This window comes from Etheostoma spectabile, chromosome 16 (genome assembly GCF_008692095.1).
Source record: "Etheostoma spectabile isolate EspeVRDwgs_2016 chromosome 16, UIUC_Espe_1.0, whole genome shotgun sequence".
NCBI classification, from domain to species: domain Eukaryota; kingdom Metazoa; phylum Chordata; class Actinopteri; order Perciformes; family Percidae; genus Etheostoma; species Etheostoma spectabile.
The window spans coordinates 28,626,026-28,681,682 of NC_045748.1; the positions used below are offsets into that span (position 1 = coordinate 28,626,026).

Here is a 55,657-nt window from a genome sequence, read left to right on the forward strand (position 1 = left end):
TTTGAAGGGGGGTTTTTGGGATTTAGTCAGCAAAATGTTGAACCGGCCCGCCTTTTTAAAAAAAGGGAACCCCAAGTAAAACCCCACCCGCGGCCAATTTCCTATTTTAAACTGAAAGAGACACACAAAACCCAAAAACCCTTTTAAAATAACCCTTTCCCCAGTCCTCTTTACTCCGAGGTGTTAGTGTTTATGGCAAATCCCGGGCCCTTTGCTGCGTTAAAAAGTTCTTAATGGTTTGAAAAAAACTTTTTTTAAAGTTTATGGGCCCCGGGTTAAACCCATCCCCCCCCTTAGCTCTGTCCTTCCCCCCCTTTGGGGGGTTTTCAGCGCGGCCCCCCGGCCCCACAAAGCATCAAACATTTTTAAAATTTTGGGGGGGCTTTAACCCTGTTGGAGCGGGGCTTTTTAAAACCAAAGGGTGGGGGAAAGGAATGGTACAAGGGGGGGAATGGGTTTTCACTGAGGGGTAACCCTTTTCCCCGGGGGCTAAAATTAAACCCCTGAGCAGTAATGTTTTTTAGGCCCTTTTGGAAACAATCTTCTTAAAGGAAAAAAACATTTGGGAGAGCTTTTTGCAATTCTCTTATTTTTTTATGAACAGTTTTCCTTTGGTGTCGTTTTAAAAAACCAGCCTTTAAAAGAATGTCTTTTTTTAAAAGTGAAAGACTTTGCTTTTTTAAACCTTGGGCATTGCACAATCCAAAAAAAAAACCAATTTAAAAGGGGAATTTAATTAAAATAATAAAGTAAATAAAGTGCATTAGTGTTTCCAAAAAAAATTCCTAACCCTTTCTCTTTTGGTTTCAATGTTTTAAAATTTTGAATGTGTATCTTCCCCCTAAAATACCATTTAAATTCATTTGTTATTTTAAAAATTTTTTAAAAATTTTTTCTCAAATGCCGGCTATTTTAGTCCACACTACTTTTAGCATTGCCACGGGCCCCTATAAGCATGTTTTTTGTTCTGTCCTTAGAGGGACTTAACCCCCGCCGGCCCTTTAAGGGAATCACGCCAAAAACCGCGCTCGTTTTCATTTTTCCACCATGACACACAGCAACAAAAAAAAATCAACAAGAACTCGGGGAAAGAAACTTATCTAACAAGTTTAGTGAAGCGGGTCTGTGTAAAGTAAATTTCCGGTTTTGCCAATGCATCATGTTTGAAAGTTTACCAAAAAACCCCCTTAAACAAAAAAGTAAAAAATAGGGTTAGCCTCAATTCTAACGGCATTGGGTAACAAACCCCATTGGGGGCTGTCCCCCCATTTTAGGTTTTTAACAACCTGTTTTTTTTCAGATTGGGCACGGTACTGTGAATACTTTTTTAAATTTATCGTCCCATGAAGCTCATGGTTAAAATAAACCCCGGGCAGCTATAGAGCTGCTAACATTTAAAATTTTGCTTCTCCATGAAGCCCACTAAAAGATGTTATCTCATGACGCAGTCCCCTTTAAAAATATTTCCTGTCCTTCCCAGTTCCCGCCGAAGGGCCCGTCAATCCCCCTTTTCAAAGGTACCAGTAACGGAACGTTACCCCCAATGGGTTTTGTTTTCACCCCCCGCTAAATTTTATGAAATTTTAAAAATTAAATTTTTCATTTAACCAAAAAGATTTAAAAAAAAACTTTTGTTTTCACTGTGGGTAGGCCCCGGGGGAAGAAGGGGGGATTGCTAAAAGAAGAAGAAATAGAATGCCTTTTGTCATTTTACACAAACACGGGGACTTGTGCCCCGAGATTAAAACATCCCTTTTCGGTTGACCCAAAAAAAAAATGAAATTTAAAAGTAAAAATATAACAGGAAAAAAATATCAAAATATAAGTCAAAGATATAAAAATAGTGACTTTTCGTATACAATATAAATCACTTGAAAACATAGGGAAGTGAAAAAAAAACCAAAAAAATAAATTGAAAAGTGATGGGAAAGAAATGATTAAGTACTAATATTAAGTAAAAAAATATTTTCCCAGTAATGGAAAGGTTACTGTATTAAATATTGCACGTATAAAATGAAATTGCAAGTTCCAGTGTCCTATGAGGTATTATATAACAGTAACAGTAAAAACAATAATATTCACAGTCGGACGGAATGAAGAAGACAGTCCGGGGGCGGGGGGGGGGGGGGCTGGAGTGGAGTCAGTGCATATGTGAGTTCAGGGGTGAGTTCAGGGTCGTTATGGCCTTCGGGAAGAAACCCTTTTCTTGGGGTCTGTTGGTCCGTGCTCTGATGCACCTGTAGCCCCTTTCCTGAGGGCAAACAGGTCAAACAGATCAGAGCCGGGGTGGAGCTGTCCTTTAGATGTTCTCTCTTGATGGAGGCAGCGGGAGTGTAGAGTCCGTCAGGGAGGGGAGGGGGCAGCCGGTGATCTTCTGTGCTGCCCTTACAACCCTCTGCAGCCTCTCCCTGTCGCCACGGGAGTGCCGTACCATACTGTGATGCAGTGGTCAGCAGGCTCTCGTGGAGAGCGGTAGAAGGTCAGCAGCAAGTTGGAGTCCGGGTTTCGTATTCCTGAGGACCCTCAGGAAGTGTAGTCGCTGCTGGGCCTTCTTGATGACCGCTGTGATTTTGGCTGACCGGAGATGTCAGTGAGATGAGGACACCAAAAAACCCGGAAGGTGTGGACCCTCTCCACACACTCGCGTTGATGTACAGGGGGGCTAGGTCAGTGCTCTTTCCCGAAGTTGATGATGATCTCCTTGGTTTTTTTGGGTTCAGAGACGGGTTTTTCTCCGAACACCAACTGCCCAAATTTAGGACTTCCTCTCTGTAGGCTGCTCGTCTCCCTTTTAGATGAGTCCGACCCCTGTGGGTGTCCAGCAAACTTGACGATGAGGTTGTTGTGTGGGTCGGACTGCCAGTCGGGGTGTAGAGGCAGTACAGGAGGGGGCTCAGCACGCAGCCTGTGGGGAGCCAGTACTCAACATACGAGTGGAGGAGAGGGGGGGCCCAGTCTCCCCGTCTGCGGCCGATTTGGGGAGAAAGTCCTTTTTCCCGGCACCAAATGAGAGGGGGGAGGCCTAGAGGACTAGTTGGTATGAGAATGTCCGGGATATGTGTTAAAGGCGGAGCTGTAATCCACAAAGAGCATCCGGACGTAGCTCTGCTGCTGCTCCAGGTGGCTCAGTGCAGAGTGGAGAGCTACGGCGATGGCATCCTCTGGGATCGTTTGTGCGGTAGGCAAACTGATAGGGGTCCCGATCTGGGGGGAGGTAGTCCTTGATGTGTTGGGAACAAGTCTCTCGAAGCACTTCATGATTACCGGGGTGGAGGCCACAGGACGGTAATCATTTTGGCTGGTGATGGGAGACTTCTTCGGCACTGGGATGATAGTGGGTGATTTGGCAGGGGGGGATGACTGCCGGGCCAGGGAGAGGGTTGAAGATCCTAGCAAAGATGAGGGCGAGTGGTGAGCACACGCCCTGAGCACCTTGCCAGGAACTCCATTGGGCCAGCAGCCTCCCTTTGGGGCTAACACAATATCAAAAAAAATCACTTTTTATAGTAATTCAGCATTCCAATAGTATTGACTTTTTACTATTCCAATTATATTTGATTTTGACATTTTGTTTCAAACCGCCTGTTATTGAGATATCCTGATGACTTTTAGTACTGTATGCACATGCAATCACCGGAGATGGAAATAGGACTTGGGTCGACCAAGCAACGGGAGACCAGAGACGGTTGTGCCCAGACGGTGGACCGTGTTCCGTGCAAACAGCGCAGACGGGGGAGGCGGACTCTGTTTACCTCAATGATGCGTGATGCAGTGGTCCAACCACTTTTAGTGTCATTTGACCGAGTAGTCATTTCCTAGACAAATGGCTGCTTGTCCAAGTGGAGCAGGCTTTGGAACGTTGCCAGAGAGCTGGCTTTGAGAAAAGCAGCTTTTCATTGGTTGCCTCTATCTCTGGGGGAGAACGACTATCAATCAGCACTTTGGCTTGATATTTGAGATGGTCATGCCTCCATAAAGTACCTTATTAGTCACAAAGTAGCTTTTGACCAGGAATGATGACGTCGAATCTCCCAGTGGGTTATATAAAGTAGGCCCAGCGTGCATGCAGCATGCTGCCTCACCTCTGAAGGATGCATTTCATTCTATCAGAGACTGGTGATTGTTAATAGATTTGGAAGTGTTGGATAATACAGCACAATTGGGCAAAAAAACATAATTGCTGTCATGACTAATGTATGCATGAGATTCTAAAATGGACAGGCTCCATTTCCCCTGGTTGAAGATCTTGTTGCCATGCCTTACAGTGTTTTGCAGCAGTGAAGTGTGCTTCAGATTTGGATTTTCCTCATCCACACAGACATTGTCACATGTCAGTCATTTGGCAACACCACTGTTACAGGACTCACTTCAGTAAACATAGACCACACCATTTATTATGAAATGAGTTATATTGAAATGATGATAACTGAGTCTGCTAGGCTTAATCCAGAGTAATGGAAAGGCAGTCATCACGTCTGCTGACTGGGATCCTGTGCTTTTTCTCACGATGCTCTGATGCTTCTGGCTGTAGCGTGGATTAGTTTAGATTGTATAGCCCGTTTGGTTTTCTGCAAAAAAGCCTTTTTACTCTGGTGAAAATAATAGACATTTAAACTAACTAACTAACATTGTGATATGCTCCATAAGTGTTCATAGCTATAGATTTTATTGTAGGCAAGTCAATTGTTGGTTTGAGAGGCTAAATTGATCAAACATGTGGTCCCCTCTATTTTGATGGCTGCAAGAGTAGCTTATGGGCTGTGCTACGGGTGGGGGGGGGAGGAAAAAAACACAGGCTTCAGTTTGGATTTGGACCAGAATTCTGGGGATCAGGGCCTTGGTTTTAAGCCCAAGCAGGGCTCTAACTCTGCCATTCTAATCACATGGCGACTTATCTGTCAAGTCAATTTCATTTATATTTCAAATTTGCATCAAAGGGCTTTACAATCTAAGTTACAGTACTTAGACCCTGGATTTACATGTTTTTTTGGTCATATTATCTTGACATATCCTAAATGCAAAGCAACATTTTTCTTGTCATTTGAGTTTTTATTAACTTGCATAGTACACACATAAACAGAAAGTATCACCATGGCCAGTTCAGTCCTCAGTGTCCTTTAATCACTGCTGCTAAAAACATTCCAGCTGTTTGGGATCTGCACGTCAGCTGTTTCATCTTCCCTTTCCTGCAGTACATCCTTAAATGAAGAATGAAGACGCCATAATTAAAGAGCTGCGTGGTGGCATCCCTCATCTGTAGCCTGCTCTGTGGAGAGCTCGGCTGGACATCAATCTCTGTTTTTTCCATTGCGTAAACTCCAGAGCCTGGCTGCTGCTCCCAATGCGGATGGTTTTAAGTACCAGGGGACTACTGAGTGTGTTTATCAATGCCTCTGCACCCCAACCATCCCTTTGTATTTCCTTACATAGTAATCTGCATAACAGATCCTAGCAGAGAGTCAAGAGTACTGGAACAAGACAGGGTGGAAACCTACCATATGGCTGAACCATGAGTGGTCAATCAGTAGTAGAGACTACAATGTGAAGTCCTGGATAGGAAATGTCCATCTGCAATTTTGTGTGCACCCAATAATATTTGTTTTGTAAGTGCACATGGATAAGGTTGGTTTGAGTCAAATAGTTATAGTATAATAGTAGTATAATAGTAGGATTGTTTGAGCAGCGTTTCCTATAGAACCAGATGTTTGTTTTGTGGGGCAATACTCCTTTAAAAGGATTATAATAATGACAATTGAGGTAATGCTTTTTTATAGTACAACTAAGACTTGCCCCTTGGCGTTTCAGAGCAATTTGGGTCCCATCAACACTTCCTGTTTTGAAGTTTTTTGAAACTCGTCTTATCTTTCTCTCCTTTTTCTCTCCTCTCCTTCCCCACGTCTCCTCTCCTCTCCTGCCCCCTGTACATTACCTCCCCTTTCTTCCTTTCTTCTTTCTTCTCATCTGTCCCTAACTGAAGTCTTCTTTAGTCCCTAACCAGTGGAAAACCTATTTAAAAGAGTAACTGCCAATGGAGAAACTTCAACATTTGACTGACCAGTGCTGTATCTTCATCACCCATTCACCCACCCACCCACTCACCCACTCACCCACTCAGCCAGTCAGGGACAGACTAGCGTGTTTATTTGGCTGGCCAAATATCTCCAAACATTCCTGCGTCAGCTGGGCCGTGCTGAGATCCTATCGAAACCCTTTGATCAGCGCTGTTAGCCTGATGGTCTAAACAGTCAGACTGAATGTGAGACCACTGCGTTACATTATGTTTGGTAGTATGTCATTCTGAACGGTGACCCCAGGAAACTCTAATGTTTAGTTAAGCTAACTGCAGGGCTGCTTTAAGTCTTTCTTTTAGTTCTTTCTCAAGGTCGAGTCTTAAGTCTTCACAAGCAAGCTTCATTAAAGAGGACACAAACCCTTCCCATCATGCTCTCCAGTGTGCACCCAGCTGTCCTGCAGGTTTGTCGGGTCTCTATCTCAAGGGACTGAGGCCTGTGTGTCTCAGTTATGCTGTGATTTAAACTGACCAGTTTACTTGTGTAGACCACCGAGTGATGTGTAATAGTTCTGTGCACGTTGAGCAGCGTGCACATGCAGACAGTCACAGCTCTTTGTTTACATGAACACCAACAGTGACTACTACACAGTGCTTTTTGGAGTTTATGTTGCAGAACATAAACCAACCGTCTCTAGCTACAGAAGGAGTTATTTTTAAGCTCTCTCCACAAAACTGGAAGGGTCTACATGTTGTAAATGTTGTCCGTTGCCTATGTCCATTCAGGTTTCACGGATGCCTGTGCATGGCTACGTGATTATGGCTCCACAGATTTTATTGACTGAGAGCAGGGTTGTTGAGTCTGGACTCGTTTTTTCTTGTCTTGGACTAATCCTGGACTCGTATGCATGGTATAAACTTGTCTCGGACGACCAAATATTGTATGAACCGCGCTTGTTCAGAAAACGGTACAGAATGGAGGCTTAAATGGCCATTTACTGACACCCCCGTGTTTCCTTGTGCCGACCCCACTTTGGGTTTTTTTGGACTAAACACTTTTTAATATTGGGTGCTTTCTGCACAAGCTGCTACTCTCCACGCACTGTTTAAAGCCGGGGCCCAATTTCCCCCTATTTCCATTTTGCGCATTGTTAAAAAGGGTTTTTATTCTTTTTATTTCCTTGTTTTTATTTCTGACACCCAATGGGGGGGAAAATATTTCATTTTTTTTTTGTACGGAAAATGCCTTAAAACTAAAAATTTAAATTTTAAAATCCAAACTAAGCAGGTTTTCCTTGGGGGCCCGGGATACGGGTTTTGCGTGATAATTTCCTCAATCACAGGGAATCAATCCTTTCATTTGACACAGCCAATGTTGAGAAACTTTGTCCCCTTGGGTTCTTTAACATGTCATTTATTTTGTGAAACCCCCTTTTTGCTTCTTTTTGGTTTCATTTTTAAAGGGAGGCCGGGGCGGGTTTTTTAACCCCCTGAATAAAAAAAATTTAACCTGGAAAATGTTTAAACTGACTTCAGCTTTTTGTGAGTTAAATGAAATTGGGAAGGGTGATTAATATGGGGAATTTATCCTCAAATTTTGTTTCCCCGCACTTGCATTTATCCTTACCAAATAAAAAATAAAACAAAAGGGCACTTGAAATGAAGAAAAATGGTTTTCCCCAAAAACATAAAAATTTTGAACGGTTTAAGGGAAAATGGTTTGAAGGGGATTCCCTTTTTTTCGGGCCCGGTTTTGGGCTGTCACCTTTATTTGACTGGTCGGGCTTGGACCTTTAACCTCTTTGGCCTCGGGTTTCTCGCCTTAGTCCCCTTTGGGGGCAAAAATTTTGGCAAGGCTGGCCCCCGGAATTAACTTTTGGAGGGAAGAAACCCAAAGGCAAAATCCCCCGCCTCGATGGCCAAAGGACACTCCCCCGCCCCCTGGGCCTTTTCAAAACCCGGGGAATGACCTTTATTTTGGGGGTTAAATTTTGAAGGCCTTTTTAGGGAAAAAAGGAAAAAAAAGGTGGTTAAAAAGGAAAAACGCAAAAACTTTGTGGGCCCCTTTACCCATAATGAATTTTTTGAAAAATTGGGTTAGGGGAAAGGGAACCAAGGTTGGTAAAAACTGGTGCCTTACAAATTTACATGAACCCCCTTAACGTGGGGGGGGTGTTAATTGGGGGGAAGAAAAAAGACCCAAAAGAATTTTTAAAACATTTTAAATGAAAATTTAAGGGGTTTTTTTAAACCCCCTTAAAAAGGTTGGTTTACTTTAAAAACGGTTTTATGTTTATTTGGAAGACCCCCATTATTTTCCTTAAAAATTCAATTGGGTTGGAGGGGTTTTTTTTAAACCCTTTTTTAACCCCTTACGGGTTTAGGTTATTTTCCCGGATTCCAGGGGCCAGTCAACCCCCATCACCCCCTTCCCCGGGGCCCAACAAACCATGCTGCCCCTGCAAAAGGTGAAGGGAAAACCCACGGCCCCTCCCCCCGCTGGGCCCGAAAAGACGCCCCTGTGGTTTTCGGGGGCAGGGCCGCATAAAACCCCGCAAAACCCATGCCCCTTCCCAAACTCGCATCCCGGGGGTGGACACAACCCCAAAACCGGGGTTTACCCCGTGGGCGCCCCCCAACCATCCGGGCAAACTCTTTCCCCGGGGGCCGGGACGTCAAACTAGGTATGGTTATATTACATTTATATTTAGACATTGACTGAGTTATTGTTCAGAATTAAGTGAAACACTCCTTGTTTTTGATCAGTATCTGTTTACACCAAGCGGCAACTTCCTGGTATAAAATGTCTCTCTACCTTCCAGCAGGGGGAGACTCCTTAAAGCTGCATTTTCATAATTAGTTTATGGTCTCAGTCTCTAGTTTCAAGACTTCTTTGACACTGGGGACCTGAACTTGTTTTGGCTGTTGTCTGTGTTTTCATCTTAAACTTTGACCTTCTCACTTTGTGTATTCACTTCACAAAGTTACTTGGAACAATTTGAAAAAAAAAATTGTCCAGCGTTCTGTCAACCAAGCTTGCTAGTTGGTGCTACCGCTGGCTGGTAACTGAAGAAAAGATCTCTGGATTTCAACCAGTCCAGTGTACCGGTGTACATACAGATGAATGAGGGCACTACCCGGAGGTCCGTGTCTACCCCCCCAGTTCAGAAGGGTTAAAAATCATTGACTTTCCCTCTTTAGCGTTTAGCTTAGCGCAGCGCCATTGTAACCATACGCGACCCTGGCTTAGCCGTGTCATCCTCCCCAGCTCGGTCCTTTGGTCCAAATGTAATCACTTCTGGCTCCAAAATACCAAGATGGAAACGAGCAAAATGCAAACAGCTGCCTTCAAAATGGTAATCTACAAACCAGTGGGTGATGTCACTGATGACGTGTCCATAATTTTTACAACCTATGGTTTGCACAAAGTCACAGTGAGATCAGTAGCTCGTTGATGTCAATAATGACAAATGTTTCTTGTACTGTAAAAACGTAAAACGCTTTAAGTAACCAAGAAGCTGTAGTGGCCTTATGCATACAGAGCCATAAATACAAATATGAATTATGTGCTTGTTAACAATTTTATTGATGTTTTTATTTTGCACTAACAGGACAGATGCCCACACATGGCCCAGATGAACCGTAAGTGAACACCTTCTACACATTAGCATGTTTGTCAGAGTATGTGTGAAGAAAGGAACATTTTGAAAAGGGAGATTTGAAGTTTTAACCCCTCCCCCCGTAACCCCAGAATGTGGCCCAACAGAGTCAGTAGTGTCTTTGTCGTGTTTGTAATGCCCCTGACAGAGACCAGCATCTGTGGCCAGCATGACAGCAGTTCCAATGCATTTAACTCTAACAAGGTTTTCACAGCAGGACCCTAACCCTAACCTCTCCAACCACTACAGCAGCATCATCGCCTCTCTGCTGTCTAGGTCAGTCCAGAGCCACAGAGAGAGAAGAGTTGAGACACTCTTTGATCTCGTTAGCGGGGGGGTCACGTGGTTCATATAATCCTTTATAGTTCCAAACACATGCTGCACTGTCATGGTCTTCTTTGGGACTGACAGCCCCCGGTCTATCCCACCAGAGCTGTCCCCCGTTAGCAGCACACTGCAGGACCCCGGTCTATCCCACCAGAGCTGTCCTCCATTAGCAGATCTGCAGGACCCCGGTCTATCCCACCCGAGCTGTCCTCCTTAGAGGACAGTGCGGGAAACCCCGGTTATCCCACCAGACTTTCCCCCCTTTGCACCCCACTGCGGAAACCCCGGGCCATCCCCCCAAGCTGTCCTCCCTTACGCACACTGGGGGGAGGGCCCCGGTTTTTTTTTTTTTTCCCACCAAGCTGTCCTCCGGTTTTGCATACACTGGGGACCCCTGTCTTCCCCACCCCAAACTTTCCCCCTTAGCAGCACACTGCAGGACCCCCGGGGCCCATCCCCAAACCAAAAATGTCCCCCTTTTGCGGGCCCCTGGGGACCCCCGGGGGGATCCCCCCAGAGCTTCCCCCATTTGAATACACTGCGGAACCCCCGGGTTTTTCCCACCAGGGGCTGGGCCCCCGTTTTGCACAAAAATGCAGGACCCCCGGGGCCCATCCCCCCAGGGGCTTTCCCCCCTTTTGCGCAAAACTGCAGGAAACCCGGTCTTTTCCCCCAGAGTGTCCCCCCTTTTGCAAATCCCCCTGGGGACCCCGGGGGGTTTTCCCCCCCCGAGGGGTCCCCCGGTTTCAGCACACTGCGGACCCCGGGGCTTAAACCCAAACCCAAAACTTCCCCCGGTTTTTTAGCACACTGCAGGGAACCCGAGGGCTAAACCCCCAGGGGCTTTCCTTTGTTAGCAGTAAAAATGCGGGGCCCCCCCCTAAACCCACCCGGTGGGCCCCCCCTTAACAACACACTGGGAACCCCGGGCCCTTTCCCCCCAAGCTGTTCCCCCCATTAGCAAAAACACTGCGGGGGGCCCCCTTTTTATCCCCCCAAAATTTCCGGGGGGTTTAGAAAGGACAAACCCCAACCCCCCCCGGGTTTTTGCGCTAATTGGTTTTTTGGGTTGGGAAGGGGATTAGAAGGATCCCGTGGTTTAGCAAATTAAAATTTCCGATTTTGAAATCCCAGCTACCGTCCTTTCCCTCATGAGACTAAACTAAGGTTTTTTATTCTAGTGGGGATGAAAGGGTTCCAAAAATTGGGGGTTCCGGAAAAGGTGGCCCCTGAGTCACTAGATATCCCCAACTTTTTGAAGGGTTTTTTGGGGTGGAGAAAAGGGGCCCGCCCCAAAACTAAATGGGCATTTCTGGGGCCCTTTTCAGCTAGGAATTCCCTCCCCCCCCTGCTTTTTTACCGGGCTATTGAAAAGGGTATTGTGCTGCAACAACCAAACCATGAGGGTGCAGCAATCTCCCCTCCTCTTCTCCACCCTTCTCCTCTCTCTCTCCCCCTCTCTTTTCTCCCTTTTCTCTCCCCTCTCTCTCTCTTCTCTCTCTCCTTTCTCTCCTCTCTCCCCTTCCCCCCTCCTCTCTCCCCTCCCCCTCTCTCTCTCTCGGGTTTGGCCGGGGGGTTTGGAGTGATTTTCCCCTAGCACAGGCAGACCTACCGGGTGGTTTGGACAGGCCCGCTCTGAAAATGGAAAGAAATTTATTTATTTCCCTCCGTCAGACCAAATGGGTTTTTAAGCCTCTTTCCCGGGAGGGTTTTTTCACAACCAAAAAACCCTAACTCAATTTTTTTAAAAAAATAGTGCAAAAAACCTGTTTTTTAAATCTCTAATTTCAGGATTGAGTTTTTTCTTTCACTCATGACAAAAAAAAACCAAAAAATGCCCCGAATTGAGAGCTTAAAACCCCGCAAAAGTGTGACCAAAAATTTCTCATTAAAGCATTCAGATCACCCAGTAGTTCCCCCCAGTATGGGTGTCAGCCATGTTAAGTGAATTTCCCAAAAAAAGCCCTACTTTGTGAAGAAAGAACAAAGATGCAAACTTCGCCGGGCAATCACAAGGGGGATTTTCCCCAGCCATTGGGCCTTTACTGGAATCACATTTTTTAAAATCTTTAAATGAATCAAATCACATTTAAAACAGAAGTTATTTTAGTGGCGTATATTTTAAATTTAATATTTAATTTCTTTAAGGCGAGAATTTTTTGGGAAGGCTAATTTTCGCAAAATAAAAAACCTAATAAAATTTTAAAAAGAAATTAACCCGTTTTACCAAACGTAAAAAATGAAACTATTTAAATTAGCAAAGTATGGCCATGTGGCATCCCCCTTGTGATTTCTTTTTAGCAGGGGAGAGGTTTGACAGTAATTTTTCCGCTTGGGGATAGCAACACTAAAATTAATTTTAAAACAATGTTTGGGGACGTTGGGGGGAAATCTAGAAAGGGTTTTAAAGGGGTGTTTTTGGTAACGGGTTTTTTTGCTTTTCCCCCTTTTTTTCTCTCTACTTCTTGCGTATTTACCAATTTTTTATTTTTGCCCACGGGGTTTCGGAGGAAAAAGCGCAAAAAAACAAAGGTGCATGCTTGTAGCGCGCTTGCACTACAGAGGCCCCCCCTGATCCTGGGGAAAAGCCTTCCAATGCACCAGACAAAGGGAAAGGGCGGGGAATTGGGAAGATTCCCGCCCTTTCCCGGGTTTGGCCTTTAAAAAAACCGTCAAACGAAAAGGGGCTGGGCCTGTTCCGGGAACAACAAGGGCCCCCCAACCATCCTTTCTTTGTTGTTGGTCAGAAAGGTTTCTGACCGGGGATTTTCCCGCATGGGACAAATTTGGGGGTGTGGGGTTTTAAAAGATTGCAGCTAAAATGACAAAGGGAAAATGCATTCCCCCCTTTTTTCCCAAAAAGGAAAAGAAGGGAAAACAAAAGGCCCCTTTTCTGAAATAACACAACCGGGTACCTTTATTATAGGTTGGGGGGTTCTACAGGACCCTTTGGGACTATTTCTTTCCCCTAACGAACAAACTCGATCCCTTAACCCGTACCATGTCAATCTGATTGTATGGCCCAAAAACCCAAAAGACTCCCGCGGGCCCGGGGCCCCCCAGGAAGGAGAGACCCGCCCGCTTGAGTCAGGGGCCTCTTCAGTTAAACATAAAAGGGCCCTTTCCATGTTTTGGGACCGCAGCCTTGGGTCAGGGTGTTTGTTTTTGGGGGTTAAGGGCCCAAATTGGGGGGGAGAATAAACCCCGCAAAACCCTAAGTGAAGGGCCCAGCAAAGAGGGCACCTTTAAAACCCAAATTCAAAAATCATTTGGTTTTAAAACCCCAACCCAACTTCCCGCAAAAGCACCCACACTTAGCCCGCAGCTCAGCATTTGGGGCCCACCCCAAAACCCCTGTGACGCTTTTATTCCAGTGCTGCAAGAAATATCTTTTTTTTTTTCGCAAATCAACACACATTTTGCGAAAAAGGGTGTGACATATCCCCAAATTTAACCGGGTCGAGATTCTTGTTGAAAGGAATATCTTTAAAAAAAAACCGCACTTTAAAAAGGTTCTGTTTCCTTCTTTTTTTTGTACTGCTTCTTTTGATTTAGTAAACATTTTAGTTTTTCATTTTGGCAACTTAGTTGTGCCCAGTACCGAATGCTGGGAACCGTTGTAATCGAACAGGGATAAATTTTCCAAAACCGTTGTCTGCTATTTACTAAAAGAAACAAACACACTTTTTATTTAATTCAATCTTTATTTGTTAAATAAAAGTTTTGGAAAATTTTTTCCTTTCCAAATTTTTAAATTTTCAAAAAGAATTTGTTGGATTTTGCCGGTGATGTCACCCCTTGGGTTTTTGGAAAATCCCGCATGAGTTGTTGAGTTTGGGTTTCGGGGCGCAACCCTCCGGGGTTGGGGGCTACCATTTTAACAAAAGGGAGGGGTGAGAGATGAACCTTATGTCTTTCGTTATGTTACCCACCCCCCCGGGAGGAATTTAGATTTGAAGCAGGTTTAAGGAGGGGCCCCCCCCGCCGGAATTCAGATAGAATGCAGGGTTTAAGGTTTTCCCCCCCGCGGGGAAACAGATTTGAATTTCAGGTTTTAAAGGAAATCCCCCCTTTCGGAAATTTAGATAGAATGCGCTTTTAAGGGTTCCCCCCCCGCGGAATTCAGATAGAATCAGTGTAAAAAGGGGCCCCCCCCTGCGGAATTCAGATACAATTTCAGGGTTTTTTGGGTCCCCCCCTGCAGGAATTTAGATACAAAGCCGCTTTTGGAGTCCCCCCCCTGCAGGGTTCAGACAATGCATTTTTAAAGGGGTCCCCCCCGCAGGGGAAATTTAGATACAATTCAGCTTTAAGGAGTCCCACCCTGCAGGAATTCAGATAGAATGCAGGTTTAAGGAGTCCCCCCCTGCAGGAATTCAGATACAATGCAGCTTTAAGGAGTCCCCCCCTGCAGGAATTCAGATAGAATGCAGGTTTAATGCACCTCATTTGTAGCACTTTGCCAAACCAGATGCTTTGTCCATTAATATTATACAGTCTATGAGTTTAGCAGAATACTGAAGGCAGCAGACACTTTAATATCTGTTTATTCGTGGCAAGTCATTGATATTGTGATATTCAACAACATTATTGCACATTTTCCTCATATCATGCAGACTTATTTATTAGTATTATTTATTTTATTAAAGGTCCCATGACATGGTGCTCTTTGGATGCCTTTATACAGACCTTAGTGGTCCCCTAATACTGTATCTGAAGTCTCTTTTATATAGACCTTAGTGGTCCCCTAATACTGTTTCTGAAGTCTCTTTATATAGACCTTAGTGGTCCCTAATACTGTATCTGAAGTCTCTTTTATATAGACCTTAGTGGTCCCTAATACTGTATCTGAAGTCTCTTTATATAGACCTTAGTGGTCCCCTAATACTGTATCTGAAGTCTCTTTATATAGACCTTAGAGGTCCCTAATACTGTATCTGAAGTCTCTTTATATAGACCTTAGTGGTCCCTAATACTGTATCTGAAGTCTCTTTATATAGACCTTAGAGGTCCCTAATACTGCATCTGAAGTCTTTTTCCCAAAATTCTGCCTTGGTCCAGAATTCCATCCACTAGAGCCAGTCCCACAATCAGCTTTTCTTAGTATGCAAATCAGAGAAAGGGGAGGTAACCTTGCCCCTTATGACCTCATAAGCGGAAGATTCCAGATCGGCCCATCTGAGCTTTCATTTTCTCAAGACAGAACAGGATACCCAGGGCTCGGTTTACACCTATCACCATTTATAGACACTAGGGGGTCATAGGCAGGCTGGGGGACACATATTAATGTTAAAAAACCTCATAAAGTGACATTTTCATGCCATGGGACCTTTTAAGATTTTTCTCTTTTTTACATAATGACGCTAAATGTAATCCCCTTAAGACCAGCGCTGATCCCATATTCTGATGTCTTATTTCCAGTACACATGTTGTCCAGTTTTCTAGTGTTTAGTGTTATCTTTTAGTGTCACAGGCTTTATAATAACATCAAGCATCAGTCATTCACACATTGCTCCTAAGTTTTCTGAAAAGGTGACTTGGACTGTGAGGGCACAGTGCATGGTTTTTGTTCTGGGACAGCAGAGGAGCCTGTGATGGAGTCAGATTCAGCAAAGAGCCTCGGGAAAGTTTGAGCTACAGGAAGTCATTTTCTACAAGCCAGCATCAGTTTTTACAATCCACCCACTGTGTCTCTGAGCAGGGCCAACATGGATTCATTTGTGGAACAACTGTTGTAATCTGCTGAGACAACGGGTGGATTCAGGTCCTCAGGTGACAAGTACCAACAAACTGTGTCTGCTACTCAGGCACCGGACTCAGATCGGCAGTTTCCAGTCTGAATGCTGCGCTTGTATTTCTCATGTATTCATGTATTCATCACATTATAAACTTACATTTTGTTACATGTGCTCAGAAGATGTCATTGTCTGCTCTGTTAGTGTTGATCTTTTCAAGAGAGTAGCAGGGCCTCTGTGTGTGGTGTGTGTGTGTGTGTGTGTGTGTGTGTGTGTGTTTGTGTGTGTGTTGTGTTGTGTGTGTGTGTGTGTGTGTGTGTGTGTGTTGTGTGTGTGTGTGTATTATCTTAGGAGTGAGTAGTGACTCTAGAGTCCTAGTGAGAGAATCTAAGTATCTCGCCTGTTCTTTCTGACCACGGTAGGACGTGTTACCCCTCTCCTTGATTTCTTGTTGTTGATGGAGAAGGAGAACCAGGAAATGAGTCGGGGGTGGGGGCGGGGGGGGAACGCAACACTACCAACCATGGTCGAATGACGTGCGCCGCCGCAACGTGTAGTTACATTTTTCGAGAGGTGCTCGTCAGGCTACGGCGTTGGAGCGGTATCTCTACATACATAACCACAGCGTCAATTTAATGCAGAGCCATAAATCACGCTTTAACAGTGACTTATACCGTTTTTGCATATGAACTCTTGTAATTGTTTCCCAGACTCGAGTACTACCTGACTGATATCTGTGAGCAGGATCTGTGGTCTGGACCGGGCCTCACTACGGACCCTCGGTCATGTTGGGGGTTCAGAGATGCTCTCTGGATGGGAATTTCCTCCTTGATTTCTCTTTGTCCACCTGACATGACCTTTGACCTTTTCCCAGTCGATCCTGAGAGCAGTTTTGGTCTGGTGTAGACAGACCGCTGGTGTCTTCTGTAGGAGGTCCAGCATTGTTTCTCTCAGTCTATCTATCTCGGAGTGAATCTATCTCCTATTCACTGTACCACACACACACACACACACGCCGGGCCTGCGTAGGCTATGGCGACAGCTATCTTAAAGTGCCCATATTCTGCTGATTTTTTAGGTCCATAATTGTATTTTGAGGTTGTACCAGAATAGGTTTCCATGGTTTCATTTTCATAAAACACCATATTTTTGTTGCACTGTACACTGCTAAAGATTCTGTTTTCATTTTGTGTGTTTAGGAATCTATTTTAGCTCCAGAGTGAGACATCTCACTTCTGTTCCATCTTTGTTGGGAGTTGCACATGCTCAGTACCTAGGTAAGGACTACTAGTCAGTCAGAAGCAGAGTATGAGGTCCTGACAGTACCTAGGTGAGGACTACTAGTCAGTCAGAAGCAGAGTATGAGGTCCTGACAGTACCTAGGTAAGGACTACTAGTCAGTCAGAAGCAGAGTATGAGGTCCTGACAGTAGATTAGATTAGATTAGATTAGATTAGATTATACTTTATTATCCCACGACGGGGAAATTCTGTCGTTACAAGTAGCAGCATAGCAGCAACAGCAAAAAACAAAAACAAAACAATAACACACAAACAAGTAAGCACGAAAGAAATACAAGGCAAGAAATACAGGCAAGAAATAGACAATGAAAATAGGGTAGACTGAGTAAGTAAAATGCCGTCAAACAAAAGGAGTTTTAAAGTGCGGTTTGCCATGATAGAGAAACAATATTGCGGTGTAAGTGCGTTAAAAATTAAGTTAAGTTGAATGTGTAATTAGAGCAAAGAAGCAAGAGTCGGTAGCATAATTTAAATTATATAACCTGAGACCATAAATATTGAAAAGTAAAGTACTTGTAATAAAATAATATAAATACCAATATTAAAGATAAACAGAAAGTGTGTGATGTAGATGGGAGAAAACAGGAAACAGAAACTACAACCACTATCAGGTAGTGCAGGTGTTGTAGAGTCTGACAGCGGCCGGGAGAAGGACCTGCGGTACCTCTCCTTCTTACACCGTGGGTGTATCAGTCTGCTGCTGAAGGAGCTGCTCAGGGACCCACAGTGTCATGTAGGGGGTGAGAGGTGTTGTCCATGATGGATGTCAGCTTGGCTAACATCCTCTCTCCCCTACTTCTCTATGGGTCCAGAGGACAGTCCAGGACAGAGCTCGCTCTCCGGATCAGTCTATTGAGTTGCTCCTGTCCGGTCCGAGCTGCCCCCCCCTCAGCAGACCACAGCGTAGAGGATGGCAGAGGCCACCACAGAGTCATAGAAGGTCCTGAGGAGAGTCCTACACACTCCAAAGGACCTGAGTCTCCTCAGCAGATGGAGGCGACTCTGGCCCTTCTTGTAGAGTGCTGGGTGTTATCAGTCCAGTTCAGTTTATTGTTTAGGTGAACACCCAGGAATTTGTAGCTCTCCATACATCAATGTCCAATCCCTGGATGCTCACCGGTGAGAAGGGGGGTTTTCTCCTGAAGTCGACTATCATCTCCTTTGTCTTGCTGGTGTTAAGCTGAAGCTGGTTGAGCTCACACCAGCTGACAAAGTCCTTGATAACCGACCTGTATTCCAGATCGTTCCCTCAGAGACCACAACCAACAACGCTGTGTCATCAGAGAACTTCTGGATGTGGCAGTGGGTGGGTTGTGTGTGAAGTCCGAGGTGTAGAGGGTGAAAAGGAAGGGGGAGAGCACGTACCCTGAGGGGCACCTGTGCTGCAGTGCACCACGTCAGACACACAGTGATGGAGCCTCACATACTGTGGTCTGTTGGTGAGGTAGTCCGTAGTCCATGCAGCCAGATGTTGGTCCACTCCGGCACTCTCCATCTTCACTTGGGACGAAGGCTGGTGGTGTTAAAAGCATGGAGAAGTCGAAGAACATGACTCTCACAGTGTCCCGCTGTCCTCCAGGTGAAGCAGCGATCTGTGCAGCAGGTAGATCACTGCGTCGTCCACTCCAATCCCAGGCTGGTAAGCACACTGCAGGGGGTCCAGCTGTGTGCCCACCAGGGGTCGCAGGTGAGCAGGATGATCCTCTCCATGGTCTTCATCAGGTGAGAAGTCAGGGCAACAGGCCTGAAGTGGTTTGGCTCTTGGGTCGGGTGACTTGGTACCGGGACCACACAGGAGGTCTTCACAGGGCTGGGACCTTCTCCAGGCTCAGGCTCAGGTTGAATAAGTGCCTGAACACCACAGAGCTGGTCAGCACAGTCCCTGAGGAGACTTGGGCTGATGCCGTCCGGGCCCGGGCCTTCCTTGCCTTGAGCTCTTCAGTTGACTTCTCACCTGATCATCTGTTATGGAGAAGTGGGTGGAGGATGACTGGGTGTGTGGATGGTAGGAGGTGAGGGTCTCAGGGAGGGGGAGAGGGGGGTGGTGAACTGATGAGCGGGAGAGGGGGGAGGAGCGGGCTGGTGGGTTCATTGCTGATGCGGGTCGTTGAAGGTGGGCAGGCTGAGGAGGGGGGGGGGAGGAGAGAAGGCCAGGGGAGGTGTGAAAGAGGGGGCTGGGGGGTGTGAAGAGGGAGGCGAGGAGGCAGAGTCAAATCTGTTAAAAAACAGATTCAGCTCATCTGCCCAGTCCTTGTCTCCTCCGGCTTGGCTTCTTCCCACAGCTTTGCCGTGGCCGGAGATGTTCTGCAGCCCTCTCCAGACGTCCCTAGCATTGTCCTTACCACCTAGGTAAGGACTACTAGCCAGTCAGAAGCATAGTATGAGGGCCCTGACAGTATCTAGGTGAGGACTACTAGCCAGTCAGAAGCAGAGTATGAGGGCCCTGACAGTACCTAGGTAAGGACTACTAGCCAGTCAGAAGCAGAGTATGAGGGCGTGCTATGCTAGCAGCTAGCCAAGCATTATAACATCTGTCTCTAAAGTAAAGTCTGGACTACAACAGAGCTGTTTGGAGCAGGTTGTGAACAGTGTTTTCTGTCGGAGATGGTGAGTCCTTTTGTGCGGGGGGGGGGGACTTTGGGATTTTTTACTTTGTAAACCTATAACATGTACAAAAACATACATAACACAATAAAGGAAAGGGAAAAGCCAAAAAGTGTAATATGAGCATGGGTTTATAGGTTTGTGGTAGATGCTGATTCCTTGTGACTTAAAGGCTCTGGCTAGATGTTCTGACAGCCGTTACCAATCATTAACATTTATTTATTATATAAAATGTATCTATTGGTTCTTCACTCATTCAACATTTCCCTTTATTAAGTTTCTGGAGTAAATGCAGAGCTGGCCAACGCTTCCACAGTCCTGCTTGTACACTAATGACTTTTCCATGACATAATGTTTTAAAGTACTCATGAGATATGGGGAGTAAAAGAAAAAAGAGTAGAGTAATAGATGTAAGAGATTTCCAGGAATGAGTGATCCACACAGTGATATCCAGTCAACGTGTGTGTGTGTATGTGTGTGTGTGTACGTGTGTGTGTGCAGACAGAGTGAGAGGGAGAGCAGACAAGTTGCAGAAATGGATTTTTAAAACAATGTCTGACAAATATAAACGTGACACGTTGATTCCACTGAGAGCTGGGGCTCTGAGGACTGACGGCATAATAATATTCTAATACTATGACTCCTGGTAGTATTTAATAGATCGTTTGGTGCAACATAGAATACTTGTGGAAATGTACTTTTTAGTCTCACAGTACTGACTAGCCATGGGCCATGGTTACCAGTTTCAGGTTTCAGAAAGTCAGTTTTAAAACCACTAAAAACTTCCCGTCATACATTCCAGTGGTTTGAGCTGTTTTTATGAAAAAGTTGTTGTTTTTTACCCAGACATTTCAAAATAATACATTTAAAGGAAAAGGATGTTTTTTCCTCGCCACTGTCGCACCAAATGCTTGCTCATGGGAAATTGTTGGGTCTCTGTAAACACACAGTGTGGACTAGACCTTCTCCTCTGTAAAGTGTCCTTTAATAACTCCTGTTATGACCTGACACTATAAACACAATTGAATGAAATTGAATACAACAATACCGTGAAACTGTGATGAATGTTATACCGTCAGCATCTCCTACCGGCCCATGCCTAGTACTGAGCAAATCAAATACAAGTGTTAGCTCCTCAACTAAGGTCTGATCTAGAGCATGGGTAGTTTTTATTTTGTGCACTTTTAATCTCTAATAATCAGACTATCAGAGTCTGAAAGATTCTGGGTTTTTGTTTTCCAATTACTTTTCAGAATCCAATAATGAATTGATTAATTATCTAACAAACCCTTTTGATAGGGATCACTGAGATGTTGTTATCAAAGCTGAGACCAACATATGTACTGAGCAGGACATTTCAGTTAAAAAATAAATATTTTTGAACTTTTTGGTGGACCGAGCCAGGACTACCACCAGAATGAAGTTGGCCACTGTATATTTGGTAGAAAAACTACATAAGGGTGACTTATAACATACTGTTCAAATATCTGAGCTGCAATTTCTTGTTACTTATCAGCCGCCATACTATCATGAGAATGACAGGATGGCCCTTGGCGTGTCTAGAGTGAGTTCATTCCCTAACCAAGGGTTTTTAGTGGGGGGGCTTTCCCCTGCTCAGCAACCACAGCTAGGTCCGACCCAGAGCCCCCCAAACGCAGCCAGTCCAGACGCTGTCACTTCATCGTTCTTCAAGTTTTGTTGTTGTTGGTGGTGGCTGGTCCAAAAGAAATCTAGTTGGAGATAGTAGGCTTTCAGTTCTCAAGGCCAAAGTCAAATGTGCCCCCGATGTCAAGTCTCAAACTCTGAAGGTTGTTCAGCGCCAAATCCCTCACCAGGGCCACTGTTCAGCCGCAAGAAAACATAGCAACACCTCTTTTCAAACTGAAACGGGGGTGCGTTGAACACCCTGTTGTGTGCAGAAGCGCTCTGATTTTTTGTTACCCCGAGTTTACTGACATGTCTCTGCTGATTGGGTATCAGCTGTGACACTAAAGAACGCAGCCAATAAAGGAGAGACACTCTCACCAAACAAGAGAAAACAGAACTCAAGCGTTGCACACCGTTCCCAGAAGGCAGTATTTAATTTCCCGCCATGGCATCAATGGCATTCACACATTACTATTGGCCAGGCGTCCATGCCTACATGTACAGGTCCTATCCCCTGACCAATCAGCTATCCCAACCTTAACCACTCAAGGTCAATGCCTCACCCCAGGCATTGACCTAAGGCTAAGTCCCGCCCACTACCATTCTGAGGTGATTACTAATATGAATGCTGAAAAGCACACTGCTCACTAGGACTGGGTACTGAATTCAATACTTTTTGAGCTACCTCCTAGGTTCAATAAACTGACTTAGTTTTTAGTTTTCTCTCTGTTTTTTGCTTTTTTCTCTGTTTAAAAAAAGGTGTTAAAAGCATAATTTGTTTTTCTTTTCAGGTCTCGTGAAAAAGGTTTCTGCCAGCCATACCGAGGCATTGCCTGTGCTCGCTTCATTGGCAACCAGAGCATTTATGTGGAGTCCCTGCAGATGCAGGGGGAGAGTGAGAACCGCATCACAGGTAAGACCACCACCTGACTCTCTGAGTTCGCAACACACAGCTGGGTAGAATTTTAACTCCCAGAGATATCTGAGATTACAGTTACAGTCTCTGTTTCCTTCCTCCCAGCCGCCTTGACTATGATTGGCACCTCCACCCACCTATCGGACCAGTGCTCCAGGTTTGCCATCCCGTCCTTCTGCTACTACGTCTTCCCGCTGTGTGATGAGGGCTCTCGGGCCCCGCGGCAGCGCCAGCTCTGTCGAGATGAGTGCGAGGCCCTGGAGAACGACCTGTGCCACACCGAGTACACCATTGCCCGGTCCAACCCCATGATCCTCATGCAGCTGGAACTCCCCAGCTGCCACCTGCTGCCGCGGTCGGGCACCGCCGACGCTGCTTCCTGTATGAGGATAGGAGTGCCAGCAGAAAAACTGGGTCCATGTAGGTGGATACTATGGCATGCACACAAAATTTTTTTAACACTTTGATACTTAATGAGGCTGGTCAGAAACACAAGTTATATACCCAATTAATGAAATTCTTTACATAGGCTGTTTTTTTATCCACACTGAGTCCCTGTCTGCTCCACAGATTCCCCTCGGACCACAGCTGCTACAATGGAAGCGGGGAAGACTACAGGGGCACAGTGAGCATCACTGCGTCGGGCCATCACTGCCAGCCGTGGAGCGCTCAGTACCCTCACAGCCACCACCTGTCCCGGGAGTACCCCGAGCTCTGGGGAAGTAGCAACTTCTGCCGTAACCCGGGGGGCCAGATGCAGGCGCCCTGGTGTTTCACCCTGGACCCTCAGGTCAGGGTGGACCTGTGTGACATCCAGCCCTGCAGTAAGTACCTCAAAATGTGGTCAGACACTCTGAAGTGGTGTCACACGGGCAATCGATGATAATTTAGCATCATTTTCCAGCATCATGTAGAAAGCTGAAGGGTAAATCCAGAAGGTGGAGCATTTTGATTGGTCAAATTACATTAACAAAGTATTTTAAGTCCTCAGCTGGCATGTTGTGTGAGCCAAAGTATCACATTACCAACATCATTAATGATATTTTGTCAACATGTATGGACTTAAGGGACCAATCATACCAGCAAGGGTTGCTGGAAACAGGTCGCCAGCAAAGCCGATGTTTTCCTATTGGACGCCACACTTAACGCTCCCTTCTGTCTTGCGCTGCGCGTCTTGTTTTTCACAGCACAGGGAGTGATCTGTCAGCACAGGATTTGTAACAGAACGCTGCAATGTAACGAAGAAAGCCATCCACAAGATCTTTAGATGTCCAGTAGTCCTTGGGGATGATGATGTGCTGTAGAAGCTATTGGCTCTAAAGTCTTCACATGTTCCTGTTGTTGATATGTGTATATACAGTTCCTCTGTCAGGTGGACCACAGGGCCCAATCAAAGTGCAGACAGGGTTATTACGAGCCACTGCTGAAAAATGTCCTGGGACATTTTGAAGGTTAACAGGAACTCAGCTTCTGGAAGTCGTAAAACTTTCCCCTCTCTTGGCCTGTCTTATCCCAGTCCCTCCTCTGCTCTGCCAAAGTACTTAGATCCACTGGTTGGAAGCAGGTGGCTTTGAGTTAATGAAGTCCCACAGTGGTCCACCTAACATATAAACTGTGGTTTATTTCTTCCTGAAAACTGTGCCTTATTCAAGGCAGTTCCTGGCATGTTCTATTTCTGTCTATCCACGCACCATTTCTAATTACTGCAACTTTCTACGGTGTAGTTATTTAAAGTGGCGGGCAAAAAAGAAGCTCAAAGGAGCGTGAGAGGAGGCACACGTGCAGCTGCTGCAGCTGGTGCAATAATCGCTCTAGTTCAGTTAGAAAGCTGCTAGAGTTTGTATTTTGGAGATGAAAATATTCAGGGCTCAGGTTCTGGGGGACCAGGGGTGGCGTCCGGATATAGTGAACACTATATCGCCCCTGGTTGCCATGGGATTTCTTCTCATCTTAACAGTCAGCCAGATGCTTTAAAGGTCCCATGGCCATTTCATTCTCAGGTTGATACTTGTGTTTTTGGTTTCTGCTAGAACATGTTTACATGCTTTAATGTTTAAAAACATAATTCTCATACTGCCTGTGAATATTCCTGTATTCTATTTCCCCTCTGTCTAAAACGCTCTGTTTTACGCCTGTCTCTGTGACCTTCTCCTAAAAAAGCCCAGTCTGCTCTGATTGGTCAGTGTTTGTGGGTCTCCAGCGTCTGAACTTTCAGAGTCTCTGCATCATCATTGCAGCCGGGGAATGACTGTAACAGGACTGTAGCAGCACTTTCTGCCTACATTTACTACATTTGTGACATCAGAACCGTACAGTTTTGACGGCTCGTTTAACAGCACAGTTTCTGAATGCAGGCTGTGTGCATTTCCCTGTGGATTCAGTATTTTATTCTCACATTTACATAGCACCTCCACCTGCTTTATAATCAAACCTGACTATCTCGGTTTTTACAGTATGGGACCTGTAAGCTCAATGCCAGCTGTATGGTACATCGGTAATGAGTTCAGTTTGGCCCTTTGTTTGATTTGTTCTGGGATGTTAGTCTCACTGGCCCTCAGGAGGTTTTCTGTTCATTCTTTGATTTTCAGGGGACAGAACCCATTTATTCCACGAAGAACAAACCAGGTGGAACTGATGAGAATTCAGTGCCCCCACCATGAGGGTGGATGTAGTTTTAAACGTGGATTATCCATGGTGATGTCACTATCAGTTGACTGATTAGAGTAGACTACTAACACCTCAGTTAAAGGACACATCATAGCCTTCAGGAGGATTGTTGTTAAGTCGCTTTACTAACCCAAAAGGGAAACCGGATCTGCAGTCAAGAGTGCAAGATTAAAAAAACATACAAATAAACAAAAACACAACAATACAAAGACAATACAAAAACACAATTTGACACGTCACTACAGGAGCAATGTCTTAAAGTTCTACATAAGCTGATTTGTACAACATGGAACAACAGAGTTTTTACTCCTATTGCTCTTGAACCGGGGTACTCAAAATACCACACATTATGTATTCAAAGACAAAATCAAAGATAGGACTTAACTCACTATTATCTCTACTGTCTTACCCTCTCCAGATCCTCCAGAGAACCCTAGGAAGGAGATCCTGTTCATTCTGATCCCTGCGATCGCCATCCCGTTGGTCATCGCGTGCCTCTTCTTTCTGGTTTGCATGTGTCGCAATAAGCAGAAGGACTCGTCGGACACGGCGCTCCGCTGCCAGCTCAGCAGCTCCCCCAGCCCGGACATGGAGCTGTCTCTGCTCAGCCAGCAGAAACAGCAGGTAACACACACACACACACACACGCACACACATACACACACACACACGAGACAGAGTATGATTGGTTACTTGATCACATTCATTCTGATGTACGGCCGCGTTCACACCAACATTAGCACTGCATTAGACAACACAGCCCCCAAAGCTATTGAGGATTTTGCCCTGTAAAGTTAAGGGGAAAAATAAGGTAGAAATGAGGTTCTAAAAACAGTAAGTGGGCATATGTTTCCCAAAATTGTTTCCATTACTAATCACACGTATCCCCTTTTTCTTATTTTGGCCCCCCCAGGGGGGTTTCTTAGTAACCCCAACGGGGGGGTTCCCTTTTACCTGGGTAAGGCCATATCCCCCCTTCCGTTTTGGTCAAAAATCCCTTTCCCAGAGGATTTTAATTTCACCATAAAGTCTAAAACCCCCCGGGACCAAACACGAGCTGCAGTTTGTAAACAAAATTCTGTTCTAGTAAATCCCAAATCTGATGCAACCCTTTTTTAAAATGTACGATTTTTAAGAAAAAAAAATACACTACCCCCAATCCAACAACCTATCACGTAACTTATAGGCCGTACACATCCTTCCATCCCGGGCCCGTTTTCGTAGGCGATTTAGGCTGGGGGAGAGGAGGGGGGCCCCGATCAAGGGGGCCCCCCCCTTAGAAAAACCCCGTCCCCCCTCGGACGTTTTTCGTTGTTCCGTGACGGCCATTGGCAGGGTTTAAAAAGAGATTTTAATTGTTCTGTGAAACCAGAGTTTCTAAGTATATAAACCCCTGGGGTTGTGTTGGTTTGGGGGGAAAATTAAAACCAGGGTCTATACCAAAATCCAAATTGGGGGTCTTATTCTCATCCCACGTACCCAAAGAAGCACACCCCCCCCAACCTGCTGTATAATTTTTTAATCAGTGTTGGTTTTTGGGTTTACACCCAGTAGAAAAACAAAGCGGCCCCCCGTACCTGGACATTCCCAGTAAACCATTTTTTTGGTGGCCCTCACTTTGATGACATGTTGTATTATTTTTTGGACGAGGCCAGTGCGGGGATTACATTCAGCATCCGCTTTTAAAAGGAGGGCTTGGCGAGGATCGCTTTGGCAAGGTTTACAAGGGCCCCATGTACGGCACGGCCCCTGGCGAGCAACCCCAAATGGGGGCCATCGAATTAAGGCCCAAAATAATGCAACTCTCCCTTTAGGGAAATTCCGCCCGGCCTGCCCACTTTTACATCCACAAACCCCAAAATTTGGGTTGTTGCTGGGTGTGGTATAAAAACAGCCAATGAGCATGTATTTACCCCATCCCCTGGCGACCCGCCAGTACTGGGGATGCCTCCCCTAAACCAGCGTTGGCCTCTGATGATGGGAAAACAGTCAAACCACACTGGAGCCGGGGGATTTTCCCTTCTCTTTTCACCCAGATTGCGCCGGAAGGATCCCTTTTGCCCCAAATAGTCCAAAAGACCCGCTGCCCGAAAAAATTTGGGGCTTGAAAACTAGCACAAGTCCCGGTTGGGCCTTTTGAGACCTACTCTGCTGTTCTCAAACCTATGGGCACAACCCCTTTCCCATTCGTTGGTGTCCCCAGAAGTATTATTTGGGCAGTTCCCCACCGTGGAAAATTGGTCTTGGGGGGTTTGCTGTGGAGACTTTAGCTACGGTCTGCACCCCCTTGGGATCCAAACCGGGGATTTTGATCGAGTGGTCCGCGGCCCCACTCGCCGTCCCCGGAGACTCCCCCCGGGGATCACCCCCCATCGGAGTGTTGGAGCGAGGTTCCAGCAGAAGGCTCGCTTCAAGGACATCCACGCACCCTCGTTTTGGGAGAGGGTCCAATATCCACTCTCCCAGAAATCCGGACCCACAACACCCCAGACCGTCTCTGGCCCCATTCGGTTAGAACATCAGATGACCGGCCAAAAAGTCGCGCTACCCCACCTTTAAAAAAAAGACCCTCCCATTCCATCCCCCAAAGTTCCGCCGTAAAGGGGGCCAAGCACGGAGAGGTGCCGCAGCAGTCTAACCCCGTCAAGGGGGTACCCCCCCATCCAGGTACCAATACCTGCAACCCCTTTTACCCATGCGACCCCCATCCCCCTCCCCCACCACAAATCACCACCCCCCACAGTGTAGCAAAGCCTTTCCCCATAGTGGAGTGGATCCACTTACGCTATCAACCCCCCCCCCTCCAACACGCGTCACGGACAGGCTTTACAAAACAGGACCCCAGCCCAAATGGGAAGCTTGGTGGGGGGGTCCCAGCAAGAGTGGCCCCAAAACAAGGTTTGATAGGCCTGAAAAATTTGCTGTGACAATGACCCCCCACGACGACGAACGGGGATCCTTGTCAGACAAAAAGTGCAGCTTTTTGCAGGGAGCTTTTCATTTTTGAGCTGTGTTGCCAAAAATCAAAAAAGCACATAAAAGCGGAACAATTTTGTGAACGGTGCCCCAAATTTTTTTTTTACGTTTTAGTGACTGACGCATTCGAAGTAAATTTGTCTCAGTTTGGACCTCTAAAATCCTGTGTCAACCATTAAAAAAGCCCTTTTTCATTCGCCATTCAGAGGAATTTATGCTCTTGCTGTTGTTTTCAACCAAAAATTTTTTACCCCAATTCTTTACGGACCTTGCCTTGAGGGCACACCCAAAAACCTACATCCATATTCACAAACACACACACACCCCACCCCACAACACACAACACCACATACACACACGGACACCCCCCCCTCTATCGGCACAAAAACCTCCCAAAGGATTGCTAGCCAGCAAAAAGCAGATGCCCCCTTCCCTTCCCACCATTACAGCAAAAAAGCCAGAGGTATTGCTACCAAAAACCCAAACCTTTGGGGGGGATTTTTGGCCTTTTTTTGATAGGCCAGCTGAAGACAAGAAAGGGTGGGGGGGGTGATATGCAACAAAGGACTGCGGCTCAGACTCAAACCCTTGCTGTTGCGGTAAGGACTGAGCCTCTGGACATGGGGCGCACCCTCTACCAGCTGAGCTCCCAGGGGGCTCCCTGTGGGTTTTGGAGTGGGGGCGTTTTGCTTGTGTGCAACTTGAGCATCCCATGTAACAATATTTTGTTTTTTGCCATTATTATTCTATGGTTTGTGAAAGCCATAATCATAGTTTAATAGAATGTATGATGAATTGAAATCCTATAGGTCTATGGGTAACTTTTTTAATAATTATACTCACTGAGATGTACTTAGGAACTTACCTCCATCAAACAAAACAAAGAATAAGAACCAAGAATCTTTTTTTTCCCGAGTCACCAATAACCATAACCAATTGCACACATTTGTATGTACTTTGAATTGAACATTTTATTTGTTTTTCTTTAGTTTTTCTGGTGTTAATACAATCTTTTTCCCACCACATGTTTGCTTAGTTGAAGTGTTTAAGTGTTTTGCCTACAATAAAATGTGTACATCCAGCTAAGGAGTATCCAATAAAGTCATATGAATAAAACAGTGTTTTTGCCCTCGGTAAGAGAAGGAAGCGATGTCCTATCACTTGATAATATTTTGTCATCATCTGTCATTACATGTGCAGAGAGTCTAATATATATTATACACTGCGCAGTCCAGTTACATTAGGCCAAAACATATGCTTTGTAGTGAAGAAAAACATGTATCGCTGATACTAATAAAATAATCTAAAAGATCACGTACTCTACCTTTTCCTATGGGTTCACATTCTCATTTACAAAGGCTTTATAAATTGTTAGGATAATGTTTCCCTTTAATTAAACAACAGGTAAGCATATGAATGAAAAAAAACGAGACTCCTGATCCTGCTGAAAGTATCCGTTTGACAACCAGGACAAAATATCCTTAACTCAAGGTTCACTTACTTTTTTACAAACCATATTTCATAGTCATCATCCCTGAATGTGGTTGTTGGCTTCGTCCTTTGAAGGCTTGGCTAAGTTGTTCCATATCAAACCATTCTGGCCCCGGGGTGTAGAGATTGTAACTTTGCTCCGTTCAAACATGGACTTTGGTCCTATTTTAACGATCTGAGCGCACGGCGCAGGTGAGTTTGGGCCGTGTCCAAATCCACTTTTTATAGTCTGACAGAGGAAAACAGGGTCTGTGGGCCTGGTGCATGGTTCTAAAGGGTTGTACATTAATCAGAGGTGAGTTCTGGGTAACATGCAATCAACCAATCAGAGGTCCTCTCCCATTCCCTTTAACGGCCAATCAGAGGTCCTCTCCCATTCCCTTTAACAGCCAATCAGAGGTCCTCTCCCATTCCCTTTAACAGCCAATCAGAGGTCCTCTCCCATTCCCTTTAACAGCCAATCAGAGGTCCTCTCCCATTCCAGCCAGGCGCGTTTGGACCTTGGAGCATTGCTGTTATGATGGAGGATTTACACGTCATATTTTTATTTTTAATCTTCTGCGTGTGTGTGTGTGCTGCTGTGCGTCTCTGTGTGTGTAACTAGCATAGTGTGTGTGTGCGCTGTGCAAGAGTCTTGTCGTATTTTACTAATTCTCTGTTAAAATAACAATAAATGCTGCATTAGTGATTGTAGAGGTTTTTGTCGGTCAATGGTGGGATCCCTTCACGCTGCCTCAAGATAGCAATACTCCCAGAATGCACCTGAACACACCTCCCTGTAAGAGCAGCACGCCCAGAATGCACCTAAACACACCTCCCTGTAAGACCAGCACACCCAGAATGCACCTAAACACACCTCCCTGTAAGAGCAGCACGCCCAGAATGCACCTGAACACACCTCCCTGTAAGACCAGCACGCCCAGAATGCACCTGAACACACCTCCCTGTAAGACCAGCACGCCCAGAATGCACCGGACACACCTCCCTGTAAGAACAGCACACCCAGAATGCACCTGAACACACCTCCCTGTAAACCAGCATGCCCAGAATGCACCTGAACACACGTCTTTGTGAGAACAGCACACCCATGGGCGCAAAGATGGGCGCAGGTGTATTTTCTATTTAAACAAGGTGGATGCTGGGTGGGAAATCGACAACTGCGTCGGTCTTAAGTTAGTAAAGAAACTTGTGTTGGGCTTTGTTGCGCCGGGTGCAAGATAGGACCCTCCGTGTGTAAGAACAGCAGCGTACCACCTTCTTCCTGTTTCCTGGGTTGATGATGCGTTGGGGAGACTGAAGTAGGGCTGGGTATCGTAATAGTTTTGATACCGGCCCTGACCACACCTCCAATTAAAGAGTGTACAGAAACAAGCTGGACTCTTCCCTGGATGGGATTCTTTCAGAATGATCGTTAGCAATTTTAAAGGACGTAAATACCACCAAAGAAGTACTATTAAAAGAAATTTCAATCAAAGGTCTTCATTTCACAAAACATAGCTGTGTGTTCATTTGGGAATATTGCTTTTCCATAGGCGTTCCCAGGCCAGGGTAAAGATACAATCTTTCCCCCTAGTCCGGGGTCTTCCCCAAGGCCCCCTTATCAGATGTCCCAACCACCTCAGCTGGATCCTTTCGACGCCTCAGGCTGAGCAATATATCCATATCATATTGACAGGGATATATGAGGCTAGATATCCTCTTCAATTTTGGATATTATAATATTGTGATATGACACAAGTCTTTCCTGGTTGTGAAGGCTGCATTCCAGTAAAGTGATGTCATTTCCTGATCCTCCCAGGCTCTTCTAGCTGTTCTATTATTTGTCTTTACCCGCTTAGTCATTGTCTGCACATTCCTAATGATTATTTATTAACTCTCATTGTGTTAATATTTTTTGAAAACTCCAAAAGTCAACCCTTCAATATTGACATTGATGTATTTGGTTAAAAAATATTGTGACATTTGATTTTCTCCATACCCCCCAGCTCTAAGTCAGCCATTACTACTTTCTATTTCTCCTCCTCTACATGTCAGAAGAAAATATTGCACTTGTTATTCCAGTACATTTATTGTTACTTTTTACATGGAGAAGAACATATGATCTGCATGAATGATATGATATGAAGTACTATACTACTAACACCCCCAGTAGTATGCTAAGTATCTACAATTGGCTCCACATCGCCAAACTACGTTACAGTGCTCCTACATGCATCTGTTAGGGATAAGAAACATCATAATATTCTATAATAGTATATTATAACACTTTGGGTGCCCAGGTAGCTCAGTTGGTAGAGCGGGCGCCATACCACCCACTACCCCCCCTTCTCAACATGTTCCCACTAGTATTCCACATATTGTTGGACTTCATGGTAAGTACCTCATTTATATGAAATTATATCTCATGTTTGAGTTAAAAACAGCAACATTTTCATGCCATGGGACCTTTGTAGACAGGTAGCCTAGCATGTATCATTCCAAAGGTCTGAGCTGACAAAAGGGGAATGTGTAGATGTGTTACCTGAAAGGTTTCTAGTCAATCCTCTAAATTGCACCCCCAGTCCCTGGTCAGGCCTTTCTATAAAGATCATCCAATTTTAATTTTGAAAAGAACTACGTAGTGTGAGTTACACAGTCATGCAGCAGATACATTGTATACTCTTACATTGTGTATTAGATCCACATTTCTGGAGAAAGTCGAGACCACATTACACAAAACAGCCCAAACCCCGAGCATATAATGTGGTGTTCAAACACACAACGTGACTCCCAAGACATCTGAACATCCACAAGAGTATCCGTCCAGAGTTCTTTCTTGTTCCTCGGTTCAGGAAACCACACAACAACAACACAATAAACATGGCACAAAACATATTCACAGTACACAACCAACAGATTGAAACAGATGGATTAAAGTGGCCATATTGAGAAAGAAATCCCCTTTTCTGGGATTTGGGGGGTTATTTTGTGTCTCTGGTGCTTCCACACACACACACACACACTTGGAAAAAACAACTAACCATGGTGTTTTGAGTGAGATCCGGTTTCTGAATGTCCTCTGATCTGGTTTCTAAATGTCCTCTGATCTGGTTTCTGAATGTCCTCTGTCCTCAGTCTCCAGGTGAGCTGTCCAACATCTGCACGGCTTTCTACGTCACTGGAGACGAGGTGGCTAACCGTAGCATGCTAGCTCGTTCTCAATGGAAAACACTGCTCCAACAGCCACTAGTTGACCAGAATCTCCAAAAGAACTACTTCCTGTCCCTGTTCTACTTCCTGTCCCTGTTGTGGCCCTGGTCTAGAAGAAGTCTCCCAGCTGATCCTGCCTTGGACTGACCAAAGCTGGAGAAAGAGTTATCTAGCAGATGGATCTTACCGAGCTACTGAGCATGTGCAGCTCCAAACAAAGATAGGATAGAAGGGAGATGTCTCACTCTGGAGCTAAAACAGAGACCTAAACACACAGGGTGAAAACAGGATCTGCAGCAATGTGCAGTACAACAAAAATATGGTGTTTTTGAACATGAAACCATGGAAACCTATTCTGGTACAACCTCAAAATACAATAATGAACCTGAAAATGAGCAGAATATGGGCGCTTTAAGAACAATTCCATCGCTTCAAAAGTGGACAGCGTCAAATAAAATCCCTCGAGATTGTCTTGAGAAGTACTTTCTAAAAGTGACACTAACGAAGCCTTTGCATTCAGGAGTTGTTAAGTTAACAGCTTTAAGTTAACAAAAGTAAATGTGTAGCTGTTTGGAGCTCTAGGGAGCCTCCATCTGGGCCCAGAGGAAGAGGAACGGCTTCCTCCCAGAGTGGGGGGGTCAGAGCTCCTTCTGCACAACCTGAAGCTGCTGGACGCCTGCCTTCGATGGGAGGGCGCAGCCATAGAATCTCAGTGCTCAGTGTTTCTCTGACAGTATCACAGCGTTTTATCTTTGTTTAGTGAAATATAAAGCTATGATGGGGTGTCCACTGTTCATTACCCTGTACAGGCTCATGTATTGAGGACTTGATCTGCTGCATTCCCCTAGGGCATAATTTCCACTGGGGACAAGGGGGATAATGCCCCCCCACACACACATACACACACTTTCAAATTCCTTTGCTGTTATTTCATTCATAGGTCTCAGTGATCAGCCCCTGATTGAACACTAAATAAATTGTATTGTAATTTCTTCTGGAAGAATGAATCATTATGACACAGTTAATTATTTCCCTAAACGTGTGTTGAATGCAGACAATGGGATTCAAACCGAAAACTCTCAAACCAGAGTCCCCCCTTTGGCGTTGCCTCTAGCGTTGGGAATCTACAGTGAAACCACGATGGCGTCACATCAAAACAGCCATGGGAGCTCTCCAGGAACACATACTTGAGCAGAGACTCTGGTATGCAGCAGCCATCTTAACTCTGAACCTCCAGGTACAAGCCAGGGATGGAGACTCCGAGCCAGTGTCCCCGGCGATCCAACAGGGCCCCCTAGAGGCCCCGGGCTGTATGAGAATCACAGAACCACGAGCACACTTGTGTGGAATTTGCCACGGTGAACAGCCAATGCAAATGGGGCAATGCAACACAACACAGAGCTGCAATACCCCCCCCCCCCAACAGACACACACACACACACACACACACACACACACACACACCTGTGACGTCCTGCCCCAGTATCGCCAGAACTACAGCAGATAATTTAAAATAAGTCTGGTTTGCTGTTACAGGTCATTTCTGATCATCAGGTGGAAAAGTTACAGACAGTCCCTTTAAGTCATATTTGAATGCAGAATTTAAAAAATCAGAATATATCTGTATGACATTATGAAGGGGGTGGTGCTTTAGTTATGGTATCTTTCTGAGTATTGTTATTGATTCAGTATTTGGAGCTGACGCACCTTTTTCACAACTTTCTTCAGAAAATACATCCAAATATGCAACATTTCAGACACATACTCAACATAATGATCCACAGAAAACCATAATATGACTTTAAATAAACAGAGAATAATGTCAATAACAAAGAATATGTAGGAGGGGATGATCAAACGATATCAAATTGCAATAAGAGACTAAATGAATATACATAGTTCTTCTAAAAGTTAACTATTGTGTCTATAAGTTGGAGAGACTTAATATATTCTTTAAATATACATAAAATAGCAGTGAAATTGGGTGGTAACCTTTGTTGTTTTGCATTTTTTAAAATTTGCCCGATAAAATTCAATAAGTTGACAATGAATTCAACTTTCAAATTATCACGTTCAATAAATAAAAGAAGAAGATTTTTTTTACAGTCAATTTTGATATTTGGAATGGTTTTACACTATAATGCATAATTGAATGTATTGATTCTGGTTCATTAGTGCAAAAACTGCATTTGTTCTCAATTCGAACTGACACACCTTTTTATTTATTTATTTTTTATTGATGCTTAAAGATACAAATACGCAAAATATCATACATTGTCATGGAATAAAAAAAAACATGTGTCCATAAAAAAATAAGATGCATACAAAAACAAAAAACTAAACAAAGAGGGAAACTGTTGAGGATTTCTAGATTGTGTAGAGGAGACGCAGAAGCCTATCATTTTTTGGTTATTTTTAATTTTATGAAGTGATTTAAGAAGCAAATCTATTTCTAAGTTGAATACCTGGAGGGAAGGCTGTCGACCTGACGCACCTGAAGGCACCACACGCTCAGTGGATGACGACAACATTTTATATGAGATTTGAGCTCTCTGCTGAAGCCAAACGACATTGGCTAAACTTTGGAAAATGCTGCGTTCCTATTGGCTGCAGTTGCTGTCATTTCATCTCACGTTGCCAATACACTTAACCAGCCCCTGACCTACTAACACAGATCATGAGACAGTAGCCACCTTGAGAGGAAAAAGCCCCGGGAGGAGAGCCAGGTACTTCGCAACTTGGAGGATTTTCATCGACACTTCTTTCCTCATTAGCTGATGGGAAACCCCAACTTCTTCTCAGTGCTTGATACGCGGCGGAAACCAGACCAACCCTCCAACCAGGTGCTAGAAAAGGTACCGTTTTAATCTGAGGTTAACATTTAGCCACTGTGGCGTTAGAGGTGTGTTAACGCGTTCGGAAGAAAGTCCCAGAATCCCGGCGGCGCAGAGCTTTGATCTGGGTCACGTCGCTAACCTCCGTGCTTTCGCTCGTAAAGCCCACTTTAACATTCGCATTGAAGGTGAAACCAAGCTCAAGTTCGAGGCAGTGTGTAACGTTTTTATCTCGGCTGTCATTAGCTGACTGTGACGGGACTGTATTAGGAGCCTAGTCCGTGTGCTCGGCTGCTAAAAGCCGGAGAACGGAGCCCAGTGTTGGGTTGTTCTCGGTCCATAGACCGTAGGCCTGCCGGTTACAGTAGCAGAGTTTACGGGTTGCGACAGCGCTGTAACCCAGAGTGTGTTAGCAAAGCCGTGTGGCTGCTGTCTTTGGCTCGGGAGCCAGCAAGTTATTGCTAACAAGTCAACCTCTTCTGTAACTTTATTAACCGATAATACTGCACATTACAACCGCTTACTTTCTGGGGCGTAGATGATGTCAATGGCCACATCGTCTCAGCTCAGCCTGTAAAATATCTGAAGCATTATTTGCATTTATTAAGATATAGGCCTATTTGAGCTTACATAATATTATGCAAAGCAGAACAGCATATGCCACATAGGTAAACATTGCATAATGTCTGCAGCCATAGAAACTGCTGGCAGTCGGAGGCTGGGGGTGGGGGGGCACAGTTTGTTATGTCATAAAGACACAATGAAGGCATCTGGGACAATAGGACGTGTTGACGGTCCGCTGCGGCCCGGCCCGGCCCGGATTCCCCCTTCATGTGCCCACCGGCCTGTCGCGGCTGAACCGACGGTGACCCCCCCACCCAAATCAAGCTCACGTTGCAGTATTAACCACCCATTTTTATCACGTGTGATCCAATATTTAGTCATATGTTGCCTCCTTAGAAAAGATCCTCCCATCCCTAAATAAGTAAGCCCAGCCGTGCTGCGCCAAATCAAATCTCCACATCTGTAATACCCCCCCCCCCACTTAATCTCAGAAAATAGAAGAAGAAAACAATCCAAATGGTGAATCAGTCGCATATGGTAACATCAGCATTGCACTATTTAACAGAATTGCAAGTTGTCTAGTGGGCTTGTTTGGGTATTAAATCTCATTAGGGCCACACCGTAATAAGTCCATTCCATAGCAACCATACATTAGTCTACTTGTCATTTATTAATAATGTTTATCCCTTAATCAATGATTCCTAAATGCAGACCCTCAACAGGACAAATGAGGACACAAAGTCAGGAGAGACATTTTTGGGGGCTGGGAAATGTAACCACACCCTAACCTGTATTTCTATTATTAACTTTATTTCCATAAGCCAACATTTTTCTGCAGCCTGTGTGTGCTGTTGGCCGGCGGTTACAGGCCTTGTGTCTGTCTGTCTGTCTGTCTGTCTGTCTGTCTGTCTGTCTGTCTGTGTGTGTGTTTGACACTCTGCAGGGCCACGTGTTACCATCCCAGCTGTCTGGAGTCCTTTGTTCGGTCTCCTCTGGATGTATGGGAGCTTAGAAGCCCCAAAACAGGCTAAACTGCTTTTTTTGAAGCAGATAGGAGTAGGAATAACTTTAAAATGTATGTACATGCAAATTTGATCTTCAGGTGATAGTGGGCTAGAATTAATGAGACTTTATTAATACTTTATCTTCTGTGATCAATGCTTAACTGTTAGTTTAAGAAGCAAAAAGAACAGAAGGTTTGTATTTGGAGATGCTCCTAATAATTCCTTTATTATTTTCTAGATTAATCAACCTGGACCCTATTTTCCTATGTTTTTGTGTAGTTTTTTTTTTTTGGCAGTCAGTAGATTATCTGTATCAGCGTTTTATTTGCTTGAGAACCGATAAAGAATGATGATTTAAAGGAGAATTCCAGTCAATTTCAACATGTAGCTCTGTTTTTTTGAAATGTGTAGTGCTGTCAGTAGAGAGACAAATGAAACCAATCGGTGCTGCCTACACCGAGTTATCCTCCTGCTAGAGTTAGCACCCAACAGGCTTCAACAGGGCAAGTTATAAATGTGTTTTTAGCCTCTAAACATGTTCAACATGTCATTACCAGTACATGGCCATGTGCAGTGGTTCCTTCCAAGTGAACACAGTGAATCTGACTGCAGTAGATGTGACAGAAAGGCAGAAAAGTTGTGACAATCGACTAGTGTGGACTTCACTGGAAAACAGGAAATCAACAGAGGTCTGTGCACTGAATTAACACAACTAAATGGCTAAATCCTAAAAAAACAGCTACATGTTGAAATCAACTGGAATTCTTCTTTTAATGAATTAAAAAAGACCCCCCCCCCCCCCACACACACACACACACTGAGTCTGACTTGTGTAAGTGACTGATGGGATCAACAATCTTTGAAATTGGTCCAGTGTTAAAGGTGCTGTATGTAGGATTGTGAAGATCCAGGATTTAGCCAAAGAATTTGAACAACAACTTCTCACAAATTCCAATTAAAATTCCTCGTATGTGTACTCATACCTGGCAAATAAAGCTGATTCTGATTCTTTCTCTTTAACCTGAAACTGCTCTGAAGCCATCTAAACCCACCAGACTCCATTTAAAAAAAAACAAAATAAAAAAAACTTTTATTGTGTATAGTGCCAACATATTTACACATGTAACTAGGTAAAGTACGTGTTTATTTCAACCAAAACTAGAGTTGTGATGGTTGTAAAAGTGAAAAGCCGACCCAAAACGTCTTTTCATAGTTTTATTTTGTTTGTTGACTTTAAATGAAGTGAGTTTTACGATGCTGAAATGACTGTTTATTTACATGGAGTCTGGTGGGTTTAACAAACACAATTTCCCTGAATTTACTATGTTTAAAAAAGGATCTTACTCTTTACCAGAAAAGTCAAACTCCTTTAGAATCTCTTTCCATAATATTGTCAGAATATTAATTTAAGTCGGTCAGTGGCAAAATACAAGCTGGACAATTAATTTACATTGGAGCTGCCGACTGCAGCAATCTCACTTAACGCTGGACCGCTGTCAAAGATTGTTGTTCCCATCAGTCACTTAGACACAAAACAAAGACAAATATTGTCCATATGGATTGATCAAAGGGATGGAAGAGGGAGTGGGGGACAGATGAGGGGAAGGACGCACACATACATTTTTTAAAATGGAAATTGTCATTGTTCTGGGTTATAAGAAAGAACAAAATAATATTCCCTTATTCTATCTGCACCAGATCGAAGTAGATGTGTAATGTATGTGTGCAGCATTTCAAATTCTTAAATTGAAATTGTATTTTGGAAATGTTGATGTTTCTTTATATAGTAGCTCAAAAGCAACACACACATAAAATATTACTGAATCTAATCGGAATCATTATGAAACATCAATATTGACTCATAACCCTACAAATGCATCTATAATCAATCAGATTGTGTATCTAGATTCATATTGTGTAATCTGAGATTGAGACATAGTACCTACCTTGATGGAAATGCATTACTTAGAATATGGTTAACTTGACACTGACATCTAAAACCTGTCTCACGGTCTGTTATTCCACAGATTTCCTCAACTCAAGTGGATTAATCCGATGTGGAAGTTACTAGTGCTGCACCCAAGCATGATGATGTACAGTTAAAGACCTGTTCTCATATTGACAGTAGCCAACAGGGATAAAATGCAATCCATCAAGCAAGAGGTGGACTCCAGTGAGTCCTACAGTGGAGAGGATGCCCTGGTCCTGGCTTTACAGGGGACTAATGGAGACGCGATAGGCCCAAAAATCCCCGGTATTCCTTTCAAAACAAAAAGTTCCTGTCGCAGGAAAAGAGAGTTTATCCCAGAGGAGAAAAAAGACACCGTTTACTGGGAGAGGCGTCGCAAAAACAACGAGGCGGCCAAGCGCTCCCGGGAGAAACGGAGGATAAACGACATGGTGCTGGAGAACAAGCTGATCGCCCTCGGAGAGGAAAACGCCTCCCTCAAGGCCGAGCTGCTGTCGCTGAAGCTGAGGTTCGGCCTGGTGAGCTTGGCAACATATGCCCAGGAAGTGCAGAAGTTATCCAGCTCCCCTGCCATCGACCTCTACCAGGAGTTGGTTCCACCCGACGCCGGCCAAAGTTCGTCCGCAGGGTTTCGGAGCCTCTTCACTTGCGCAGCACCTGCATATCAGTCATCAAGCACTCCCCCCACACGCTCGAGACACGCACTGCAACTAAGGGCAGTTTTGATATCTGCAGGCCTGCAGAGGTCAAGCAGGAACCAGCAGAGAATGGCAGCTATGCACAAGAGCGTAGTAGTCCCTACGAACTCTACAGAAACTACACGGCCAGCCCTTTGTCTGCAGTCTACTCCCAGCCGGCCTCCTTCCTGCAGCTCACCAGGTCCTCCAGTGACTCCCCCAGGAGCTCAGACGACGGCGCTGTGAGCAAATCCTCAGATGGCGAGGACGAGCAGCGGGTCCCCAAAGGGTTGAAGCCGTCTGCAGCTGACCCGAGAAGTGTCATTGTCTCCACACACAAAGTGCCAGATGCCAGTTCTTCGGCATTGCCCCATAAACTGCGTATCAAAGCCAGAACCATCCCGATCAAAGTGGAGTCCGTGGACCCTGAATACGAGTCTTCTGAAAGGTCCTCCTCTCCCGTCAGGGTTTTTGAGGGAGGATGCTACCGGAGCACTCGGGACTCTTCAGAGGGCACCAGTTGTCCCCGTGCCCTTTGTCATTACAGGTCACCAACATGCAGTACTGGAGCCAGCCGTCTGAGCAGTGGCATAAAAGCAGCACAGAGCCCCCGCAGAAGGGCTGCCAGAGTAGCAGACTGACCCAGAGCCCGGTCTCAAACAAAAGCGTTCGGTCCGATGTGCACTCGCATGCTGAGGACTTGTATCTAAGGCCGGCCCTGGCTGCCCGTCTGCAACAGTGGTCTCTCTGAAAAGACTGATCCCAGCACAGCAAGGGTCCGGGACCGAGGCAACCAACAGCCCCACTGATCAGCATGAGTCATTAGCACAAGGATGGTCCTCTGCATGACCTCTGTGTTTTCTTTTTTAGCATTTCCACTGTATTTGCTGTTGCACTGTGTGGTTCATATTGGAGTTAAACAATGTTTCCATTATCGTAACTTTTCAAATAGAAGCTGTTCAATTGATTAAGTTGTTGGAGCATGAGCAAAGGCTGTTTGCTAGTATATGTTGATTTAAAAAACATTGAGACAGCGTGGAATTGCCTGTACTGTAGTTCACAAGGTAAGTTCATTAAAATGTACAATGCCACAGCTCTAATCCCATCAGTACATGTCATTGTCACCCCTCTGCTCCTTAGTTTCTCATCTCTAACACAAATACTGGTTTCAGTTGCTGTTTAATTATTAGGGCTGATTCTTTGAAACTAAAGGAATTATTATTAGTACTGCAAATGAATTGCCTTTTTTAGGGGCTTAACATATTGAAAAACTCACCAAAATAGGTGGTCGCATCAAGTCTGGTGATTTACGGGTTTCGGGAATAGGTGCAAAAATGGTTTGCTAGCGCCCCCTACAAATAAAAAATAAATGAGCCCCTGCAGTACGTTTAAAGTAGACCAACAAAACTTGGTACACATATGTAGCATGGCAGGACGGACATAAAACTCCATTGTAGCCCCCCCACTAAACCAAACAGAAGTCTGCCAGTTTGATTTGAAAGTTTGAAATTAGTGTGATTTTGATCATTTCCACATGTCGTACTTTAACTAACTCCTCCTAGAGATTTCATCAGATCAACTTCAAACTTGGTGGTGTCATCTTAAGATGTCTCCAATGAAAATGTAATAAAAGAAAAACTTTTCATCGTAGGACATGGGCGGGGCGTGGAGGGAATGATCCTTTTTGTATCATTCTCATTTTCATTAAATTATTAAAATTTCAAAATGTAAGATGATCATAGTGTGATTAATGCGAGGATCTGTACCAGACAGAGATTCTCTCTTCATTCTGTAGCATAGGGATTTGTAGACTGGGGTTGTACATTTATTTGACACACACGTTGCCTTAAACAAATATTGCACACTCTTGAATATTGCACTAGTCCATATTGTGATTTCAATAAAATTGCCGTTAATTGTGCGTAATCAGGGATAGAAAATAAGGTCAAAGCTAAAGAGATTGGAATGAATTGGTGATTGAAAACAGTACTTCTGTTAGAAAAAACCGCAGAATGGTGAGGATGACATGACTCTTCAGGGATTAGGTTAGTGGTGAGTTATACATTACACTGAATTTAAACAAAGGGTTTGTGGGCACTGTTTGAATGAATTTACAGTAGATTGTTCATTGATGATTGTGACAGACATCAATGTGTAGGATATTAATGTGTGAAGCTTTTATTTTTATTTTACCAAATGATTCATGACTGCTGTCACTGAACACTGTTGCTTTGGTGTTTGTGGAGCAGGAAAAGCCCCCCCCCCCATTATTAACATCATATTTCAGCTGGGGGCAAAGTGATAAATGTTGCCAAAGGTTTGGACATTATTTGCTTTAAAACTGAAATCTGTTTTTACTAATGTAGTAATGTTCTTGTATCCATATGTGTGTTGGTGTGGGGACAGGTTTCCAGTCCATACGTCTGATTAAGTTCTCTGCTGCTTCATTTTATGGGTTTGTCGTTTCTAAAGACATTTCCTGGAAGGAATGTTGTCATTTGGTACTTATTATGGGGAAAATATGTTTAATTGGTAATCTAACCAATTATAATTCAATTAAACTGCTGATGGAACCTAGAATTTAGTCAGCTGAACATACTGCACTATTTCAAACAAAGATGGAGCTTCTTTTTTTTTTTTAGGGACCTGCTATTTTCCCTATAATTATTAGTAATGACGCCGTTCTTTTCAGGAAACTAAAACCGGGACCTGTAAAACACTGCTCTTCTGTTGCCTCTCTGGTCTTGGTTGACCATGATGATGCGCTTACTTCGTCCCTTGGGTAAACGGTACCGGGTTCTTGGACATGTTGCATTCACTGACCGTGTCTCTGCAGTCCAGCAGCGAGCTGAAACAACTTCACTGCTGCTCTGCGGTCGTTGTAACACGCAGAACGTTCCAGATCTTCGGCTTGACCTAAGCTCAGTGGAACTTTGAAATAGGCTGTGGTGCACGGCTTCACCGTTTGCCAGACAGCATCACTTCTCTTTAGTTTTCAGAGGGTTTCTGTTGATGGTTCAAACGTTCCGGTCTGCTGGTTGTACCAAGAATAAGGATTACCATCTGATGGAGCTGAACACAGTGTCTGACAGGTTTCTGAAGCTCAGACCCACTCTATCTTCAGGTGTTTGCAACTTCTAGATCAATAACATTTGAATATCAAGAGTCCAGTACATTCAGTTAGGGGGGCCAGAGGGGGTTCAAGGCCCCCATCCCCCCAAGAAACATCACTGAGTATAGTTCTGGTAATTGTAAACAGATCTGTCAGGGCTTCATCATGATGTATTTATTAATTTCATATACCCATTTGGGGGGGGGATTACATCATACCTCCTGGTCTTCTCTGTAGTCAGTTTCAAACCGCTGACTTCAGCCAACCCTAGACGAAGAATGGCGTGTGCATATGTTGTCATAGTTTGGATTATTATGATGATGATAACTCCATTTGCCCAGCAGCCTGAAGTTAAACTACATGTATCTGAACACTTTTCACATGCTCTATTGTAAACGTGAGTTTTTGTTTATAATAAATGCATTGCCACTGAATTAAGTATATTCTCTTCTGTGTATTTCTGTTTGTTTTACAAAGGATCCGAATCTCAGTATACCTGACTGATACTTGAGATTTGAGGCTGATAAAATTATTTGAGTCAAAAAAAAATAGTTGGCTGATATTGATTTTGTCACATGTTCTTAAGTCTTAAGACAGTGAGCTCTCACAGCAGACAACCAAGTTGGTGGTTTAATGTCAGTCTACAGTTCTGCTCAGGTATTTCCCCATCTCTAAAACATCTGTGGGAGGTGTATTATCAGCCACTAGGTCCCTCAGTCAAAACAATAGTATATACAGCATATTCACAAAAATAGCATTTGTGAATGCATTTGCCGAGCAGAACTGACGGTGATAAGATATCCCAAACGTATGGTAATAAGATATTTTACATATTCTTTGTTGTCAAGTTACGCTGAAGACATCTTGTATGATCATAGCCCAAAAGAAAAAAATACATGTACACACAGTATATGCAAAACTTTTAAATACTTTTGTGTCAAAAGACTGTCATCGTGGAAACTGAAAGGGAGAATTAAATAGGGATATCTGCAATAAATCTCCAGTCTAGCTAATACATGTTAAAACGGCCACTTATAGCCTACTTTTTAAGGATTTAAGATATATTAATGGAATTAGTATGTTCAGTTGTAGATATCTTGAAATACAATTTCTACAAGTAAGAATGTTATTAGATATATCTTTAATTACCATTACATGATAATATAATTTTCACTAGGCCATACGGTGTTATGATGTAAGTGTAGCTAGCATTGGCGCGAGCAGACGGTTGGCGGGCTTTGATTAAACGTCAGCCATACTCGGGTAGTGGGACTCGTCATTTTGCGTCCCGTACCGACTGCAACCACATCACGTGACGACACCACGTGACCGGGTTCACAGTTGAAAGTCACTGCGGCTCTGCGTCCTCCATGGTCCTCAGCATGGCGGTCCTAGTGGGACACAGAGCCCTGCTGCAAGGCTTCCGCGTGAAGGCACCGGGCCGTGCCGGCGTGTGTCGGCTGGCCGCGGCCTTCTCCTGCCCGAGACAGGACGCTTTCCCCGGGAACGTCTCGCCTTCTTCTGGCCTCTATGGTCGCGGAGCAGGGACACGACACTACAGCTCGGACCCGAAGGAGGACCTGCGCGTCCGATACCTGGACGGAGAAGACGCCGGTAAGTCTTTTAAAGACTTAAAAAGTCAAAGTTTGGCAAAGTAAAAAGTGTAATTATTGTCTAAACGGAAGGTCCCGGTAGGTTGCTAACAACCGGGAATGGACTGTGAATCGATGTGAAGTCTGCCATGCCAGCCTTCTGGTATCAAAATAGAGTGTACGCGTTGACGTCATCTTTTTTTACGTAATAACAACCAACTGAGTTGCATACATAGACTGTGTAGATATTGCGGTCTATGGTTGCATATTGCAAACCTCTCAGAAGTGGGCTGTGGAGTAAAATCCTATGCATCGTAATTATTTTTGCCGTGATTTTTAAAAATAATTTTCATTTTAGAAATGTCTCATGATATATTGTCTCTAGAAGTGTGTTGTTCAACTTTTGTTTTTGTTAAATCCCAATACTCAATACTATCGAATCGCAATACTTCTAGAATTGCGATAAATGAAAATCCCAATACAAATCCAATCAGCACCCATGTATCGGGAAAGAATTGAATCGGGACTAAAGCAAATCATTCCAACACTAATAAGTAATAATGGTAGACTGAGTACAAAATATGTGAAACAATAAAAGGTTAAGATCATATCATCACAATGCCAAAAGCTATAACACTATAACACTATAACACTTAGCCTAGCGATTATTTTCATTATAGATTAATCTGCCGATGTGATTAGTCAGTTGTTCAATTGATCTATAAACCATCAGAAACTAAATACAAAAAAAAAATCAATTTACTGTCATGGAGGAGAAAGCAAGCAGCACATTATTTTCGCTGCAGAACCTGGACAAACGGGTAATTGATTATCAGAATAGTTTAATTTGATTTAGTATTGTATGACATCCTGTTGGTAGAAACAGCTTTCATCTTTCTCGGTTTCTCTGCTGTACTGGAGTCTGTTGCCTGGGGACGCAGCGTTAGGTTTTCAGGATGGGACGTGGGTCAGGATGCGTGCTGTGACGTCGTCGTGTCATGTGATGTCTAACGTGCTGCTCTTCATTAACGGAACCATGGAACTCTCTTTCAGGTATCGTTGTCGTCGGGATAAATCGACCCAAAGCAAAAAATGCCATCAGCAAAAATCTGGTCAATATGGTATGTATTATTTACCTTTTTATTCATGGGCAATGTAGACCCTCTTTAGGGGGGGCTCAATCCCCCCCCAAATTTCATCTCAACCCACCTAAAAATTATATCATCTCATCTCATCTTAAGTGAGAGTTTGTGAACAATCACCATTAGCAGAAACCTAGCGCTGGCCAATCAGAGGAGGTTGTGCCAGACTCTTCCCCCCCCCCCCCCCCCCCCCCCGTGACCTTTTTTTTGTTATTTCTGACAATTTGATGAACAAAAACGTTTGTTATGACTGAGTAAATAAAATCTCAACTAACAAAACTGGTTAAAAAGATAGTCTAAAGTCATACTGCAACACATAGGAAAGACCCTGGCTGTTAAGATTTGTGCACACGGGCTCCTCGGCAAGCCTCGGTGACCTTTGGTTACCCATGATCCCTTCCACGCGTACGTTGGCAGAGGCGTTCGTGTGCAGGAGCCTCTGATGACAGTGTATGGAAAAACAACCGTTACAGGCATCCAGCACTCCGGTTCAGTGTCTTCTGATCTCTCATATGATTTATATTTTGTCTTGAAATATGCTCCAATTTGTTCTTATTTGGGTTTGTTGATACAAAGTGAGTTTTAAATTTAAATCCTTTTTTAAATCCCCTCCAAAAACCAATGTGTGTTTCAGATGTTTGAGGCTGTGGATGATATCAAGAAGAACAACAAAGTGCGCAGTGTGATTCTATGCAGTTTGGTTCCTGGGATCTTCTGTGCAGGTACGCTCTCTTTGTTTACTGGCATGGCGCTTTTCCTTTTTTAAATCGCTTTCAAAAACATTAAGACATTCTTTATTGATCCCGCAAGGGGAAACACATTTTTTTCTCTGTTACTAATTACACACAGGCCCAAAATACAAACATCCCTATTCATGCACTTACTGTGTGGAGACTTGAACCGGCGACCCTGCGGTACTGCCAACCCCAAAAACCATGTCGTCGTGGTCTTTCTCAGGGTTTGTGGCCGGACTTCACTTTTATCTTTCATGTCCCTTCTTAAAACCTATTTACATTCAAAGGCATTCTGTTAACATTTATTTTATTATTTAAATTAAATTATTTCATGTTCTATGGTTTTAATTTGACTTTTTCTCAAATGTGGCTCCTCTGCTCAATGTTTTGTCCCTTTTTAAACCAATTTGTCAATATTTTTTATGATTTGTAATTTTTAATTTGTCTTGTAGAGCACTTTGTACCTTTTTTTTTTAAATGAAATGTCTTTCTGATTCACTGCATATACTTCAGTTGTAGACATTTTGCCAATCCAATCTTTACATATACCTTAGTGTATAATAAGGACATCTCGACTCAGGGATGGTGAGCAGGTATGGATCCAGTAAGTGTAATTCTGTATTCAGCTTTATGTTCAGAGACTTTTTTTTAATACCGAGGTTTTGGCAGATCCCAGAGCTGGGAGCGGTGGACCACACTGTTTCAGGAAGCCACAGGCCTGTGGCGGGGTGCTGATGCTCTGTGGGTTTGTGCAGGTGCAGACCTGAAGGAGAGGGCCAAGATGCACCAGAGTGAAGTGGGACCGTTTGTGTCCAAAGCCAGAGCACTCATCACAGAGCTGGGTAAAGAATGATCTGTAATGATGTCTACAAACTTTGTGCGTGGCTTTGTCAGAAGGGAAGTAAATTCCATCAATGTAGTTTTTTATAATGTGTAGTTGACCAGTAGTCTGATGTGTCTTGATGGGTACCTGGTTGTCTTTTCTCTGACAGGGAACCTGCCGGTACCAACGATCGCTGCTATTGATGGAGCTGCCTTAGGAGGAGGCTTGGAAATGGCCCTTGCTTGTGACATCAGGATTGCCTGTAAGTCAGTGGACTTTATTTTTGAGGTTATAGGTAACGTTAAAGGTGCCTTTATTGTCATTTCTAAGCGCAGAGAAACGTGTCCTCTGCATTTAACCCATTCTATACATGGGAGCATGGCCAGGCGCCCGGAGACCAACTCCAGTTTTATTTAGTATTTTTTTCCAGTGGCTTTTTTGATCAGGGGGTACTGACAGGAATACTAGCTTAAAGTATATGCGGGGCGGTCTGTAGTTCACCCAGTGCGATCCGTGTTGGCTGAGTCCTGCAGCGGCCCGGGGTTCCAGTCCAACCTGCGGGTCGTTCCCCGTCTCTCTCCCACCTTTCCTGTCTATCCACTGTCACTGTCAAATAAAAGTAAAAAGGCCCAAAAAATAATAAAAAATAAAACTAAAGTGGCCGTAGAGTACAGATTCAATTATTGGCAAATTGTCAAAGATGTTTTATAAAGGCATTAATAAGAGGCATTAATAAAAACTATATAAAACTCTTTTTACTGTTAGTCTGGTTTGCTGTTGCAGGTCATTTATGATCATCAGGTGGAATATTACACAGTTTGAGAAATGTGTAAAAGTTACATACAGTTACTTTAACACACATGTTTGGTGGGTGAGTCTGACAAAGCAGTAGGAGCAATTACAGCGTGTGCGCGTGCGTGCGTGTGGTGTGTGGTGTGTGTGTGTGTGTGTGGTGTGTGTGTGTGTGTGGTGTGTGTGTGTGTGTGTGGTGTGTGTGTGTGTGTGTGTGTGTGTGTGTGGTGTGTGTGTGTGTGTGGTGTGTGTGTGTGTGTGTGTGTGTGTTGTGTGTGTGTGTGTGGTGTGTGTGTGTTGGTGTGTGTGTGTGTTGTGTGTGTGTGTGGTGTGTGTGTGTGTGTGTGGTGTGTGTGTGTGTGTGTGTGTGTGTGGTGTGTGTGTGTGTGTGTGTGTGTGTGGGTGTGTGTGTGTGTGTGTGCTGAGCTAATGCACTCCTGATATCTTCTTGAGTCTTCATCCCAGCTGAACGTGCTGACAGAGTGTCCGATCAGGGAGCCTGACGAGCCAGCAGCGTTCAGACACATGAGACAACAATCAGAACAGAACATCTGGCTGGAATCATTTTCAAAATAAGGAAGGAAAACTTCAAACTGCATCACAACTTGTATTTCCAGATGCATTATGAGTGACGATGTGATGAGAGCCTTAAAAGCATTCTCTGTTCCTAGAAATGCGTTCTAGATGCAGAAAGTCGGTTTTACCAGAAACAAAGCGTAGTCCCAGTTCAGATTTCCCTCATTCTAAATGATTTTACCCCATTTAGTTCTTCTATAGTAGTTGTGTGTTGAGTAGTGATGTTTTTGACCTTAAAAGAATGATCAATTAATCTAAGATATATATATATATATATATATATATATATATATATATATATATATATACATATATTTATATTTTTATTTATGTACTTTGTTGATTGTATCATATAATAGATCTAAGTAGTAATACTGCTCTTTCTCTCTAGCCAATACTGCCAAGATGGGGTTGGTTGAGACCAAACTTGCAATTATTCCTGGAGCAGGTAAGCCTTGATTCTTTATGTCATCATCTCCAGTGAAAGTATTATTGCTGTCTAAAACTTCTGCACTTCAGGGGACTGCAGCAGGTTACAGCAGGGTTTAAAAAGTCTTCACTCCACGGAAGTAATGTGTTCTAGGTCTTAAATTGTTTTAGAGAGGTCTTTATTTTCCTACGTCCATGCATCACTACCTCTGCTGCTCATTGAAATGCTCCTGCAGCGCTTTGCAATGTGTTTCCACGGTGACTAGAAACCGAGAAATCTGGGATTGTTTCAATGTTTCTGGAGTCTGAAATCTAACTTTTTTTTAATGTATTTTTCTTATGTCGTGATAAACTGTAGGTCCTAAATTTCATTCATAAAGGTCTTGAAGAGTCTTAAATTTGACTTGGTAACACCTGCAGAAACCCTGTAAAGAGATCATATAAAACCTCTTTGAAAAGCGCATGGAGGACGGCGTGTTTTCAGAACTTCCTGCCACCTAAACGTCATGTTTAAAGGGGAGGGGGACTACTTTAGAGGCACGTGCGGATTAACCCAGGGGGAGATGTGGTGGCTAGAAGGGATACAGCTACAGCGGCGACAGTTAAGTTTAGGCACACCATCTGCCCACAGAGAAAGTCACTGAACACTTTGGTGCAGAACAAGTTATCTTGAGAGCTGCTTTCCAGTGTGCCGTTTGACATATATATATGAGACACCTGTAGCGGACTGTCACTAAGGTTGCTTTCACACCTGCCTCTGTTTAAAATGAACCATTTGGGTTTGACTGTCGGGTTGGTTTGGACCGGTGTGAAAGCTCATCTGAACTCTGGTGCGGAACAAAGAATAGAACTCTGGTCTGGTTGAAAACGGGGCACTCGATTCTCTTCCAAACTGTTTCCGACGTGTGTTGGCTGGTTGCAGTCTGTGCACACCGCGCTATGATCGTGTCCATGCAGACTCGTGACCGCCTGTGCGCTGTATGTTCTGTATGTAAGCCGCCAGACATGATCCATTGTTTTCCTGTGTATTCTTATTCCTCGGAGTTGCCCATCCAGGCGCTCGGCCTGGCGTCGCCGCTGAGTGCTGCGCTCATAGTTCAAAAGATTTCAATCGATTTCAGAAGCAGTGGTGGCGCAGACATGCACCTCTCTGCTCTGCGCCCTACCTCGTGGTTTTACCGCTGATCACGTGGGGGCGGCGTTATGTTGTGTTGCCTAAACTGCAGATACACTGTGTGTCCAAGACAAATTTCCTGATCTAGTCATGGGCCGGTTATCGGTTTCAAGGTATACCGGGGTTTGAAAAGTCACGTTTTCAAAACCACTAAAACTATCTTTCTGGAGGCTCCTAAGAAGCTTTGTGCTGGGGAGAGACGTGCATGATGGGCTTATGGTGTTGTCATTTATATATATACAGTATGTATTTGGTTTTGTGATTTATTGTCTATTTTGTTGAATGGTCGTGAATATTGTAGTTACTGTGTTCTTGAATTTTGTCTACCCTGACATTTCAAAATAATAAATTTTAAAGTTATTGCATTACCGCAATACCTTGATATTATTGCTGAAGGTTAACTTACCGTCAGGATCTGGTACCGGCCCAGTTCTGATCAGATTTGAACTCGGAGCAGTGTGTTCAGTGTCTCTGGTCGAGGTTCCATCCTGGTGTCTCTTCTCTCGTCACGTGTGTCCAGGTGGGACTCAGCGTCTCCCAGGCTGATTAGTGTCTCTTTGCCAAGGAGCTCATCTTTGCTGCGGGTGGTGGACGGAGCCGAGGCCGGTCGCCTGGGCCTGGCCAATCATTCCGTGGAGCAGAACACCAGTGGAGACGCTGCTACCTGCGGCTCTGGTCGCTCGCCGCGAGATCAACCCTCAGGTAACACGGTCGTGTTTGTCATTGAATGACTGCATTATAATATTGCACTTATTCAAAATAATTTGCTAATGCAATTCATTCTCGGCTTCACAGGGTCCAATTGCAATAAGGATGGCAAAACTGGCGATCAACCAGGGCATCGAGGTAAGGCTCAGACGTCAGTGCAAGACTGCTTTTACCGTGTTTTACCATAACACACCACTGTTATGGTAAAACTGTGAACATATTTTGAATCTTTTGGGAGTGTCTTCTCCACCCCTGGCACTTGAGGGCGGTGATGTCATCACATGCCTCAGCAATGGCCTGATGGAGGGTTGTCTATTCATATGGACGCCGTCTGCCAGACACCTCCCACCTCCACGCTGAAAAGATTTAATAGATTAGTTAAGTAGAGTGTGGTGGGTGAAAACGAGGTGCTGATTCCAGATGAGCTGCAAACCAGTCGCGCTCAGCCAAAGCATGATGGAAATTAACTTTGACTTGGCACCACGTTTCTAACCATCTTCATGGCTTTGGGCTTCAGGCTTTGTGGAGCCAGTACACAAACAAAACCCAGCCCTATCCAACTAGCATTGTAGACCACCCCTCAGGTTGAAAACACACGTTGGATTCACTGTGTGATCTGTATGTTTACTACAACAATTGAACACAAAATGGGGCTGTATTCAGTGCCAAGTGCAGATTTTGATGAATGACTTTGCACTTCTACTGTAAGTATAGCCTTTTGTGTTTTGAAGGTAAGAACTTAGGGAGGCAGTTTGGCTCTTTGCATAAAATCCAAAAATCGTACTGGAGTTACTCCCAACTTCTCCTGCAGGGACTCAGAGCACTCCTCCTGCAACACTTCACAGGAACTACAGGAACAATGAAACAGCCCTCATTCTTACAGGAACCCGTCATGTTGTGTATCAGAGAAACCGTAACATGCGCCAGCATTTATGTCATGGTTTTTTTCATTAGAAACGTGAGTCACATGAGATTTAGACATTTTCAGCTACAGAGTGAACATTCACTAAGAGATGCCACGTTCTCTTTCAGGTGGATTTATCTACTGGTCTGGCAATTGAAGAAGCATGCTATGCCCAGGTGAGGAATTGAATTATTATACAATTATTTAACCTGCTGTATGAAAAAAATATATGGTTTTCATTTCATAAGGTCAGCCTAGCTAAGACTTGTACTGCTTTCTTGGCATGTCAGTAGAATGGGAGGAGCAACATTTCAAGTAATTCTGACTTGAGTGAGTGTTCACATATTATATAAGAATTATGCACATCAACCTCAGCAAATATGCTGAACAGATGGTCATCCAGTGTTGCACCCAGAAAGTTTTCAATGGTAATGGAGAGGTCACGGACTGACAGGCAGAGCAGCCTTGTCCAGCTGAGACTTGGGTTGTCACAGGGGTTTCAAGCGGGGGGGAAAGACCGACTTAGATGCGTGTGATAAGCAGAGCTGGGGTAGGAAAAGCCATGCGATTGTCCTTGAGGTAGAATGTAACGCAGAGTGCAGAGCCAGAAACTCCAGATATTGAAGGGGGGGGGGAGAGAGGATATGGTGGTTTACTGAGTCAATGGCTGCTGAAAGGTCTGGCAGGGCCACAACGGAGGAGAGACGGAGGCTGCTCTAGTAGTGTGGAGTTCCATTGTGACGGCAAAGACGGTGGAATATAGAAGTGAAATATAAAGAGAAGAGTGGCGGACCGAGAACAGAGCCCTGAGCTACTCCATATATACAAAGAAATATTGATGCTGTATTTTAAAGGAAACGCACTGTATAGGTAAGAGTGTACCAATGCAGTGGCCAGGCATGATGCCAAATTAGGTCCAGGAGTATAGTGATCACTAGTGAATACAGGCTGCAATGAGATCCAGTAGGAGAAGGTTCTGGATCCTTATTAAGGTTGTCATTTACATGCTCAGTTTCTGTGGAGCAGCAGGCCCTGAAGGCAGACTGAAAAGGATAAAAATAATTTTCATTCTAAAATCATATTCAATTTTATTTATTGTATCAAATTATAACAAGTTAAAGAGTTATCTTGAGACACTTTACAGATAGAGTAGGTCTAGACCACACTATAATTTACAAGGACCCAACAGTTCTAGTAATTCCCCCAAGAGCAAGCATTTAGTGCGACAGTGGTGAGGAAAAACTCCTTTTTAGGAAGAAACCCGGGACAGACCCAGGCTCTTGGTAGACGGAGTCTGATGGGCCGGTTGGGGGGGTGATGAACAGTGGCAATAATAGTCACAATAAAGATAATGGAACAGTGACACTGCAGGGCGTTACAGGGTGTAGCGTGGCATAGCAGAGCGTAGGTGGACGTAGCGGGACACAGCAGGACATAGGAGATGGGCTGACAGTTGTTGAGCCACCAGTGTTTCCAGTGCTTTTGAAAGGAACGGAAGGTTAGAGTCTTGTGGATAATTATTTAGAGACTCTGAATCAAGGTGTGATGTTTTAACTTGAGGTTGAGGTGAATATTAGAATCACTAATATTTAAATCTCATCCGAATATGAGTTCGAAGATAAATTCTTATAAACAATTGGGGATCAGGGCCAGACATCTATGGAGTGCCCCTTTTTGTTCTGGGTGTTACCAAGACACAGGTGACCTGCTCTAAATACTGTACCTGAACACATTCTGTGTAGACGCGTAGAGGACTGAAGGGGCCTAATGTTCAGGTTGTTATCTAAGTATTTTAGAGAGGTGTAGATTCAACTTTAGTTATATTTTGGAGACTGCAATTTGTGCTGTTGAGGATTTTTTTTTGTTGACAAAATATCAGAAAGCCCTCAGGTTGGAGGGAATAAGTTAACGGAGCTGGGCTTCAGACGAAGACGTGCATCTTTTCTTACGCCTAACACATTTGTGTTGTTTTTTAAGGTGATACCAACTAAAGATCGATTGGAGGGTCTGGCTGCGTTCAAGGAGAAGAGGCGTCCTCAGTTCAAGGGGCAGTGAAGCCCCACTGCTTCCAGAACCAGTCCCGAGTTCTGCCTTCAGCGCTCCTACCACCCACTGCTTCCACCATGCTGCGGGTGAAACTGTCCACGTCGACGCCCAGACAGCGTCTTTTAGACCGCAGGACGCCAGGCTGCTCCTGGCTGGTGGTTTTACCAGTGTAAAGCACGTCCAGCAAGCAAACTAACCAATCATTGGCCTTCATCCGTACTAAAACCTCACTGAACTAACTCAATTAGCAATCTGAAACATCAAATTACTTCAAATGGCTATTGATCTTTGCATTATGATCAGTAGTTGGTCACTAACCTCTTGGACTAATGATTAATCACCCGGCCACTGACATGTCTGAATGCTTTACATAAATAATGCATCAGAAAGAATATTGCCTCTTTATTTTTTTTTTACGTTGGTAGAAATTTACCACTCTGTTCACAACACTGAATAACAGGAGCGTCTGCAGAGGTGTCTGCATGAAACCATTATACCGCAAATGGTTTTCTCTCTTGACTTGATTAATGTCCACAGGGTTGATTTGGGGATTTTGAAGTTATTACCACTGTGTGTGAGATGTAGTGCCTCGGCCTCCCTGTGCTACTGACAAAAAAGTCACTGTGACCCTGAAACAAACGCATAAATCTAAATCTAGTATCAAGTTGAGATGTTTTCTTTAATCGTAGCATGTTAGACATAGTGGCATTAAAGCGCCCATATTCTGCTCATGTTCAGGTTCATAATTGTATTTTGAGGTTGTACCACAATAGGTTTCCCTGGATTCATTTTCAAAAAACACCATATTTTTGTTGTACTGCACATTGCTGCAGATCCTGTTTTCACCCTGTGTGTTTAGGTCTCTGTTTTAGCTCCAGAGTGAGACATCTCACTAGTTTTCCAGATCTCACTCAGAACACCATGGATGGTTTTTTTCTAAGTGTGTATGTGTGTGGAAGCACCAGAGACACAAAATAACACCCCAAATCCTAGAAAAAGATTTAATTTTTTTTATAATGTGGGCACTTTAAAGACCACAAAGCAATGTCCAAAGGTTGCTGTTAATGCAAAACTAAGCCGAGCTCCACAGATGACTGACTGACACATCGGCCTCATGTGTAGTACCTAAATGGAAAGAATTCCTCTGATTGGTTGATTGGCCAGCAGAATATAAACAACGTTGCGGTCACTCAGAGTGACAGATTTAAAAAAACAAATTTCATATTCATATATTTATTTTTTGCTTATTTTTTTGACAGCTTATACAGAGACCACACACACACAATCTAAACTGCTGTTATGGACCTGTTGATGGGAGCTTGAGCCCCAGTAGAGATCACTTGATGTTATGTTAGTGAGTGACGTGTGCAATGGGGGTCTCCCCCCCCCCCGACTGGGGCGACCCCCAGGGCCTCACACTGTACCCCACACATGGAAATAAAACTTCTGTCTTCCCCTACAACTTTTGTATTGTTTTGAGTGCAAATTAGGTTACGTAATGACATGCGGTTGCCATAACTACGGTGTTGCTGACAGTGGTAGAATGTAACTAAGTACATCTACTCCAGTACTGTACTTCAGTCCAAATGTTGAGGTAACTGTACTTTACTTGAGTCTTTTTCTTTTCATGCCACTTTCTACTTCTACTCCGCTATATTAAGAGAGAAATACTCTACTTTTTATTCCTCTACATTCATCTGACAGCTTTAGTTCCTAGTTCCTTTAGTTCCTAGTTCCTTTAGTTCCTAGTTCCTTTCCACATTAAGATTCCTGCCCACTAACCACATGTAGTTTCTATAATCTGATGTCTTATTATAAAGTAACCTAGCAACAATATAAGGGCTCCAGGTCCAGCTGAGATGATGAGACCATGAAACACACAGCTGCTTGGATCCTTCACTCTTTCTAACATCTTCTAATACTTTAACTACATTCTCCGGATGATACACGTACTTTTACTGCAGTAAAGGATCTGAAGGCTTCTGCTGCTTTCTGACAACTGTCCCAAGTAGAATAACAACCAAAGGAAATGCTGGAAACCACAAACGCAATCTT

The 55,657-nt window shown here is 44.1% G+C and overlaps 2 protein-coding genes, 1 long non-coding RNA gene and 1 pseudogene across 3 annotated transcripts; 3 read left to right on the forward strand and 1 right to left on the reverse strand.

The window, feature by feature from the left end:
* Positions 1–4,235: 4,235 nt before the first annotated feature.
* On the reverse strand, positions 4,236–9,436 carry LOC116704651 (uncharacterized). Its single transcript, XR_004335741.1, has 3 exons — positions 9,199–9,436; positions 8,911–8,917; positions 4,236–4,245 (listed from the first exon to the last, which is right to left on the reverse strand). It is a non-coding gene; the product is annotated as an uncharacterized LOC116704651 (long non-coding RNA).
* Positions 9,437–9,621: 185 nt separating this feature from the next.
* Positions 9,622–27,381, forward strand: LOC116704757 (tyrosine-protein kinase transmembrane receptor ROR2; the record flags this gene model as incomplete). The annotated part of the gene is given in 6 exon segments (XM_032540359.1): positions 9,622–9,652; positions 22,075–22,196; positions 22,305–22,623; positions 22,770–23,023; positions 25,285–25,490; positions 27,070–27,381. Coding segments are annotated over 6 exon segments (1,244 nt in total), but the record flags the coding sequence as incomplete, so codon positions are not given.
* Positions 27,382–35,143: 7,762 nt separating this feature from the next.
* On the forward strand, positions 35,144–43,123 carry LOC116704657 (nuclear factor interleukin-3-regulated protein-like). Its single transcript, XM_032540259.1, is given in 5 exon segments — positions 35,144–35,377; positions 38,952–39,520; positions 39,523–40,083; positions 40,086–40,295; positions 40,298–43,123. Coding segments are annotated over 4 exon segments (1,347 nt in total). The 5' UTR covers positions 35,144–35,377; positions 38,952–39,066; the 3' UTR covers positions 40,420–43,123.
* An 855-nt stretch (positions 43,124–43,978) lies between these two features.
* Positions 43,979–54,998, forward strand: LOC116704658 (methylglutaconyl-CoA hydratase, mitochondrial-like; annotated as a pseudogene).
* Positions 54,999–55,657: the final 659 nt, after the last annotated feature.